Here is a 70,795-nt window from a genome sequence, read left to right as displayed (position 1 = left end):
AGGCATGGCATGGATCCCCAGGACATTGGAGCATCTGAGCACATGGCACGGGTGTGGCAGGGATCCAGTGGGCACGGATGGGTTTGGGTACGTGACCTGGTGTGGCATGGATCCACAGGGCATGGCTGGGTTTCAGCACATGGCCTGGGCGCAGCATGGATCCCACAGCTGGCTTTGGGCCCAGTGTGGTGGGCACAGGGAAGTTTGGGCACGTGGCATAGGTGTGGCATGGATCCACAGGGCACGAGTAGGTTTGGGCACATGGCGCTGGACACGTAGGGCACGGCCCCCACGGCTGGCTTTCGGCCCAGTGCGGCAGGCATGGGGAAGTTTGGGTACATGGCCTGGGTGTGGCATGGATCCACAGGGCACAGGTGGGTTTCGGCACATGGCCTGGGTGCAGCGTGGACCCCACAGCTGGCTTTGGGCCCAGTGTGGTGGGCACGGGGAAGATTGGGCAAGTGGCCCAGGTGTGGCACGGATCCACAGGGCACAGGGGAGTTTGGGCACGTGACCCGGGTGCGGCACGGATCCACACGGCACGGGGGAGTTTGGGCATGTGGCCCGGGCGCGGCACGGATCCACAGGGCATGGGGGAGTTTGGGCACGTGGCCCGGGCATGGCACGGATCCACAGGGCATGGGGGAGTTTGGGCACGTGGCCAGGGCGCGGCACAGCTCCACAGGGCATGGGTGGGTTTGAGCACGTGGCCCAGGCATGGCATGGATCCATAGGGCATGGGATCTTTTGGGCACATGGCCCAGGTGTGGCATGGATCCACAGGGCATTGGAGCATCTGGGCACATGGCATGGGTGTGGTGTAGACAGGACCGGCGCTAGGGTTTTGAGCGCCCTAGGCGGACGGCAATTTCGCCACCCTGCACGCTGGTCCCGCGGCTCCGGTGGAGCTGCCGCAGTGGTGCCTGCGGAGGGTCCGGTGTGTCTGTGGGTGGTTCACTGGAGCAGCGTGAGCAGCCGACTGTCCGCAGGCACGACTGCAGCAGCTCCATCCGAGCCGCGGACCAGCAGACCGCCTGCAGGCACCACTGCGGCAGCTCCATGGGAGCTGCCTGCCGCCCCCTCTGGCGGCGCCCTAACCCAGGGGACACCCTGGGCTGCAGCTGCCGCGGCGGCGCCCTGGGCCAGGGGACACCGGCAGCCCAGACTCCCTCTCTGTTCTAGCAGCAGGGCTGCTCAACCATTTAAAAAACATTGCGGGGTGCTTTTTGGTGCCCCCAAATCTCAGCACCCTAGGCAACCGCCTAGTCCGCCTAAATGGTTGCACCAGCCCTGGCTATAGATCCAGAGGGCATGGGGAAGTCTGGGCACATGGCATGGATGTGGCATGGATCCACAGGGCACGAGCGGGTTTGGGCACGTGGCCCGGGCGTGGCATGGATCCACGGGGCACAGATGGGTTTGGACACGTGGCCCGGGCACGGCATGGATCCACGGGGCTCGGGTGGGTTTGGGCACGTGGCCCCGGTGTGGCATGGATCCACAGGGCATTGGAGCATCTGGGCACATGGCACAGGTGTGGTATAGATCCAGAAGGCATGGGGAAGTCTGGGCACGTGGCATGGGTGTGGCATGGATCCACAGGGCACGAGCGGGTTTGGGCACATGGCCCAGACATAGCATGGATCCACAGGGCACGGGTGGGTTTGGGCACGTGGCCCCGGCGCGGCATGGAACCGCGGCGGGCACGGAGGAGTCTGGGCAATGTCCGAGCAGGTCCGGGTCCCGGAGCTCGCCGCGGGCTCCGGCGGAGGCAGGGTCGCGGCGGGGCCTGGGAGCCGGAGGCCAGGAATGCAGCCGCCGGGCGGGGAGCGGGGGCTGCTCTGCCCCTCCCCAGCCGCCCCTCCTCCGGGGCCGGTCCCGGCCGGGGCTGCAGGTGGAGGAGCCGGCGGCTCCGGCGGGAGCCATGGGAGGCGGCTCGGCTCTGCGGCTGCTGCTGCTGGGCTGCTGGGTGCTGAGCCTGGGGCAGATCCTGCTGCGCTGCGGCCGCCCGGGCGACGAGCCGGGGCCCTTCACCATCATCACCATCCACGGGGGGCCCGCCCCGGGCAGCGCCGCCCCCCGCCACGAGGGGACTGGAGCCCCGGCCGGGGGGCGCAGCCCGGGCTCCCTGCAGCGCTACCAGGACGAGAACGAGAACCTCGGCCAGCCCGTAAGGAACCGGAGCCCCCCTGCGCTCTTCCCTTCAGCCCCTCTCCGGGGTGCCTGGCTCCCTCCCCAGCCAAGCACCTAACTCCGGCTAACCACCCGCTGACAGAACTCCTGGCTTCCCTCCCCTCTCCCTCCCTCGCTGGCTTTTCCTTCCTTCCTTCCCTTGATTGCAACGAGCCTTTCTCCTCCCTTCCCCTCCCCTGCCCTGCACGCTCTGCCTGGACCCCTTGAGGAGGTGGGGGAGAGAGACTGGCTGGTTTGGGGGTCGGGGGGTTGCGCTTTCCCCACTAAATCTCCTTCTCTTCTCTCCCTTTGCCTGCTGCTTCTGATGAACGGGATTCACGGAGACTCAGGCCGAAGGGGCACGTAAGGAATCCGGGGAAGTGGCTGCATTTATGTCTGGAAGGGCCCAAGTAGGGAAACCCAATGTCCCGATTTTATAGAGACAGGCCCAATTTTTGGATCTTTTTGTTATATAGGCTCCTATTACTCCCCCACACCCCACCCCTGTCTGGTCACCCTAGGCCCAAGCCAAAAGGAGTCAGAGGGTGATGAATGGCCAGCCCCAGGGAGGAGGTTTGTCCAGGGCTGGGCCCTGCTCCAGTGACCCTTTGGGCTGGCAGCCTTTGCTACTGGTTAATGAGCAATCGTGAGATTAACCAGCCCAGCCTGGATTCCATACGCCAGTGATCTACTGGCATCTCCCTGTGGATTGCTGGGGGCCCCTGCCCCTCTGTATTATGGCTTTTTTCCCCTCTTTTCAGGAGGTGAGTTTAACATGGGGCAGCCCCCTACTCGTGCAAAGAAGGGTTTGCATGCTCGCCATGAGACTCCTTTCCTAAAAGTGCTGCTCGGTTCAGTAAGGTTTGCTGGATGGGGGCCAGGGTGGAGCCTGGCCCATGTGCTGAAATCTTGGCTGGCATTGCAGCCTGCAGGAGCGAACCTCCAGGGTGGAGAGACATGTTCGGTGCTGTTTTCGTTGCCTTCTTGAGGGGTGTCTTGTGAACTGTCCTGATTTGTTGCAATGCCTCCATCTGCTGAGATTAGGAGCTTTGCTTCCTACTGCAACGTGCAGCTTCTTTATAAGGAGGCTTGTCAGGTTTGCTGCTGGGATTCTGGCTGGGGGGTGGGTAGAGCCAGAGGGGTGACTGCAGGTTTTCCATGTGTCTAACTTTTCGATTCCCTTGGGAACAAAGAAGGAATTTGCCACCCCCCTGCTTCTCCAGGAATCCCACCCCCTCCACCCTAGAGCGAACAGCCTGATCCCTGTACAGCGGGGAAGGCTGAGAAAAGTTACAGAAGCCCACAGATTGCCCCTAACAGGAGAAGGGCTCTGAAAAAGGAGTTCCAGCAGGCTCATCAGGGTGGAAATTCACGGGATCACTGCAGGGAGGGCAGAGTTGAAGCGACACAGCTGTCCTGACGCATCCCCCGTCCCCCTGGTCCATGCACCGATCCACAGGCATCATGTATGCGCGCACACAACCTCACAGTGAGTGACGCCTTGCAGCTCTGTTCCTCACATCCAGGAAACCTTTCCTGGAGATCCAGAAAGCGCTGTTCCACGCAGGACAGACGTGCTGTCACAATCCTTTGTTGGAGAGTGAGACAGCACTGTTATTATTGACACACATGCACACACACACACACACACACACACACACACAGTCTCGATCAATCACAGTCCCCTATTAAGGGCCCCTGGGCAGCCAGTCTTTTTACGCGCAGGGTCCTCTGTTAAAAGGGCTAGTCATGGCAGCTATACACACACACACGCAGCCACCGGTGGCAGGGGCCCCGGTGGGAGCGGAGGGATGAACAGGGAGGTTGCTGTGACTGGAAGGCTGGGGGAGGCTTTTTGTGTGGGTTTTGCAGCCTCTCCATCTGACTGTTCTTGTCTGCGTCATTCAGACATCTAAAACCACCAGCCGTGTCTGTACCAGTGCAGGCAGAGAGCTTCAGGCTAAGTATCCGCGGGTTCAGACTGGTACTGTATCAACAGCAGCAGAAAGGGGATGGATAGGTTTCCGGTGGTGAAGTGACTGCCTCACCCCATAGCCCCGGCACTAGATGTGATGCCAGTTGAAGGCTTTTATTAAAGATTACGGTTAAACAAAACAAGGGAGATTAAACATAAAACCGCATTAAAGCTGCAGTCAAGGGCCGACTTCTGCATCAAGGAAGGAATTTAGTATGGAGGCTGCGGTGCCCCAAGAGACACTGCTGTGCCTAAGTGTTACAACCTGTCTGAACATGCTCTTCTGAGACTTTGCACACCCTGGGTACAGGCAAGTGAGTGATAGACACACAAATCCACAGTCCCGTAGGACTTTGCAGGTGTCTCTGTGCCACACCTGGGCAACTCAGCACTTTTCAGCAACAGTGGGGATAGAACTCAACTCCTCCTGCTCCTAAAGCCCACTATGATTGGTTCTAAAGGAGAATCTTAATTAGTTGTTACCAGTATAGAGTCCATGATACCATTGCGTGTTTCTAATTTCAGCCAGAAGAGGGCAGTGAGGTACAAACATGGTAGCTAGTTCATTATGTGTAATCCCAATAGTGCTGGCTGAGATTTTCAGAGTTGCGTCGGAGATCTGGTCACCCGATTCTCATTAAAATTATGGGCTTTGAAAATGACAGTCATTACTCCTACCTAGCATCCTTTATACGGGGTAACTTCAATCACCTGGTATGTGCCAGACCAGACCTGTGATCTGCCAAATCTGGCACCTTGATTCAACAGCAGTGGTGGCCTGAAAGATTTTGAGATTTCCCTTCCCTTCTCACTGATTTCACTGGGAGTGTTGCCTGAATGAGGTCAAAGTAGGAAGTTAGCAATGGACTTCAGGATCGGCCCATTCTCCAGAGCTTTCCAGCTGAGGATCAAAATGTCCTGTGCCAATAATTCTCCTCACAGCCTGGAGAATTCCCATTCCTGTTTTATGGATGGGGAAACTGAGGCACAGAGAAGGGTTGGGGAAATACCTCATCCAGAGCTGGGCATAGACTGAATCTCCTGACAGCCAGACCACTGCTTGTAGCCATGACACCATCCGGCCCCTGTTACTAGCCATAAAACTGTCCTCCTTGTGCACCCCCCGCTGAAGTCTTTGACTCTGTCACCCCCTGTGGCAGCGCTTCCTGTGGGCTGAGTGTGTGTTGCTAGCGGAAGCCTCTCCTTTTGTTTGTTTTTAAGTCTCCCAGCCAGAATGGCTTCCCAGTGAGATTTTCAGAGAGAAGGAAGTGTCCCAGTATCTGGGAGGGAGTTCCTGAGAGATGGCGCGATGCTGTGACCTCTCCTGAGCCTTCTGACTGACAGGCTAGGGGCCATGTGCACACGGGGGTGCATGCGCCTCTGTAAATTACACAGGGACAACATCAGGTTCTTCCAACCTTCGTGCTGTGTGCAGCACCCTTCCCACATTGCAAGGGGGAGAATTGTCCCTGCAGCTGCAATGCCAAACCTCCCCAGCTTTTCCCAGGGATTTACCCATCCCCAGCAGCACACGCGTCTCATTCATGCCTCAGGACTGGAGACTAGCAGCCAGGCCTCCCAGCTCTGATTGTGGGGGTCTGAGGGGGTGTTAGGAGGTATCTGCTTCCCCAGTAGAAACTGGGCTAAGGCCCAGCAAACTCATTTCACGTACCAGCGAAGAGGACAGTGATGTTCACTCACTACTGCCTTTGGCTGGAATTGAACCAGCAACTTCCATGGCCTGTTACTGTTCCCCTGAGCCATATAAGCCCCTTCCTGCTCTGACTTTGACGGGATATTAAGCAATCACAGCCCAGTGCCTTTTGAACGAATGGGGGCCGAATTTCCAAAGCCCTGCCTCGCTTTGTAAACGCGCGTGCACCCTTTGCCTGCGTGTGCACCCTGGGCATCTGGTTTGCAAGAGCAGATGAGCGTGTGTGCCAAGGTGGTAATGGTGGAGGGAGGGGCGGTTGCAGTCGCTCTGATGTTGCATTTGGCACTGCTCATCCTTTGTGTGGGGCTTCAGAAACGTAGCCCTCGCTATCATGTTTTGAGCATGTGGGGGAGGGAAACCAAAAGCCGACACAGCTGGGGGCAGCTTTCAAAGGTCTCCACTCTCCAGTAATTCTGAAAGCTGTTTTGGAGACGAGAGGAGCTGAGATCAGCAAAGCTTGGGGAAAGGAGAGCTAGAGAATGAAAGCGAAGGTTGTTTTATGTAGGGGTTAGGGGGTGGGATTTACTTGCTGTTTGTGTTGCTCAGTGTTGTGCGCAACAACTGTCTACAACAAAATCCAGGCACTAGAACTGATAGGGAGGGAAGAAGTCAGGACACCTGGGTTGTATTCCTGGCTTTAGGCGGGAGTGTGATTTGGAGATTCGATTGGTGGGAGTCGGGTTCCTGAGTTTTTGTCCTGGGTCTGGGAGGGAGTGTCATCTAGTGAGGAGATGAGTGGACTGGCATTCTGTTCTTCCTGGCTCTGGGGCAGATGGGACCCAAAGGGAGCTTCGGATCAGGGCTTGTGTGTGTAGCAGAGGGGCCTTGGCCCTGCGTGTGTTGCTGAGTAGTGGTGCCCAGCCAGGCTGACTCCAGGGTACGGCCCTGCCAGGCTGTAGGCAGTGACTCCCGCTGAACGCTTTGCTGTCCGAACGCCACACAGCCTGTCTCGCCAGCAGAAGCCAGGGACATCTGGGAGTGGGTAGGCGAAAGTGACATGTCAATGGGTATTCAGGGCCCTGCCACGGTACTGGTAAATATCATACTGGCTCTGATTCCAGGCAGCCTTGGCAGGACCTAGCCCAAGGTAGGAGGGAGTGAAGAATGTGTGGGTGATGGAGGGGCTGGAGGGGTGAGTGGGGAGAGGGGCCTTGGTGAATCCTCAGAGAGGGGAGGGCAGAGCTCTTCAGCTATGGGGCATAATGCAACCCAAGGCACTCGTTCATTTTCCATGGGCCCAGATTGTCTGAGTTATCAGCGGTGGCAGAAGCTCTGCGCTTCCTGTCTGTGCAGAATGCAGGCTCCTAGGGGAAGAGATTAAGGGGATTATATTATTATTTGTTATCGCAGAGGGGGGAGAAAAAAGAAGAAACCTCCATCGCTGGGAATTCAGCCTAATCAGAGTGGAGATTAGCCTCTCCTCCCCACCCCCACCCCTAGTTCATTTGGCAGCCTGGGATGGCTCCAGCGGGCGGCGCAGGCTGTCCAGCCTCCAGCACCCTCCTTCTGGCTGGAAAGGAGAGGTTCTAGCAGGCGCGATGGGTCCCCGCTCGCTTGCCCTCGCATCTCCGGCTCTTTGATCCCACACGCTGCTGATCTTGGCTGGGCCAAGCCCCTTTGTGTCTAGGATAATTAAGAGGAGATATTAGCACCATGAATCACAGCCCCCTCCCCTCCCAACAGGGGACCCGTGTCCCATCCTGCCCCTCATGCCTGTGAACTGCAAGGGAGCCAGGGAGCTCGCAGGGTTCAGCTGGGTCCTGAAGTATCTGCAGTTCCAGGCCAGATCTCTGCTGCTGCTCCCTCCCACCATCAGTCCCCCCAGCGGTGCCTCCATCCCCCAACACCTCCCCCCATCAGCCCCCTGCAGTGCCCCCACCCTCATCAGCCCCCACCAGTACCCCACCCCCTATCCCCCACCGTGCCACCTCACACCTCCTTACCATCATCAGCCCTCATCACCACTCCCCCCGGGCCTCTCCATACATTCCACCCCCCACCATTCACCACCTCCCTCGTTCCTGCCTCCATCTGCATGGCCCCTGAGAGGGAGGGACAGGGGTAGGGTCTGCAGATTGGTATCACCCCTAAGCATTGGGGAACATGTGGGTGATGAAGCCAAGAAAGTGGCAGCTCCGGGAGGCGAGGCAGGGTCGCCCAGCAGGGGGGGAGTGAAGTGGGGCAATTTGCCCCAGGCCCTGCAGGGGCCCTGCGAGCCCTGATCTGGCAGCGGTCCGGGTCTTCAGTGGCGTTTTGATGGCGGGAGGCCCTTCAGTGCTGCTGAAGACGCGGAGCGACTGAAGGGCCCCCCGCCGCCGAAGACCTGGAGCGCCGCCGGGTGAGTACAAGCGCCGCAGCTCCCCTGCTTTGCCGCGGCCCCCTGAATCCTCTGGGCAGCCCTGAGGGGAGGACCTTGGGCTAGGCTGGGGTAGTTTAGCTAGGATACATATGTGCTGGTCCAGTGTCCCCTGTGCCTCATGGCAGTGGGCCACAGTGCAGGAGGGGTTTGGCTCGCCCTGGATTTAAAGGTTTCAGTGGTGGCCGTCTTAGTCTGTATCAGCAAAACCAACGAGGAGTCCTTGGGGCACCTTAGAGACTAATACATGTATAGCTTATGCCCAAATAAATGTGTTAGTCTCTAAGGTGTCACAAGGACTCCTCACTGTTTTCCTGGATTTAAAGGCATCTATGCAAGCCCTGGGAGGCCTGGCCGGGTCGGGTGTCGTGTAGGTGCAGGCATTGAAAACTCAGCCGTGCGCTCTGAGTATGAGGAGGACGCTGGCCCCCGTGTGAGGTGGGCCAGGGAGGCAGTTGGCACAGAGCCATCGTGAAGACCAGCTTTTCGTTTTATAAAGCCCTGACCTGCTGAGGCTCCACCACTGTGTCTCCCCCCTACGTGCTCTGATCCTGCTGCCGGAACGGGGCCGAGCAGGGACCTGGCTCTGCTGATCTTAGCTGTGCAGAGGGAGGCTGGGCCAGTCTGTGAGCTGGATGAAGCTTCCCTGGGACTGGGGCCCTAGATGGTCATTAGTTTGCTTATGCTTAAGGCTGGCTCTGGCCATAATTAATGACCTGTCGTCCAGGAGCTGCAGCAGGAGGTTCTGGGCTGTTTGCAGGCCTATTGCTGATTGCGCTGATAAGGCAGAGCAGATACAGAGCCATTTTCCTGCTGTAGCTGACTTTCCCTTTGTACTCAAAGCCTCGTGCGTGCGCAAAGGGGCCTTTGTCTCCCACGTTGCCCCTTCTCCAGCCGTGCTGGAAGGGAGGGATTTTCTGTTTCCTTCTCCTGGTCCACGTTACTGGGAACTGTCTGTTTAATGTCTCGTTCAGGAGACAGCATTCCCTAGGAGTTAGAACACAGGGTCAAGCGCTGGGACTACTGGGGTCTGTGCTGGAATCTGCCACTGACTTGTAAAGTAGCCTTGGACAAGTTACTCCACCTCTCTGTGCCTCAGTTTCTCCACTTGGAAAATGGTGATAATGGGACCTCACTGCTGCTGGGGAGGGGGCATGGTGAGAGAGCGAGTTGTGAGACATGGTTAAGTAGTGTTTGTAAAGAGCATTGCACCCCTCAGGTCAGAGGCACTAGAAATGCAGTCTCCTGCATTAGCTGGTCAGTCCTTCAGCCCCTTTCTGCCACAGCAGCTCTGGGGAGACAGAACCAACAGGAGCTCACCCATGCAGTGCTGCACCCGTGCTGGTCAGCTGCAGCAATGCTTCCTGACACGCCGCTCCCCTCCTCTTCTCCACTGTGGATCGGTTCGTGATGGTGGTGGTACTGCTGTTAACCCCACAGCTGAAACTGCAGGGAGACTTTTAGGCAGGGAAAGTGCAATTACATGAGTTGGAATATGGCCAGGACACTGGGCTTAGCGCCCCCACTTTGTGAAATGTGTCAGAAGAGCTTAAGTGCCTAGGAGCGATCAGGGCCTCAGTTTCACGCCGCAGTCAAAAGAAATTTCCACTCCAGCAGCACAGTGCCGGGTCATTGGGTTCAGGCCTGACTCAGAGGAGAGAGCGCCCCCTAATGGTTTACTTACCCATTGCTCCCTGCAGCACGGCTCCCCCTAGCACTGCGCCGGGTCATTGGGTTCAGGCCTGACTCAGAGGAGAGAGCGCCCCCTAATGGTTTACTTACCCATTGCTCCCTGCAGCACGGCTCCCCCTAGCACTGCGCCGGGTCATTGGGGTCAGGCCTGATTCAGAGGAGAGAGCGCCCCCTAATGCTTTACTTACCCATTGCTCCCTGCAGCACGGCGCCCCCTAGCACTGCGCTGGGGCATTGGGGTCAGCAGTGGCTGGGAGGAGAGGAGCGCTGAGTCACATGTCTCCCTGCAGCACCTGAGCTGTCCTTAGAATTTCCCATCCAAGTGCTGCCCAGCCCTGCGGAGCTGATAAAAGTACAGCCTGGAGCGCTAGCACTGCAGCCGTGGACGTCCCCTGGCTGTTCAGGCACTGGGGTGCTGCCGTGCTGAGCCTGTGTTTCTGGGTTATTAAACCCTTCAGTGCCTTGGCAGGTTCCTCCGCCACGTCAGAATCCTTTTAGACACTCAAGAGCCGAGGCTGGTTCATTTCCCAGCATGCCCCAGCGCTCCCAGCGTTTGACTTACTGCGCATTTTATCTCCGTGACCTTAGAAAACCCAGCAGGCGGTGACCCTGCAGCCCTGGGCCGATGGCAGCGAGTCGCTCCAAAGTGAAGCCGAGCGGTTCCTTACGTACATCAGCACCCCCCAGGTAGGTCACACAGCATGGCTCCCCCTCCCCACGCCAGCCCTCGGCTACACAACACAGCCCAGAGGTGGCATAAGAGTTCCGGGGGGCACCCTACCTGGGAGGGAGCCTGGATTCCAGCTGGATAAGACTCCTGCCTGGAGAGGCAGTGACCTGGATTTGAGGTTCTGCCTTTCCCCTCTGGAGGCTGCTCCGCTCTCTCCTCTTCTGCCATCATTGCTGGCACCGGCCTCTCACATATCAGAGGAGCAGCCTGGTTGTTTGCAGAAGGGCAGGATCTGAGGGGTGGGGGAGATAAAATCTCAGTCCCTGACCAGTGCTGTAGAAAGCTCCTGTGGTGGAAACGAGACAGCCCCGCAGAGTCCCATCCCCTGGGGGCCATGATGGTATGGGGAGGTCTCTAGATATGAAGGATGCCCAGGGCAGGGGGAAAGGGGACATTCCTATGGGGCCTTTAGGGATCAGGAGGGCAAGGGGCATTGGTGGACCTGGGCTGGAGGATCCTGAGCTGAAGTGAGCTTTCCTGGAGAGGGATGGTGCTGGCTTGTTGACATAGAAGCAAAGAGCCATATGGTGCGGGAGGAGAACTACCTCTGTACACTGGCTGATGAGAACTGGCCGCCCCTGGGCTCAGGCAGGGGATGGCTGCTGAGCTGTGATGAAAACAGAGCTTCCAAGGGCGAAGCCCTGGGTTATGAACTCAATCCAGTCCCCAGCTAAAGGGCTGATTTGGTTCTCCCTTCTCCTTCAGCTGCCCTGCTCCCGAGCTCTGAGCCAGGCTGGGCTCCAGGATTTCACAGCCAGCACTGCCGGGGCATGGCGAGTTTGCCTAGATCACATGCCCACTGGGTCGCTGAAGCTGCAGCAGGAGAGGTGCCTGGTTTATACCTTCAGGTGAGCATCGTGCTCCCGTGGACGGGCATCCGAAATTTGGAAGAACAGAGGCAGGGAGGGCCGCTGCGGAAGGATGGATTTAGGGGGTCAGGACTGATACTTACTCGACAGGCGAGCTGTCACCGTCATTTGGATTTTGATTTTTTCAATGACATTTTTCATGGAAAATTCAGATTTCTAGCCGACCCTTTTCACTGTTTGAAAAATGTCATCCAAGTTCTGAAATAAAACAGTAAAAAATGTTGAGAACGGGTTCTCAGGGGGTTGGGGCTGCTTTTTCCAACCAGTTCTGCTCTGTGACCCCATGTCCTTCCATCAGGTATAATCCTGGGTCCTTCGGGATGGAGGCCTCCTGAGCAAACCTTCCATCTTAGGGTGTATTTTCTAGACTGAAATGCTGGTTAAAAGCAATAGTTTTTTGAGCCCCAGCCAGCACAGGTCCCTGGCATCACAGAATAGGGACAGCACAGCTGGCAGTCGAGCCAGCTCCCCTGTACATGCTACCCACCAATGTGCTCACCCCAGTTCTGGATGGACTCTTCTCTAGGGGTGGGAGAGTCATTGGGTCTCATTGGCCTGCTCAGCCTGAGCTTTCAGACAGCCAGCAGAAGGGCTGATGGTGGTGGGGATTTTGTGTGTGCTGGAAACTTGCCCATTACGATTTGCCAGGCCAGATTGGACCGACGGTCACCTAATCCAGCATCCCATCTTCAGTATGGCCAGAAACAGAGACATCAGAGGAATGTGCAATTCCCACGATACACACCAAAAAGGATCAGCATCCCATTTCACACAGGCCACCGCCGGCCTGCAGACAGTGACTTTTCAGTTGCTAGTGACACGGGACTGGCCACCAAGAGGTTAATATCACCACGTCCCATCACCAGTCCTGGGAGCCATCCACTTCCCTGCCTGTGAGTCTGTTACACACGCGTGAGTCAGCTGCTGCAGTGAACACCATCCACTCTTGGGTACATTCTGGCAGCCTGAGTCATGACTAGCCACAGTGACTGGAGCCAAAACCATGCCCCAAAGGCCTGTGTGAAACTCTGGGTCTCTAACTAGGCTTCATTCTTGTACTTGCTCAGCTCAGACTGGTTGCAGTTGCAGATGAGGAAGAAGCTGTCTTAATCCATGTGACAGCTGCTGACTTGGAGATTCCAGGCCTGCTGGGATCGCTTTTGAGCTGCTCTCTGAGCCTGTGGGCTCCAGAATAGAGGTTCTGCACCAGCAGCGCACAGACCAGTGTCATGATAGTTGGTGCTCTGGGCTTCCCTTCCCTCCCTTAACTGGGCCCAGATATAAGCTCTGATATAACCGTTTTTTCCTTTCTCTTGCTCTCCATCTGCCCCAATGCTTGGGCTGTAAATCTGGGGTTCAGGGCAGCCAAACCTCCAAGGCACGTTCGAGGTGCGTCACTGCGATATGTGCAGACCAGAGCGGAAGCTGCAGAGAGTCCATAAGATCTGATGTCTCCAGCGAATGCCTTTGCTTCTTCAGATATGTCCCCCTTGCAGTCCCTTTAGCTGTACTGTTATCAGTGGGCTTCGCAGTGACAGGTTGCATCTGAAAAGCAACCTGAAGGGTAAAGAAAACGTGCCTGCTTGGAACCTCAGCTGCAGGGCTGGATCAAAGTCAGCCAGGGTGTCTTTGCCTCAGTTTGCATAACATTACCCATCATGCTTTGCCTTGCACCCGCATATTCTGCAGGTCAGCCTAACTTTGCAGAACCTGAAAGTGCCTCTCTCCCTTTCTTCATTTGTAGCATGGTCAAAAGGGGTTTTGAGTTCAGCCAGCGGATGAGTGAAATGCAGTGCCAGGTGCACAGCTTTGGCCTGACCCCCTACAAGCAGACCGACCTCTGGCAGAAAGGACAGGTGCAGCACCATGCGCTGTGGCTGGACTGGCATGAGCGACGCCCAGTCACCTCCTTGCAGAGACGGAGGTGCCCTTCCAAGAGGCTAAATCAGATCATGCAGGACTTTGGCCACAAGAAGGTAATGGCATCTGATAACATCGTCCTCCCGCCCCATCACCATCCACCCGTTAGATGTCATAGACAGAGAAGCCTAAAATCCAGTTCCCTCTCTGCGTCTCAGGTGGCTAGTTCACGTCCTCCTTGGTGTAAATTCAACCATAAGCCAATCTGAGAAAGACACCAAAACTGGAAGGGCAGCGAATATGCGAGAGGACAGAACAGATGTGCAAGGTGACCTGGAGAGGTCAGAGCTAGAATTTTCAAAGATGTCTAAGAATCTGGCGCCCAACTCGCATTGGATTTTAATGGGGTTTGGGAACCCAGCTCCTTTGAAAATTCCATCCTAAAACAACAGGGCTGCTTCCATGGATTTCAGTGGAAGTTAGGAGCCTAAATACCTTTGTGGATCTGGGCCTTTGTTCCCAATAAATGACCTGGCCTGATCCCAGAGAGCGGAAATCCACAGCACAGGAATGAAGTAGGGGGAATGCAACCAAAAAGCCCACCCCTGCACATTTAGCTGAGTTTACTTCCATCTCATCCTCTTGCTACCCACAGGGGTTCCTGGGCTCTCTGGCTGCCATCAGCAAAGCGAAGGATCCACATGGGAGGCTGTGAGGGGAGATGCCTACAAGTAGAACTTGCTTTTACGGGCCATGTGAAGCAGACTGAGCCCCTCTGGTCTAATCCATCCCTCGGCCAGTCCCCAGCTGGAGGGCATCTCTGCTATTGTGAACAGAACTCCACGCTGGGACTGAGCCAAAGCCAATGGGAGCTTTTCCATTGACTTTAGTAGACTTTGGATCAGGCTGCAAACATCAATGGACAGCTCCCCTCCATAGGGTCTGCTAACTCCTTGGCTCTAAGAAACAGCCTTAAACAAGGATGTTGGCAGAGCTTGGCTAAGAGCAGTAGGGCTCATTTTTTCCCCACTCCCAGGTGTATCCAGATGTCTCATTTTCAGACTTCTCTTGGCCTGTCCCAGCCTAGTCCCCTCCCATGACGGCACCAGTCCCTGGGCAGCGCTGACTAGAGGAGCTGAGTTTGCTTGTTCTTTCTCTCTGGGATAGATCGACGTGTTGGAGGCGGACTTGGCCAGCGCCGAGTGGAAGATTTTGGAGAGTATCCTTGTGGATGGCACCGTGGCTGCAGTGCACCAGCTGATCCTCGCCATCCACCTCCACTGGCCCGGCTTTGAGGTCAGTGGGAGCGAGGCAGCCGTGGTGCGGTACTGGTACAGCCTGCTGAAGGCATTAGAGGCCAGAGGATTTCACCTGTTCCATAGCTTCAAGGATCTGCAGAAGCCACAGCTCTTCCTGCACAAAGAACTCTTCAATGCCAGCAGCTCCTACACCCTGAGCTGGGTCAACACCTACTGGATGTACTGAAAGAGGGCACAACATGGGCATTTGTGAGGGTGGGGCTGGTTATTTTCAAACCTGGCTCCTGGCTGAGCTCGGAATGGGTGTGCTTGTTAGGTCCCGGCTGGCCACAACACACCACGGGCGGAATTTGTATTTCTGCTGCATTCCAGGGACGGATGAGGCAGCCAAAGGGGTTCTGAAGATGAATCCAGGAAACGCTAACAGAGGTCCAAGGTCTGTGACTCTGACAGCAAAAGCCACTCAGATGGATGCTTCAACGGGGACTAAAATCCAGCTTAAGAGACTTAAAGGTGCTGAGATTCCAAATACCTCCTCCCACAAGACCATCTAACCACTGCTCTGGCTTTGAGCACATGTAAAAGCCTGAGTGTCCAGCTCACATCCTTCCTGATGAAGCAAGGAGTGTGCTGGGGCACCGAGACCTGGCAGCCAGACAATAAGAAGCCGAGCTGACGGCTCGTGGAATAAGCTACAGCAGTGCTTCTGGCTGCTGTTTGCATTGGCTCCCCACTTCCAAAAGCCACCGAAATGGCCACAGCAGACCTGGGAAGGAAGGGAGATGAGTTGCCAGTGCTCTGTTGTTGAAGGAGCCATTCTAACCGGGATGCATCAACAAGCGCATTTGCCAAATGGAAGCAATAGTTGCAGGGACCGGCAGCCTGTTGGCCTGATGCTGTCAAGATCAGCTGGGATTTTCAGAGGAGGCTGAAGGAGGTTGGTGCCCAATTCACACTTGGATTCAGTTAGACCTGGGCACCTAACTCCTGTTGGCACCTTTCAGACTTCCATCCAACGTCTATATTGAACGACACAGACTGTTCCACGAAGATTCATCTGGCCCTGGGAGCACTGCTGCACCCACATGCTGTCTACAAAGTGGGCTGGAGATCCCACGAGAGCTGGCTCTCTCTTCAGACACCAGCTCCTACCACCTGGGTTAGGCTGTCCTGACAGATTGCCCATCTCATTGTATTTAAACTCATCTATTTCTGTCCAGAACCAGGGAGTGCAAATTTGTAAATGACTTTTAAAAACAAGGGTGGGAAAAGGCCATTCACATTTTTGGAATCACCAAAGTAAAGTTCAGGTTCAAATTTTGGGCGAAGATTTGGGTCTGTTTGCGTCCAATTATTTTGCTTCATCCCCCTCGAGGCTCCGACCGCTAGCACCAAATGGTGCTATCAAATGTCATTAGAGCTGGTTCTGCCCGCGTCCTTTCGTGGTGGACAATACTATTGTCTTTAGTCTTCTATTTACACTCTATTGCTGTTGGGTTTGGTTTTTTTTCCAACTGCAAACTCTGCTGGAGTGCGCAAAACCCTTTAGATCTCGGCTGGCAGTAGAGATACGCCTAATCATAGTCATTATCTGGTAGCAGGTAATGGGCATCTTTCCCATATTAATTTCAGAACAGAATAGATGAGAGCAGGACACTTCTGGGAAGGGAGCATGCTCCTGGCCCCCCCTGTGGTGGGAACTCACTGCATTTGTCCCAGGAAGTTGTGTACAGCTTTGTGCTCTGACTTTCCCGCTGCCCTAGCAGGCCCCGCAGTCACGTCAGTATTAAATACATGAGGATTCTTTTGAGTATGTGCGACTATAACTTCAGGAAACCCAGGCGTGTGGGTCACCATAACCTCTCGGGCTGCTCGGCTGATTTCGTCAGCACTGACCCCAAAATCTGCTGTTAAATAATCAAGCCCGGGTGACCCTCAGGGCTGGATAATTGTGTGTGTCAGCTGCAGGAAGAAAGAGGGAACGACATCCACCAGAGAGCCATGAACGGCACAAATATTGCCCTGCCTAGTGATGTAGAACCCTGCCAAGGACACCATTGTACGCCATGGACAGAGACCCTTATCACTGCTGTCTAGAGTGACCACGCAGCAAGTGTGAAAAATCGGGACAGGGGGTGGGGGTAATAGGAGCCTATATAAGCAAAAGACCCCAAAATCAGGGCTGTCCCTATAAAACTGGGACATCTGGTCACCCTATGATACAAAAAAAAACACCCTTGAATATGTTTTCTTGGTGGGTCTTTGGAGAATAAGATGATCCCTCCATCCTTAAAACTGTTGTGAGGCTCCATCATAACTTGCAGGACTATTCCCCCACCTATATCACACAAGCAGGGCCAAATTCTGCTTGCCTCTTTATTAGCAATGCAAACAGGGACCCCTTCCTCCCCAGCTTCGGAAGCAAATTGTCCTGCAGGAAGGAGACAGGTTTTCCTGCGGTGGACAAGTTCCCATTTCCTCCAGGTGTGCGGGAGAGGGCGTTGGGAGGAAGGGTGGCGTCTGTTCCCAGATACCATTAACTAGTGAGCAAAGGTTGCAGCGTCTCCATGGAGACAAGACAGCAAGCGAAACAGTGTGTGTGTGGCTCTCAAGTTAGAGCTGATTAGTAAATGTCAGCTGCACCACTGCGTTCCTGTAACTGCCCTCCACCAGCGCCGGCTCGGGTCCCCGTTGGGAGAAAAAACACAGCCAGCCGTGGGGGGAGGGGACAGGAAGAGAACACAAAGAAAGGGCTGCTCCACAGCTAAGCGCTTACGGTGTTAGCAAGTTTTCTCTTTAATTCTTAACTGTGAGGTCGTTATTGCTCCTCCGTACTCTTAGGTGTCCAGGTCAGGTCTTAAGCCCCAGGGATCTTCATGGATTTCATTTATACCTCAGGGCTCTTTTGATTCAATGGAAGCGCCAGCCGGTTCACACCCATACTCTTACAGGAACAGGGTGGAATGAATTGTTGACATTCAGAGGGCCTGCTCCTTTACTTTGGGCACTGGATGTTACCAGAACCTCTCTCCCCTCCTGCTTAGTCTGTACTGTAATAACAACACTCTACCCTTCTAAGAGATTTAGGCCCTTAACTTCCATTCAGTGGAAGTCAGGAGCCTAAATACCTGTGAGGATCTGGGACTTAGTGCTGGAATAAACTCCAGGTCCTCTTGGTTGCCAGGCCCATGCCTTAATCATGAGCGGAACCTTCCTCCTGGCAAGTATCGCTGAGTATCCTGCAAGAATCATCCCCTGGGCTTAGCCCATTTTAAAGATTGAACAAAGTTCATTGTCTGAGAGTGCTCCCAGCGACACTAGCAGGCTCCTTAGAAACATGCCCTGCAACTGAGAACAAGAAACAGAAGCAGAATCCTTCCAGACACACTGCATAAGTGAACCCCCAAATCCAAGCTCTCTAAGCTTTGTTCTTTGTAATGTTTCCTATTCCGCCCCCCCCCCCCCCCCACAACCAAAACCCACAGAGTGCTGAACCACTGCTCTTTCTTCACGGACAAGGTCAACCTACTTGTTGCCTGGGGTTACTTGACACTGTGGCCATATCCCTTCAGTTTTGTTCCAGGTCAGCACTGTGTCTGGGATCTTTTTCTCCTGCCCTCTACGCCTTGCCAGGAGCATTAATAATTCACCAGTGCAAGCATCAGCCTGCATGTAAGAGAGGCGTGACCCCATGATATCAGTAGTTGCAGAACCAAACCAAAGTTGCAAGGTATCTCAGCTCTGAGCTCAGCAGTGTGGGTTCACGCCTTGGTTCAAGTTCCTTTGACAGTGTGGGGCAGAGACCGTGTCTTACTCTGTTCTGTACAGTTCAACCACATAGTCGGTGTTTCACAAATATAGTGGCAGAGGGCGTTTTAATGGTGCAGTGAGTTAGTGCACTAGCGTTCTCTTGCTGAGACCTGAGTTAGGTCACAAGGGATGATATGTCCTGGTTTCATCCAAGCTCTGTTAGTCCAGGGATCTCAGTGGACAGAAGACACCATTTGGACAAGCATTCCCTAGTCCCCTTCAATGGTTCCCAAAGACATTAGTAGACACAACACACGGGTTTAATGTAGCATGATAGTCTGTGCTCAGGAAGGGTCAAGGCGTGCGATAAAAAGGGCCCTACAAGTCAGTCTGAAGCTCATCCATAGACGGCCTGTTGTGGAAAAGCCTGTGATACATCTTCCCATGGCATCGGCTGGCGTTCTCAGCCTCTTGTACGAGCATTAGACCCCCCCATTGTGAAAAAAGACAGCACAAGCAAAATAGCTGAAAAGATGTCTGGTCACAGCTCTGGCTGGCATGGGTAGGGCTGTTCTTCTGCTCATTTTGACCGTCTGTATGGCAGTTGAGCCGGAGAATGATTTACATTCAGAAAATACAGGAAGGCAATTGGCAGGCGACCGCATCTCTTATAGAGAAGCAAGTGTCGGAGGGTATCAATCACTTTTGTTTTGGATATTGCAGTTCAGGAGATATTATTCCGCGGTTATAAAAAAGAGACTCTTACACAGCCCAGCAATCAAGGTTGCAGGGCAGATACGGATTACAGGATTCCCTTGGGGCTGTGATGACACCTATCAATGAAGGCAAATCCTCTTCAAGAGAATAGCTGACGGGCAGCATAGAAAACCTGGAGGTGATAACCCTCCAATGCCTTCCTATAGGAGATGGGGCCCAGGTCCATGCCTTAGAGCTGTGCAAGCTTGTTACCACAGGAGAGAGGTGGAGGGGTGTTGGCAAGGGGTGGAGTGTGCCTAGTGATTTCAAGGGTGGTTTCTCCCGGAAAGGGGTGTAGCTGTTTGAACAGTCAAAGAGGGAGGAAGGGGTGGAGCCAGGTTGCAAGGGTTGACAATTGAAAGGCATAGGAGAGTGGGTTCTGTGCAGGCCCAGGGGTGCTAGCTATGGGTGTCAGGTGACACTGGTGCAGCATTCTGTATCAGGTGCTGATGGCGACAGGTGAGATCTTGAGGGATGAGAACGTTTGCCTGTTTGCCCCAGTTGCTGCAGCATTCAGCCACTGATCAATCCACTGTTGGCCTTCGCTGCTGCTGGCTTGTCTTTCCAAGGTGCTGCACACTAGGAGGGGAAGAATGGACAGGATGGGCGAGAAATGCATAGAAATATTACTGTATCATACATGTCCTATGTCTCATGGGTCCATACAGAAACAACAGGGGGGAACAACAGGGCACATTCTCTCTCCTGCTACATATCTTTTGTGTTGCTCATACAGTGCAAAGGGAATGGAGATTGGCTGTACCTCCCTAGCTTGGTATGGGGGAGTCCCAAGTGGGTGCAGATCCGGCACAATCAGCTCCAATGCTATCCTCCCTGCAGGGGCAAGGAAGAGCATGTAGGAACAGGGGCTGGACTGTGACCACTCCAGATATTCTGAACTAGTGGATGGTTGCTTGCCAAGCTAGCACTAGCTAGAGCACTCCCCAGGTTGCCCTAACCTGCACCAGGACCAACAGAGAATCAGGAAATGCACCCAGTTTGCAAAGCATAATCTCTGCAAACCAGAAAATCCGGCCCAAGGATGGCACTTGCACTCAGTAAGGACTGCATTGATGTCAGCATGTTGTACTGGGTTATCAGTAACATTTTGCAAATGATACAAATCAGCACCAAAGCAACACGAAACTGAAAAAAACAGTCAGGAAGCTAGAGGATAGCCTTTAGTGATTTGGTAACTGTAGTTTATTTTAAAATCTGATCACTTTATTAACTCTGAATGGATCAGTATGCACGTCTTATTCACTGTTAATTGGGTGCATCTGTCCATTACTCCTTCCAGCTAGTTGTGTATTTTAAGTGTAAACCTTGAGTCTATAAGCAGTCAGTGAAGAAAATAAAATTGTACGCCAGGAAAAAAATTGCAATGAGTGAATGGGCAGAAGAGTTAAGTACCGTACTATGGTGCATCTGTTGTGTATATTTTAAACCAACTGTTCACACCTGCAGTTTGTGACATGGCTGGAAGCTGTTGGTTCCCATTTCTTCTCTGCCCTTTGAGGATGCCATTTCTGAACCGAGAAGGGGATATCCATGCTTCAAGTAGCGATGCACATCTTCATGCACTATTACTGCCTCCTTCAAAAAGTGCTTTGCCAACGCTCCTCCAAAGTGCTTTGCCAACGCCATCAATATCATTGTCCCTATTTGACAGATGGAGGGGGCGAAGGGGAGGCACAGGGAGAAGCAGTGACTTGCTCAAGGCCTCCCAGCAGCCAGTGGCAGCATGGGAATAGAATCCCAGGCCTCCTGCATCCCAGTTCGGTGGTTCCTCCATGCAGACCTCGATTCTTCAATGACTTATGCCCACTGGCTCTATGGGGATTGCTCATGTGTGAAAAGATGACCATGCATAAGTCTTTGCAGGGTTGGGACCTGTGAACATATCTGCTTCTGTAAGGCTTACAGTTTACTTATGTTTTCTACTTCCTTTCAGTTCTTATATTAGTAACACTTTACCGTATAAATTGTTTTTTTCCCAACCCCCAGATTATATTATAATCAGGTGATTCATTTAGTTCTTTCCAGAGGATGCCAAACTTGACTTTGCTGCCTCTGCCACTAGCGGAGTATTACAAATGAATTCCTGGGCCTTACTGGAGAGAGAAAATCTCCCGACACCAATGAAATAAAAACTGCTAGAAGCTGAGACTAAGCCCCCAATCCTGCTATCAGATGCACACAGACAGACCTCTGTGCCTGCAAGCAAACTGGCTTGAAGTCAACATGGCTTCATCCACATGGATCAGCCTGCAGGACCGGGGCCAAAAGCTGGACTAGATCACTTGTTTCGAGTTTCTTTGCACAATCCAAATACTACAGGATTTGGGTCTGTCAAGCTGGGGTCTCCAAACTGGTTTAACCAAAAGTTTTGCCTCGCACCCCAAAAAGAAATGCCAATAATGCAGCATTTAGAGAGCTCCCCAAACACCTGGTCGCTGTGGATACGGGACGCACCATGCCACCTGCATACAAGAATGTCATTTTAAAAATGGCTTCCTTTCCTCTACAAAATATTTCTGTTTCCTGACATTTTTTCTGTTTAGTAGCAACACAACCTAAACTCTCCTTAACTCCATATCCCTGGTCTTCCACAGCACAGCCCCGTGGGAGGGAGCTGGAGCAAGCTCCCCCGGGGGAGGGTGATGGAGGAGGCAGATTGCCACCAAATTAAAGCTGTTCCATTCTGTGCATCTGAAGAAGTGAGCTGTAGCTCACGAAAGCTCATGCTGAAATAAATTTGTTAGTCTCTAAGGAGCCACAAGTACTCATGTTCTTTTTGCGGATACAGACTAACACGGCTGCTACTCTGAAACCAAACTAAAGCTGTCACCTTCCCAGCCTTCCCCGTGACTATCTCAGCTCTCCCAAAATCCTGCAGGCTCCTCTCTATCTTTGCCATGGCCTGTCTCATCATCACCAGGCCTCCTCCTTTATGGCATTCCCTGCATTCCCCCTTCCACCAGGGTTTCCTCTAATTCTTGTAACTCCTTCCCTGCCACCCCCTAGGGTGACCAGATGTCCTGATTTTATAGGGACAGTCCCAATTTTTGGGTCTTTTTCTTGTATAGGCTCCTATTACTCCCCACCCCCATCCTGATTTTTCACACGTGCTGTCTGGTCACCCTACCACCCCCACACTCCCTGGAGGGCCATCTCTATTTGTGCCAGAGGCGAGCTCCTTTCCCTCTCTTGTATGGCCATCCCGATTACCACCACGTCTGTCTTCTTCTAAACCCTCTCTAGCTCCCGCAGGTCCTCCTCCATTTTTTGGAGGGCCTGCCCCCCAGCGCTTCCTGCTTCCTCGCCACGTATTGTAGGGCCCTCCCCATCTCTGCCAGGGTCACCTCCTGATCCATCATCTCTGCCAGCCCCTTCCCCTTGCTACTTCTGCCCAGGATCTCCTCATCAAGACAGTCTCCCTTGTCCTCCCCATCTCTGACTGGGCCCTATCTCAGCCCAGGCCATCGCCCTCTCCATCTGCAGGGCCCTCACCAGGCCGTGGGCAGAAGGGAGGCTCCCACACAGGGCAGCACCCATTCCCAGCCTTTGCCATCCTCCATCTGTCCCTGTCCTCCCCATCGGTGGTGTAGTGTGAGAAAAATGAAGTGGGTAAACTAACCTAACCTAAATATTCCCCCAATGAGACGTGGCCTCAGTTTACCCACTGCTACACTCCTGCCCTTCCCCCTCCTCTGCCCTCTCTAAGTTCCTGCCCCCTGTTGGAATCTCCTACTCCCACCTCCCCCTTTCCATTTCTCAAACTGGCCAGTCCCGCTGGTGTGACACCCCCCCACCCCCGTGGTGGAACCTTCCTTGGAGGGCCTCACACCATAGAGAAGAAGGGCAAAGACCAAGTGCAGTAATAGGAGGGGGAGTCCAGGAAGGGGAGGGCCAAACGTTTCGCAAAATAATCAGGAAGCCCAATCTTTTCCGATCGCTTTTAATCACCGTGGAATATCTTTGAAGTGTCATATTAATTCAAAACATTTGATTGACCTTCAGGAAATCTTGTTCAGTTTAATCCAATGGTGTGTGTGTGTCCCCCCCAGCGCTCATATGGCACGTTCCACCTTGTTGACTCTCTTTGCGGGGCTTACTTGGGTGGGGTCCTTCTGCTGTGTAGGGGGCGTACGCAAATTGCGTAACAAGATTGACGGGCGTTGCGGGAGAACCAATCAGCTGCCAGAGGGCCGAGGTGGGGAGCCAATTGGGCCGCGGACCGGCGGTTGGGGAGGCGGGGCGAGTTTCAGTCAGGGCTGGGGGGGAGTTGTGGAATGGCGGATGGACGGTAGGGGCGGCCCGCCCCGGTGGTGCTGAGTGGAAGGAGCCGGCGAAGAAAGCGAGGCCGCTTAGCGGGGTGAGTGAGCGGGCGCGTAGGCAGCGACGACCATGTCCCCAGCCGGCCCTTTGGCCTGGGGGCAGCAGCCAGGCCCCTGCCAAATAGGGAGCCGAGCGGGTGGGGCGGGCCCTGCTTCCTGCCACATAGTGAGCCCTGGGTGCCGCTGCCCAGCCGGAGCCTCCCTAGGGCCCGTTCTCCTCCCCCACCCCTCGGCCTGGTCGGGGGGTGCGGGCGCGGCCTGCCCGCTCCGAGGGGGGAGCCTGGCTCCCCCCCCCGCCTTGGGGCGACACTTTCACAGAGTCTCCCTAGAAGTGGCTGCCACGTTCTTGGGCGCCTATGGGGGCAGCCCTGTGCCGGGGTGGGGGGGGCAGCCCTGTGCCGGGGTGGGGGCGGGCAGAGCTGCCAAGCTTTTAAAGGACTTTGCTGTCTTGCCCTATGACCAGGGCAGGGCAAAGAGCAGAAGCCCCTTAGGGTCCCTGCTGTGTAGATCTGATTTGCATGGGAAGTGCTTAGATAATGGGGTGATGGGTTTTACACAGCACCTTAAAGTAGATGGAAGGTCTGGGAACGGATTTGGGGTTTTGTTTTTATGGCTTGGGTGGAAGTGTTTTTTGTCTTTTTTTTTCCTTTTCTTTGCAGGCTTGTGCTATGCTTTGCTGCTGGGTTTTCAAAGAGCCCCCTTTCAAGGTGCTCGCAAAACTTGTGAATGTGCCTGCTTGCTTGTGGGGAAAGTTTGCCTGTTTGTGCGGCTGGCTGTTTTTGTTGGTGCGAGGTTTTTTTGTGAGTGGAATTGTGGAGTATTGGTATGAAACTGTTATCTGCCTGATTTGCTGCCTTCTCACCCCAGAGGTGGCTGTATTTTGGTGGTGGAAGAATTGATTCTTCTCCCTTCTTTCCCTGTCCCACACATATGCATGGGTGTGAGACTGTACAAATATACTCCCAATTAGTGGTGTACTGTGTGATATACAGCTACTGCTTGAAACAGATTGGGGTATGACCCTGTGTTTGCTGCAGTGCATGGTGGAAAATGTTTTCAATACTGATTCCTCAGGACCTCTATGAGAGGAGACTTAGGAGGATGTAGCTGACTAGCTGTAACCTCTATACAGTTTAGTTCCCCTTTCCAGGGGAACAGAATGCCTGGGGATATTCTTCAGGTTGTTCTGAATTAGCATGTAGGCCTGCACTAAAGCTGCTGCTTCAGGATATGAACAGTATTTTACCTTTTGGAGCATGGCAATTGCAACAGTTCACTATATTAGTCACAATTTGGCCTAAAGGCCCTGTCTAAAATAAGGACATTTTCTAAAAGTTTTCATGGGTGCCAACACTGATCGTTCAATTTCTCTCTGCGTTAGCAACACTGGAAGTCCTAGCACAGATGGAGCAATCGGCATTCTTAATATCATGTTGTATAATTCTAAGAGCAGATCTGATCAATGTGGTGTTAAAAATGTTGCCAGCTTGTCTACTTTAAAAAACAAACAAACAAACAAAAACACACGACGAGTCCTTGTGGCACCTTAGAGACTAACAAATTTATTTGAACATAAGCTTTCGTGTGCTGGAACCCACTTCATCAGATGTACATAAGACAACGAAAGTTGATATCCAAATAAATTTGTTAGTCTCTGAGGTGCCACAAGGACTCCTCATGGTTTTTTTGTTTTTTGTTTTTGTTTTTTTTTTGTTGATACAGACTAACATGGCTAGCACTGAAACCTGTCTACTTTATGGCATCCAGCACTGCAAACATGAGTGGAGCAGAGCTGATCACTGTCAATGGTGGGGAACTCTTAGAAAACATGCCTAGTGTAGATGGCACTATAGTTTTTAAATCCCCTGTGATCCTTATATTTGTAAAGCACCCAGAAGAGTGCACAGTTCTGTGAGAAGAAAAAGATGGGAGTCCAGCAAAAAATGAGGGTGGCGCTTTCCAGTAGAACTGAGACAAGCTGTGTTGCTTTATGAGGAACAGAGTGCACCCACATGCAAACCAGTTGTCTAATGAGGAAGGAAAATAGCCATGGATTTCTTGCACCAGCTCTACATGGCTGCAGAGCTGGTTCCTATTAAAAGCCACTGGAAGGAAAATGTCCATTGTTGTGACTTGCTGTTCAGTAGAATTTCTGTATCAGTTTCTTTTATTTTGATTCTTGTGTGGGTTTTTGTTTTATATTTTGGTTAAAATTTATATCTGGCCTCTTGTAAAAATGCATTGCTGAAATCTTTTACAGACTTACATAATATTTACAAATTTTAAAAATAGACGATAATAGCATGACTTTGAAAATCCATTCACTGACTCATGAGTAAGTGCAAAGCTGTATGTGGCTGGTGAAGGTAGGCCAGACACAGCTGCAGAATTGATGCTTTTACATTTTTTTAAGTTAAAAATATAAAACCCTGATTAGGGGAAGCTCCTCCCAAGCTTTACAACAAGTTCACCCAGTTCAAATTCTCATGCAAACCATCATTTGCAATGCCACTCCCCTGGGTGGGTTGTCAGCAGCAAGGATTGACCTCTGGATCTTAAAACATGAGCCTCTACTACTTGAGCTAAAAGACCCTCTAAGCCAAAGCTGTAGCAGGATCATCAGCCTCAATATGTAGCCTAGCCAGTGCTTGGTGGGGACAAAGTGCCACACTGAATGGAGGTGGGTTCCAAAGAGAGAACCTTCCAAAGATGAACTGAATGTCAACGTTTTTATTGTCCACTTCCTGAGTTTGCAAACAGATGGTTCTAGTACAGCAGTAGACAATCTATGGCACGTGTGCCAAAGGCGGCACGCGAGCTGATTTTCAGTGGTTTTCACACTGCGTCGGGTCCTGGCTACTGGTCCGAGAGGGTCTGCATTTTAATTTAATTTTAAATGAAGCTTCTTAAACATTTTTAAAACCTTATTTACTTTACATACAACAATAGTTTAAATATATATTATAGACTTGTAGAAAGAGACCTTCTAAAAATGTTAAAATGTATTACTGGCATGCGAAATCTTAAATTAGAGTAAATAAATGAGGACTCGGTACACCACTTCTGAAAGATTGCTGACCCCCTGTTCTAGTACTTCTTAACAAGACCATGGCTGGTTCACTATTTTTCTGTAGAATCCTGTGAGCAGCAGTGAAACCGACAACTCAGCTGTGTTGTCCATTTACCAGTCTGGTGGACTTCCACCTCCCTTTCATTTTGGTTTTGCCTAGTAGATTTCTGATGAATTTTTCAAGCCTTAATTTCTGCAAGTGTGTATAATACAACCCATAATAATGGAAAGAGATGAGAGAATTAGAATTGTAGACAGCTGGAATAAGGCAGGGTATAGGCCACGGGTGGGCAAACTTTTTGGCCCGAGGACCACATCTGAATATGGAATTGTATGGTGGGCCATGAATGCTCACAAAATTGGGGGTTGGAGTGTGGGAGGGGTGAGGGCTCTGGCTGGCAGTGTGGGAGGGGGCTTTCGGGTGAGGCAGGGGGTTGGGGCATGGGAGGGGGTCAGGGGTGCAGGCTCTGGATGCACTTACCTCAAGAAGCTCCCAGAAGCAGCAGCATGTGCCCTCTCCGGCTCCTATGTGGAGGCATGGCCAGGTGGCTCTGTGCGCTGCCCTGTCCGCAGGCGCTGCCCCTGCAGCTCCCATTGGCTGTGCTTCCTGGCCAATGGGAGCTGCGGAGGTGGTGCTTGGGGCAGTGTGCAGAGCCCCCTGGCTGCCCCTACATGTAGGGACAGGAGGGGGGACATTCTGCTGCTTCCGGAAGCTGTGTGGAGTCACAAGCCCTGGAGCTCACTCCCCGTCAGGAGCTCAAGGGCCATATTAAAATGTCTGAAGGGCCGGATGTGGCCCCGGGCCGTAGTTTGCCCACCTCTGCTACAGGCAGTAGAACTAATACAAAATGTGCTACTTTCTGTGGAATGCTACATTTAAAAATAAAACAAACTAGTGACTGGCGAGTTGTATTATGGGATAGCTACCCACAGTGCACTGCTCTCTACAGTGATGCAATTGCTGCTCGTGAGGACGCACTTCACTGTCACAAGGAGCGTGTGGACATGCGCAGCTGACTTAATTACTATGATGGCTGTATGTTGACTTTACACTGCAAACTTAAGTCAATTTAAGTTTGTAGTGTAGACATGCCCTTAGTAAGGGAAAGAGACATGGAACTGTCAAGAGATGGAGAGCTGTCACTATTGGAGACTGTAGAAATGAGTTACTGATAACATTCTGTTATACTAAATTCACTAGGAATTGCATTGCATACCAGATAGATAAACAGTATAGTTTTAAGCTTACAGTTCAGAACACTTCTTGTGATCAATGATTCATTTCTTGACAAATATCATTTAAAAAAATCTTAGGTATAAACACTAAACCAGGTTTCTGGTATATTTTAAATGTGACTGATTCTTCAGGGCTTGGTTTAGATGGAATTCATCCATTCATTCAAAGCTTAGGTAGATGTGTGGTGCGGGTGAGTGAGTAGGTTAAGTCCTCTGAAGTTTGCACTGTTTAAATCCAGTTATGTCAGTGAGTCCAGCTCTGTTGACCCCTCACCCAAATCCCAGGGAGAAAAACAGGGGAAATCCATTGGGGTTAGTCCTGCCACAAAAGTTAGGTAAGGTTTTGTTTGACAGCTTCTTGTACAATAGGCAGATTCACAACATAAAAGGTTTGACTTTAATCGTCCTACTACCCTTTTCAAATGGGCCTTTTGGACTCCGTTTCATATCTTATTCTTTCAAACTAAGGTTTCCGTTGTGTTTTTAATTAGACGTAACACAGGTACTGAGGACTGGGCAAAATACAGTGGAACACTAGGTAAGGAACAGTCCTGCACAGACCAGAAAGTGAATGGACGAGAAAGATCTTATAAGTGTTTTCCTGTCTTTTGTTTGCATGGTTCAGGTTAAAGTTTTTATACTTTCTGGTGTCTCTGTACATAAGAGTGCTGAAAGTGAAGGTGTTTTCTTGAGGGCTAAAACTGGCTGAAGATATGCTCTGGCCAAAGGCTCAGCATTTATTTTGTCTTGTGTAGTGCCTGTGAGAATGCTCTAGGTATGCAAACCACACAGGAGAAAAACTAGAGGTAAAATCTGTAGCTTGTCCCTCAAATAGCAAGTCTGAGAACTACACCTAACTTTTTGGTGGGGGTGGGGGTGGGGAGAATAGCATGACACACCAAAGGCCTAATATTTTTGCCTTTTGCACATAACATCTGTGCAAGTCTTTGGCCCGTTTGCCTTAAATCTTTAGTTATATGGACAAAATGCAGCTGTTCTCCAGGAGAGTAGGTGCTTAGGGCATGGTGCTTACTACCCTGAGCAGTACCTTTTATTTAGTAGTGCTTAGTACTGTGAGCAATACCGTGCCTAATAATAAATATTTGCAGGATCAGTGTCTTGGACACCACAGCATGCACTTTGTAAGTGCCTAGATAGATATTTTGGTGAAAACTGAATAGTAAAAGTTCTATGTAGGAGCTGTTGGTTCATAAGCAAATGAGTGCTCAGAACAGAACTACCCTAGTGAAGTTCACTTCCTCTCACTGCAACTCTTGTGTGATAAAGAAAAAAATTGCACACTGTATTTTCTCTCTTTTGGGAGTGGCTATATCGAGTCTCCTACGTATGATAGCATATGGGGAGGCTCATGAGGGCTTTGTGTAGATGTTTACAGGATGGTGGCCTCACCCAGATTTAGACAAGATTTTTATTACTTTGGGAACTTTCTAGTTTTTTTTCTTTGGTGGGTGGAGTGGAGAGTGAGAGTACTCTCCCTTTTTTCTCCTCCCAGAAAAGCTGAAATATGAGCTTGGGCTGTGTTTTGTTCAGATGCACAGTCCATAGGCTGCACATAGTGTTAACCCCACACAAATGCAAAACTCACATTTATAGTAATAAAGCTAAAAAGTAGTTCCAAGGTCCCACTTCTAATTCTTGAAATTGTAGTGAAGGCCATTGATTAAGGCATTGGAGCACAGACTTTCCCCGTGCATATCCTAACTGTGGAATTTGCTGAGGGGGTTTTCTGTAAGAGACTCTGGAGTCTTTGCTAATATTAGGGTAGGTAACAGAAACTGGTATTTTATTTTTTCAGATATGCAAGATGAACCTAATAACACCTAGTTCTTTGTATATAGTGCTTTTCATCAGTAGATCTCGAAGTGCTTTACAAAGGAGATTATCATAATTGCCTTTTTTACGAATGGAGAAACTGAGGCATGGGGCAGTAGAGTGACTTTTCCAGGTTCACCCAGCATGTCAGTGCAAAATCCAGGAATAGATCCCAGGTCTCCTGAGCCCAATCCAGTATTCTGTACTTTAGGCCACACTTCCCACACCTAGACTCCCCCTGGTCTGGAAGGTACTTCTAACTTCGCTTTGACATCTGCAAGTGACCTGGAACTTCCCTCCCTGATCGATAGCATCTCGCCCATTTTCAGAGGAGGCCTGGTGCATGCCCTTACAGGAAGAGGATGCTTTGGGGTTGGATGCAGTTAGTCCTGGAGGACAGAGAGAGCAGACATTGACTCACAAAAAACTTTTGCTCTTCTTGACATTTTTTTTCTTATGCTTGTTAGTCAGTTATCCCTGCTTTCTGATTGGCTGTGGTTGAGCATATTCAATGATATCACATCTCTCACATAGGGGATTTAGGTCCAAGTGATTTGTTAACTCTCCACTTGGGTGGCCTGGGTGGTTTTGTGCTACACCCTCCATCTCCACTTGCATTGCTGCTTCTGCAAATAAGTTGGGGTGTAACCTATACCATTCCTCTCTGGAATTCTGTGCAGTCCTTCCTGCAATTCTGTGCAGTCTTATTTTTAACTCAAAATCCTTGAACCTGTGTTCAAGATTAGTAGTGACTTACATAGCATTGTAAAGCTCTTGGAGATAAACAGATAAAAGGTGCTTATAAATGATTGCTTCGTTACTGAAGGCCTACATTGTTCTGCCCCTTCTGTATGTGAGATCTGCCCTGAGGCCACCTACTAGACTGTTGTTCTGAGATCATGTGTGACCTGTTATTTTGAAGGTTATCCTCTATCACTCTTCGAGATAGCACACAATAGAGAATGAGATGGAACATGTATAAAGGAGTTTCTTGCTAAAGTGAATCAATTCTTAAAGTTGCTGTAAGAATATAAATGAGCTTTGCTTTATTTGGTTTTCATTGGAAAACATTTAGCTATAGTTGCTCTTTTTCTTCTATTTTATGCTGTTTGATATAGATAGATACTTTTCTTCTTGAAAAGGCCTGCTTTAGTGTGGGAAAACATGTTATTTCCCTGCTGGATTGCAGTGTACCTGTTTGAACAATTCCTTCATGAAATGAAGATCTTCCTTTTTTTTCCAGTACAAATTGACTTGTGGTGGAAATGTGCTTATTTCAGGACAGATGACTAGGGCATAGGCCTGGAACCAAGGTTCTGGGTGCAGCTCAGCCACTAACACGCCATATGATTCAGACAAGTCACTTAACTGTTCTGCGCCCCAGTTTCCCCTTCTGTAGAGGTGGATGAATGGTTCTTACCTTCCTTTTTGTAAAGCAAGATGAGAGAGATTGTTATGGGAAGGATGAGCTGTGCCTCTTTGTGAGCCTGGAAAAAGCTCCATTGGTGAAGGTGACTTAGGTGAGCATGCTCCAAGTACCTAGATAGAAGGCATGTGCTGGAGGGAGAACAGTATTTCCTGCCCCCATCCTATCCTGCTAAGATACTGTGTAGTGGAAAAACACAATAGTATTTTGGTCCTGACTCCTCCATGACTGGACTGTTTAGAATTTCTAATAGGAATATGTGACAGCCAGTGGGTTGATGTCACTTTTTTTCACAGCAGATTTGCATTAATTGTTCACATGCAGTATAGTTTTGCTAAGCATTTGTTGGCCTATAATATTACCGGAACAGGACAGTGTGTGTTTCATTTCTCCTAGTTCCTCTTTCAGAGCCTTCCTTTTTTCTTCTTTTTTTAGAGTCTTGCTTCAAGTCTCTGTGTAGCTAAGTTCCTTTCTTTTGCTTGGAGGAATGAGTGATGCTTTGCTTTCAGCCAGCTCTTCACCGGGAGGCTTTAAGTGGCATTCAGAGGAGGCTATCAGCCACAATGTCTGATGGATTGGTATAGCTGCAATTCATGCATGGAGTGCAAAAAATAGGACTTAATTGGTAGGGAGGAGAAACGGCAACCCGGGTTGAATGAATGGGTGAAAGTTCCACGACTACCCCTAGGTGAGCAAATAGTGTTGTGAGTTGCTGGGCTGCCAGAGCACAAGTGAGAGTCCTTTGCACGCACCCTGCTTTTGTGCACAGTAAGGGAAAACCCACATTCTTTATTCCTTTGATCTTACAGCTGCAAATAGAAGAGAGAACTACACCCCTGCCCCCCAAATCCTGTCCTTTCAATACTAGCAGCATCTGGTCTGAGCCTCTGCTGGAGAAAGACACTGTAACTATAAATACAGCTTTATCTTCTGTCTCGGACATCATAAAAGAACTGACCACTTCCCCTTTAGAGGCTAAATTATAAAACATGTAATCAACCGATTTGTACAAAGTCGTATTTTGGTCTCTATTGAGAATTCAGTCTTGTGTCGTTGCTTCTAGGGTCTGGCTTTACACGAGAGGTTTTCATAAAGGAGCTTTAAATGCTGGAACATGTGGTGAACCATGAGCATCTTGTATCTAAAGACCTGGATCAGTAACAGCTCTAATACAATCTATTCTCTCTTCATGATTTCACAGAACTGATATTTTCATGGTTTCAAACACTTTACCCTTAAGAGTCCGAACTATTTTTTTAATGGTGCAGAGCTCAGAGCAGAGAGCTGCGCTTTATTTAAATATCTTAAGTGTCCAAGTTGACAGTTTCAGCACATATAAAAATTAAATTACAGTTAAAACAAAAAAAAAAATTGTCCCATTGCCTGCAGACGATTCCACAGTCATCTACTACTAAATCCTAATCAACATTTGCCCATCTTCCCAAATAAAGAGAGCCTGGTTAAAACAACTGGGGTCTTGCTAACATGCTCTAAATTCCATTAAATCTAGTCTCTGGAAGGCCAAGGGAGAAAATGATTTCCGGAATCAAGGTCTCTTTATTGAGAATACCCTGCCAGCAGCTTAAGCAGGAGACTGCCCTCTTCTACTTCAGGCCTTGCCTTCCCTACAGAAAAACGTGTGCTCTTAACTCAAGAGAAGACAAGGCAGTTCGTAGTTGGTGAGGTTGAGTTACAGACTAGTCAACTTGATTTGCAAAGTCATGTGAAAACTACAAACTGCTTTGCCTTGGATTTTGACTTGAGTGAACTTTTTAATGTAGTGAGGACAAGGCCTCAGTCTGGCTGCTGCTGAATCATACAAGGTCTGTAGGCACTGTTGTCCAGTGGAGAAGGGGTTAAATCCTGATTTCTTCTAGCGTTCTCTTCTGGCTGCTAAAGAGATTAGGCTCTTTACAAAAAGAGTAAAGAAACCTTTACCCTGGTATCCTGCCCAGCATCCCATCACTGCCTTTCACAATAAACAGTTCTGATGTCCAGGCTTGAGAGTGAGATTACTGAGCACGTAATGGTTGCTGCACTGTCACTAGGCTTGGGAAGATTAGATTTTTATTGGTGAATGTCAATCAGTATCAGTTTCACCATACACAAACCCATGAAGAAATATTTCCATGGATGATCATCGAAATTTGCAGATAGGCAAAGTAAGAAAAATGCTGCTTGATGACTTATTAGAGACTGATTTAAGGATATTTACTTGACATGTGATGTTATAAAACTTCTACATTCCAATGGCCACTGTCACTAAATAACTCTGACCCCCAATTTCCTGCAACTGTAAAAATGTAAATGGATACATTCAAAAATGCTTAAAAATAAACATAGGTATCTGTCAAAATTAAAAATTGAATTCTGCCAAACCTATTACTAATTTATTGCTTTCTAAATCTCTTTGGGTTGTCTGACTATGACAGTCTCCTTGTAATTGTGATCTAATCTAAATGTGCCCAGTGTATTTGAGAGACAAGGTGGGTGAGGTAATAACTTTTATTGGACCAACTTCTGTTGGTGAGAGAGATGAGCTTTTGATTGTAAGGAGCTCTTGTATGGTGCATTTCATTATTTTAAACTAGCTGTCACTGTTGGGTGAGTGTAGGGTGGCTAACTCCACTTCTCCCCCCATTCTGAAGATACTGTTCTAATATCATCTGACGAAGTGGGTATTCATCCACGAAAGCTCATGCTCCAAAACGTCTGTTAGTCTTTAAGATGCCACAGGATTCTCTGCTGCTTGTTCTAATATATAAATCCGTGAGGTTGATAACTACTTAGCCTTCCTATAGATGGGGAAAGAACAAAACAAAGCTTGACCAGGTGTTAAGGATTGAGCATCTGAAAAGTGTGAACACCAAAGTGAGGGAAGAATGGTCTGGCATGGTGCAGTGGGTAGGAGTAGGAATGAGAATAAACAAAGGACAGGTTGGGCTGGGTGCTGGTACAAAACCTAAGCTAGAACTCCCTGCTGAGGGAGATTTTCACTTAGACAGTAGTCTCCCAAGGGAGGTGATGGAATCCCTGTTATTTACTGGCCTGGTTCAAGTTGTAAACTCATCCAGTTACAGCCCTTTTACCCCGTGTGTACTGTTAGCCTGGAGAAAGATTCAGTGGGACTCCTTGCATTAGTAAACAAGCACGTGCATGTTTTCAGGATTGGGGCCCTACTGCAGAGTAGCAAAATGCTGGGTTTTTGAATGGCTCCCTTTACAGTTCTTTTCCATCTCTGACTTTTGACTTCTCTAAATAAATAAAACATGTTTTATTGCCTCAAACACCATATCCTGTTCCTTTTGTAATTGCAAGGGATCTACATCTTATTTTGACTCTATGTAGAAATCATTAGCTCTTTCCTCTAAAATTGCTTATGACTGAAATCCCCACAGATATTCATAAAATAACATTTAAGACATCAACTCCCTCATATTTTCTAATGTCAAAGGTTAACTTAAAATATTAATGCTGGAAAGATTAATTTAAGATATTAAATCATTTCAGGCAAGAATACATGTACATATTGTAATTACTTCCTTTTCTTACAATTAAAGTAATTGGATTATATTTAATGAGCTATTTACATTTAATAATTAAGAAAAGACTTATCTTTCTAGTATTCCCCAAGTGTGGCAGAAGGGTGGAGGCACTCTCTGCTGTGATACAGTTATCTAGGCGTGAGTTGAAACTGAAAGAGCAGCTAAGCTATTCAGAAAAGGGTTAGAGCTACTTCTTTGTTTCACTAATAAAATATAGTTTCGGAACTCTGCTAGAAAGAGTAATGTATATTTAAGGATAGGTGGGAAGGTTTATTGGGCTCAGTTGCAAGTGAGGTATAACAGTTGACAGAAAAAGAGGCTCAAAACGTGCTTCGACTTCAGGAATAAGTCATTTAAAAAACTGCTTACACCCGTTACAATGTTCTACAATATGAGGAAAATATACCAGCGTGAGATTGGAGGCTTCATAAGAGCCCGGTGAATGTTTTATTATGGTAGCAAACACACGCCCCCCTCTGGTGGCTAGCGGAGGGTAGCATGAGGGAGGGGAAGAAGGATAGGGGGGAAGGATAGCTCAGTGGTTTGAGCATTGGCCTGCTAAACCCAAGTTTGTGAGTTCAATCCTTGAGGGGCCCATTTGGGGATTGGTCCTGCTTTGAGCAGGGGTTTGGTCTAGGTGATCCCTTGAGGTCCCTTCCAACCCTAATAATCTAATCTCTAATCTAAGAAAACATGCTATTGCTATTAGCACTGCCTCAATTTTGGAATGAGGTAGCGAGTGATGCCTGACTTAGCAGACATGCACCATTTGCAGAATTTGGCTTGTAGCTTTGGGGAGGCATTCATATAGCAATGCCATGAGACTTGGATGCATATTTTTGGTAATGTATGACACAGCTAGGAATGCAGCAGTTATTCAGAAAGCCAATTGAAAATTTGTTGACTGGAAAACATGTATTTTAAGTCAATTTAGTGATGTTAGAAAGTGCTAGATTAAGAGCCCTGGAGACATCTTACATTTTATCCATAACTCTGGTTCTTCATGGAAAATGACAGAGCAGGCATCCTCCACGCTGCCGTCATGCCCAGGTAATGCATCTAAATCCCGATCTGGAGAGGCCTGCTCTTGGACTCAAAGAGGAATTGTCTCCCTGGCCCATTTAGTCACTGCTCTGTCTCCTGAGAGTGCCAAGGATGCTGAATGACGTGGTAATTGTGCTGTGGATTCTCATCTACTGGGAAAGGATTGAGACCTACTCATTTAACAACTTTCAGGTGCTAATGATCTAAGATCCAGATCTGGGCCAAATGAGAATCAAAGACCTTAAGATGAAAGATTGTATCTTGTTATCAATCCCCTTATCCATCCTTTCTCCATGTGTAATTGTAATATCTCAGAATCTAAGATGATACTTCTGGATTATTTGAATAATCTAAACTTTACTTGCATATTTGAAGCTAGCAGCTCTATGCAGCAGAGTCACTAGTAACCTTGGGTCCTTGTCAAAATTAGTGAACCTTAAAAGCAAAGTCAAGAGCTCAAGTGAATGTTTCACTGCTTCTAATCCACCTATTTCCCCTGCAGCTGCAACAGCAAAGAGCTTCCAGTATTTAAGTAGCGGATCTCTTTTTGGTGTACCTCTACGTACCAAGAACCTGAAACTTTCTACTGTTGAGCTTTATTTTCTGCAGATAGTGTCAGTAGTTCTGTATTCTGAGACTTAAACATCTGTGACAATTGGTTTAGTTGTACTATATTGACTTTATTTTGTCACTACTATTCTAAAATTTTATTTAAATATGTGAGTTGTGTGTGTGCTTAGTCAAGGACCAATAAAGTCTCATACAGATGACCATTTTTGTTTAAAACCTGTTTTTCAGTTAAAACAGATGAAAACATTAGAGTTCTTCTCTAAAAACGGCTGTGTAGAAAGGCCAGCTTTTCACTCAACCGATTTTCCTGTTTGTATTGGGTCATATCGGCTTGCTTTTAGTTCACTTCCGCACAATTCGATTCCCATTAACCATATAGTGCCAACCCAGCTATGGGAGAGCGAGCTGGATTCTTTTCTGGCTTGCTCATCGTCATCAGAATGGATAACTAAGTCCCAAATGAAGATCCAAATTCTGACTCTCACCTGTGCAATCCCCTTGAAAGCAATGAGTGGTGGTGTGGTGATGCATGAGCCAGAAAAAAGAAGAGCTTGGCTTTCAGATTCCATGGTGGGTTTGCAGGGCAGGCAGCTTTTAAAAAAGAAAAACTCACTTGTAAATTGAGAAAACTAGATAGGGAGTCCTTGAGAGACAATCAGCACAATGCTACTTCTGGACTCACTTTTCTCTTACAACTGCATTTAAGTTTCTAGGAGCAGATCAACATTTTTAGGGTCTCCAAGGCGTATCCTTAACCTATGTTTTCCTAGACCTACTCCTTCAGTGCTGCCTCTCTTTCATAATGCTTCAGGATCCCTCTTATCAACATCCAGATTTGGTGATTGAGGTGGGCCCTAGTGTTTATGGATGTTCACTCGTCTTCAGGTCAGTTACCTGATTGGGCAAACCTTCAAGTGAGTGTGGCTCCAGCTTCAGGGAATTTTTTTGTGCAATGGCAGGCAAAGGGGAGGACTGGACTGACCTTTCAGTACCTAATGAGCTCTAAGAGATGTTAGGGAATGTTTTTTCCTATGCATGTGGGTTTTAACCACACAAATCCTCTGACTTGTGGGGAGAATAGACCCCTGTGAAAGAAAGTAGTCCGGAACTGCCTTCCACTGCTGACTCTTGTTCAGCTGCTGGCAGGCTTGGAAGCTAATGACAGATGAGCATCTGACATGTTTTTGGGACTGAATACTTGTTACAGCTGGCGGAGTGGAATAGTTTGTGGCATCACATGGCAGTTTGCTCTATAATTTCACTCCCCATTGCTCAGATGCAGTACTGATTGCTAGGTAGGTCTCCTCTCTTGGGGTAGAATGTAACAGCAGCATCTCTGATTACTGCATGCCACTTCTCTGTGGCCACATTATGCACTTGGATATTGCCATGAGTTCTCAGCAGAAGCTTCTGCTGACTTTTCTGTTTTTTTCCCTGTTCTCCGTGTGTGTCTGGCTGCTTTGTCCTCTTTTGAGATTGTGCAAAAGCCAGTTTCTCTGGCCATTACAGCTTGATGAGGGAAGTGCTGAGAGAAGCTTGAAATTTAAAGCAGAGTTGTCAGACACTAGAATAAATAGTCAGTCTGCATTGGCAGGCCACTACGTCCCATTTCATACTGATGGGAAATTCATATCTGTTTCTCTCTTTCCTCTCATTCGCAAACCTGCTGGTGTGTCTAATACTCTCAGAGGCTGCTCTTTGAGGAGCTTAGTTGGAGGCCAGTTCCTCTTTGCTATGCTCTTTGTGTTTGGAAGGATTATTTGTAGCAATCAATACTGCAGAAACTTTAATTTGGTTGCTGGGGGAGGGTTATCAGTGACCTGAACACACTTGAAAATGCAGATACCAAAACATGTGCTATGTCCACCTCAGGTGCTGTTCCACCAGACTTTGTGGCAGATATTACTTCTGGTGCTAAAATTTACTCACAGACTGTTTCTAATATAAAAAGTCACTTCTTGCACTAACTGTAGGGAATTATATTGGTAATTCCCTTTCATGCACTGCTAGTCATTCAAATACCAGTGAGAAAATAGCTCCCAAAATCTTGTAAGCAAAGTTGGTGACGTATGTGACCTTTGTTTTTAAACTCTCTTCTTTCTCCTAACCATCATGATGACTGGTATCTGAGCACTTTACAAGAAAAGAAAACAAATAATTGGTTGCCAGTTGGTGGTGCATTTCTTCCCCACCCCAACTCCACAATAGGGAAGCTTTTGGTCTCGATTTCAGTGATTTCTTCTCATTGACAGAATTCATGTAGGAAAGCAGATAGTCTTTGTCAAGTATAAAGAAGCAACACAGTGACATCCCAGGATTAACTATTTCCCTTATTATTCATAGCAGTTGTTCCATTTCGTGGGGTTTGGTGTTCCAGCCATGTTTTTCAGAATGGTGAATATGGGTGCAGCTCTGTCCAAAGGGCTTGTAGACTGCCGAAAGCTGTTTCAAATAAACCAGTTCTCCTTGAATTCAATCCAGAACTCTGTGATTCCTGTAGGATCCACTGTAGCAGAGCCCAGTTTTCGGGATTTGAGTACCCATAGTATCCAATATAGTTGTAATATCCAACTGACCAGAAGCCTTAGTAGTGGGATGTTCACCGCAAGTTAAATTTTGTTCCATGTGGTGGGTAAGCAGAGACCAGCATTAGGAGTTGCATTTCTCCATGTACAGTCTTCTGTCCTATTAATTAGTTAATTTACCTTATCTTTTTGTAGTATCCTTGATGCAAGTTTTGGGATGAATAATTTTGTGCTAAAGAGAGAAACAGATTCAAGGAGAAGCCCTGATTGCTTAGGGCAGGGGTATGCAACCTATGGCACATGCGCCGAAGGCGGAACACAGGCTGATTTTCAGCAGCACTCTCACTGCCCAGGTCCTGCCCACTGGTCCGGGGGGCTCTGCATTTTAATTTAATTTTAAATGAAGCTTCTTAAACATTTAAAAAATCTTATTTACTTGACATACAACAATAGTTTAGTTATATATTATAGACGTATAGAAAGAGACCTTCTAAAAATGTTAAAATATATTACTGGCACGCCAAATCTTAAATTAGAGTGAATAAATGGAGACTCGGCCCACTACTTCTGAAAGGTTGCCGACCCCTGGCTTAGGGTTTAGCGTTCCAGGTAAGCCTGTCTCCGTGAGCAACAGGGAGGCACCTCTCCAGCTGTGGAGAAACAGGAGGCTGTTAAGACCAGAGGGTGTGGAGTAAGAAAGCAAGGGGAGGTAACATGAGGGATAATATGGAGCAAGTGCATAGTGAGTTTTGGGTGGAAGACTGCTAGGAATCTAGGAGTGGTGGTATGAGCTTCCTGGAATGAAAGGATCTGTTGCAGCATTCAGCAGATTTTTAGGAAGAACTTGGGTGATGAAATTGAAGAAGAAGAGATGAGCACTCAGAAAAGCGTAAATAGACATATCAGCAAGGAGTAAGAAAATGACACATTCTGGGCAATGTTTGGTTGGAAGTGATAGAACTTACAGCTATGGGAGAGGCAGGAGGAGAGAAGGCTGGCCATTGGGTAGTTCAGCCTGTAGTCTCCTCCTCACTCCAAACTCTGAGGAGAGACTTCTATTGTTAATTCTGAAATCATGTTTCCAAGTTATCCCAGTCATGTGTCCTCTTCCAGGGCTTGAAAAAAAATACGGTTGTCAAGTGGGAAGTTCTCGTGAAAGGGACTAAGTCATCAGTTTCTAAAGAATCTCAGTTTTCATTTGAAAAAGTTGTTAATTGTGGTTGTGAAGATAACCCTTGAACTGATAGTGTTGTCTGCCTGCGTCTGCAGAGAAATAGCTCCAGTGATTCTGCTTACAACTTTCCCAACCAAGCAGCAGTGTGAAACTGCCAAGTCATGCTGTTGCTTGAGTCAGCAATGAGTAGCAGCTCCGGCACTGGCCTTTGGGTCCTTGACCTGGGTGGTGCTGTCATTCTGTGTGGTTGCCTTTCCCTATCCAGTATTCTGTATCAGTCTCTGACTTGAAAGTGTTGCCTCTGTGGAGGTGACAGGCCACCCTTTGAGTGCTTAGCCACACCCCATGTCACAACAGGAAGTGTGTGGGTGCTTTAGATCCATAAAGTATTCTTGTGGTGGTGTACAGTAATGTATATACTGAAAAATGCAGCATTTAAACATAGCCAAGCCTAAACTTTCAATAACAAATCCATATGACTGCTCTCCAAGGATGCTATCACATCTCTGCTTCATGAGTCATTTCATGTGATTTGAGCAGAAATATCTAAATCCATATATCACACGCAGCTTGAAACATGTATCTGACACCTACTAGCCTGATGACTGGTGGTACTAGCCAGGTTGGAAGATAGTTGTTCTGTCATGTTCCTACAACTTAAAAGAATAAAGTAGTTGTATACTGTCCTTTGTGTCCTGTATTTATTTGTGGCGTATTGTGAATCAGCTCTCGTTAATTAATTTTTTTTAAGAATAAAACTTAATAGCAGGCTCCTACTTTTACTAGACCTTTTCCTTCCTGGCTTCACTGACTACTTTTCTTTTTTCTCCTAGATCATGGTGCATTTGTCCTTGTGTGTCTATGTATGGCTACACTACTCTGCACTTTGAACAATGGGCGCATGAAGAGCAATGCGCACCAAAGTGCTGCACTGTAACTCTCCTGTGTGGAGCTGTGGGGAGTTAAAGAGGACTACGTTAAGCAAACTGGACACCTTTTAGTTCACGCCCACAGCGTCCACACGGGGATGTTACAGAGCATCACTTCGGTGCATGCTGTTGTTCACACTTGCGTTGTCTGAACTGCTCTAATGTCTAGTTTCCTTTCTCAGCATTGTTTTCTATCTCCTTCCCCTCATCTTTTCTCTCTCTGCTTATACATCCCCCAAAATCTCTTTCAAATTCAGGACACTGTTCTTTGTGTCTAATCAGTTGCATGATTCTCTTCTTCCCATCCACTTATTCATAGGGCTTGGAAATTTTACAAGGTATGTAATAAGTGGAGGGATAAACCTTCTACCCAGAGACTAATCTTACAAGATATGGGGGGCCTCGATGTCTAAATGCAGTGTGCTATGGAGAAGCTACCCACTCCAACAGCTGCTGGGAAAAGGGAGAGGGCTCAGCCATTACTAAAAGCTCCTGTCAGTGGACCCTGCTGAGAAGCCCCAAGTATCATGTCTGCCTTGTCTCTGGCTAGTAATTGTCTGATACAGCTGAAGCCCTGAATCCTCTGTCCCTGCTAAAAGGGAGAAGGAGAATTCTTCTTTAACTGCCCCCCTCCCCAGCAGCTTCCAGCTACTGCAAGGGCAGTTGGGTGGCTCTCCACCACATCCCACATGCCCTGACCTGACCAGGGCATCTCAGGGGGGTCCAGTGACAGCTGCACCCTCTCCCTTCTCCCAGCCCCCCAGCATAGGTGGACTGTACCAGTGTAAACAGTGACTTTTGCCAGATGTTTGCTGTTTGCCTTAGTTTCAAACAAAGCGGTGTAAGCAACACTGTGTAGACAAGTCCTTATTTCCTGGGGGGCATAGCCAACATAGTTCTAAGCCAGTGGTTCCTAAGAGGAGTGTTCCTTCCCTGCCCCCCATTAGATTGGCAGTAGTGTGCCCTCCTCCCCCCATATCCCTCCTGTGTCATAACTGGAGTCCTACCAAATTCAAGGTCCATTTTGGTCAATTTCAGTGTCAAAGGATTTTTAAAATAATAAATTTCATGATTTCAGCTATTTGGGGGTGGGGGTGTGTGTGTCATTTTCTTTCCTGTCCTCTTTGGTCTTCTTTTCTCAGTATCTTTCCTGTGTTTTTAATTTTTTCTTGCTCTCTCTCCTCCAATGGCTTCCCCACTTCCCAGAAGGTTTTACTCTCTGCTGATGGTGGTGTGACAGGTTTGATCACAGAAACCCCCTGGGAACTGCCACCTGATGTGCCAAGACTACTACTGCCCCCTGCTTTCCCTGCCAACTCAGGACTCCAGCACCCTGTCTTGCTGAGCCAGACACTCCCGTCTGCTCCAACAAAGACCCAGGGTCTGAATTACTTGCCCCAAAGTTGCAGGTTTACCTGAAAACAGCTCACAGAAGTGTGCGTGTCTTTAAGATCCAGATGCCCAACTCCCAATGGGGTCTAAACCCAAATGCAGGGTAAACACATAAATTGTTGGCCCTCTATAACACTGCTAGAGAGATATGCACAGCTGTTTGCTCCCTCAGGTATTAATACATACTCTGAGTTAGTTAATAAGTAAAGAGTGATTTTATTAAATACAGAAAGTCGGATTTAAGTGGTTCCAAGTAGTAACAGACAGAACAAAGTAAGTCACCAAGCAAAATAAAATAAAATGCGCAAATCTATGTCTAATCAAACTGAATACAGATAATCTCACCCTCAGAGATGCTTCAGTAAGTTTTTCCTCAGACTGACCCTTCCAGGCCTGGGCAAATTCGTTCCCCTGGTAAGCTTGTTCCGCTCAGGTGTTAGCTAGGGATTCCTCTCCTCCTCCCCCCTTTGTCGTTCCACCCCTCTATATATCTTTTGACAACAGGGCCGGAATCCTTTTTTCCCTCTCTGTGGTTCCCACCTTCCTCTCTGCTGAATGGAAAGATACCAGCTTAAGATGGATTCCAGGTTCAAGGGCTGAGCATGAAGTCTTGTCATGTGAATTTATGACATGTGATCATTGCCACTTTGCCAGCAACACAGGTGTACAGAGACTAGACGTCAGATAAAAACACCCCATCGGCAGACAATTGTCTGGTTTAATGGGAGTCATCAAGCATCTCCAAACTCATCCATTAATGGCCAACTTGGCATTAATTACAATAGGGGCCACCGTTATAGTTTATATTTCTAAGTTTCAGGTACAAGAGTGGTACAGTTTATACAACATAGGATGATCCAACTCAGTAGATTATAAGCCTTTGTAATGACACCTTACAATAGACCTTCTGCATGAAGCATATTCCAGTTACATTATATTCGTCATTAGCATATTTTTTATAAAACCGTATAGACCTCAGCGTCACAGGTGGAATGCCCACAGATAGCTCGTGGGGCGCAAGCAACAGTGTTGTATGAGTCAGTCGCCAGAGAAACAGGAGAAACCTGAGCAAGTTAGCCTACTACCTAAGCTCACAGGCCCATAATGTGAGCTGCAGGTGTGGCTCGTTGTTATGGATGCCTGTCAGGGGAAGCGGGGAAACGCTGGCTTAGTAAAAGCACGAAAACTAACATGACAAAAGAGTTAGAAGGGTTGACTTTAGTCCATAAATGCCAGGGAATTTAGATTAATGGTTGGAAGTCCTTCCTTAGCTCACTTTGTCCTTGAGCGATTTGATGGGCTTGTACACCAGTGGTTCTCAAGCCAGTCCGCCACTTGTTCAGGCGAAAGCCCTGGCGGGCGAGCCAGTGTCATTCTGCTGCGTCCGCAGGTTCGGCTGATTGCGGCTCCCATGGTTGTGGTTCGCCGCTCAGGCCAATGGGGGCTTGCGGAAGGGAGCCAGCACATCCTTCGGCCTGTGCCGCTTTCCACAGCCCCCATTGGCCTGGAGTGGTGAACTGCGGCCAGTGGGAGCCGTAATCAGTCGACCCTGCGGATGCGGCAGGTGAACAAACTGGCCCAGCCTGCCAAGGGCTTTCCCTGAAAAAGCGGTGGACTGGCTTTGAGAACCGCTGCTTTACATTACCCAGCCACAGTGAGGTCCGAGAAAGAGGGAATTCAGCCCGTTAGATTTTCATGCTTTTCTTGGTTTTTAGATTTGGCTCATCAACATCGCTTTAATTAGGTTTTTTGGAACCTTCTGTTTCACAGTGACAAGTGAACTAAACGACTGGTTTATAAGGAGTTTGGTGGTAATGTAACATAGCATTCTTGTACCTGGCATACTCTGCAGTGCTCCAGACCTTGAACTCCTCTGCATAACCAAATTTGGAAATTCAGAATCTGTTTTGTGAGGTAATTGGTGAGATGATACCCACTCCTTCTTTTTAACATCCTGGTACAAAAGCATCCAGGAAGGACTCCTGAACCTCAAAGATAAGCTGCCAGCTGCCACGGACTATCAAAGGGTGGCTCAGAGTCAAGTGCAAACAGCTGATTATTATTATTTTTTTTTTTTTGTATGGTTCTTGGTTTGTTGCTGTGGGTGACAGGAAGCCATGTTCCCCAAGCTCTTCGCTTCCTGTTTTATTTTTACACCCATCCTGAACAGATCAGCTCGTCCATCACAAGGGGAGGCGTCTGTTTCTATAGCATTGTTTCTCATCCGACCTACAAGAGACTGTTTTCCTTCTTAAATTAATCAAGAAGTTGGGATATATTTGCTGTCGTGTTAGAAATTTTGGAGATGTATCGAACTGCTTGTGCTGTGCTCCATTATTCAGGAGTTGAAGTTTTGTTTCTCTTTTGCAGGTAGGCGGTATAAGAGAATTAATTGGTTGCTTCAACAGTTAGGCATGTAAGCAGCGGAGATTTTGCTATTATAAAGTGCTGGGCAGGAAACAGACACACATGCAACCATTTTCTGAAGAATAACTTTCAGAAGCTTTTGTGTTCCGTAAATTTTAGAAGAACTGGAAGTTGGGGTTGGAAGTTCCATCTCACTGTGTGTAGTAAAATCAATTTTGATGTTTTTCAGCATTGGGCTTTACCGCCCCCCCTCCCCAAATCCTTATAAAGCTACCAAGGTGATAAACTAACTCTAAAACAATGGGTTGGTAGAAACTGGACCATGTGGGAATTTCCCACAAGGGAAGGGCACAGCTTGCAGGATGAGAAACAGTCACCAGAAAGTTTCCTGGTCAGCTGCAAGAACTTCCTGTTGTCTCATGTGAGCCTTCTCTGTGCTGTTGGTGAGGAGGGCTGGAGTGTACATGTCTGTGTATCTGACATAATAGACGTGCTAACTTCTGTTAACATTCTTGGTTAGAAAATGGACATGTTAAAATATTTCTATGGAAAGGTTCACAGTAGCTGTCGTTAAATGTTCTGCAATATTTGGTGAAGGAATGAGACTGTTCAGTGCAGATGCATCAGTGGGAAGGGTGGTGCAGGAACAGCAGTAATATAAACAGTCTCTTGCTCAGCTTAAATGGGTAGTTTTCCTTTGTTGCCTGTACACCTGAGCCAACAGGTTGTCTTCTCCACTGCAAGCTGTAGAACAGTAGGATCTTTATTTTCAAGGAACCAGTTTTATAAGGATGCGGAGGGAAAAAGATGCCTTATACATAAAGCTGTTACAGAGCAGGAAAATGACCATTGTGGCTCTGGTGTGCCTGGAATTTGTGGGTGAGTAATCCTTTCCTGTTTCTTTTTTGGGTTGTTTTTCATCTTTCAGAACACTGCCTGAAGCGGGTCCACCATGCCGTTAGTAACGAGGAACATTGAGCCAAGGCACCTGTGCCGTCAGACGTTGCCTAGTGTTAGAAGTGAGCTGGAATGCATGACCAACATCACCCTGGCAAATGTCATTCGACAGCTGGGCAGCCTGAGTGAGTACCACTGCGAGCCTGCATGCTGCCCTCAGGAGTCGTTAGTGCTCTTTATTTAGCTCCCTTTCTGTTCTTGTATTCCTATTTCTCCCCCATCTGCCTTCCCTGGGTAATGCTAAAATATTTTCCCAAAGAAATCTCTAATGCTCATTTCCTGTCCTCCTCCTCCCACCTCCTCCTCAACAAAAAGAAAATTGGAGAGGAGGGGAATGGAAGAGCTGCAGCAAAATTGTGGATGGAAGGATGCAGCATAATTCAGGGCTGTAAAATGGGAGGCTTTCAGAGAGGCCAGTACCTTGTCAGAGAAAGCACCTGTAAATGCATGCACTATTAATTGTAGCTCAACTGTGTTTAAATCTGCAATTGATAATTTTTAAGGAAAGGTAATCAGAATGCGCACACAGATTCTGGCCTGTTTGCCCCCGCAAGCCTGAAAGTCCCCAATTCAGGCTAAAATTGCCTCTGAGATAATGGAGTTTGCAGGCATGCATGCTGGTACAGCAGCACAAATGGTTACCACTGGTGGTTCGGCTCTCCAGTGAGTTGGCAGACAGCGTTATGAGAGGCAAAGTGAAAACATGGGCCCAAGCTTTATAACAAGAATAAATAGTAAGAATTGTCCTTTTTTCTCCATTAAAATGTTCTGGATTCAGATTAACCCCCCTTTGCTCATTGGCCTTGAAATGAGACCTGCAAATGCTTTGATAAATGGATTCATACTTATAGGTCCTAGAGTGAAATTAAACAATGTATCTCTGTTTCCTTCACAAGATAGACCCTTTCTCTTGTGCAGTGTGAACGGATTCCAGGCACAATTTTTCCTGTTTCTCCAGTAGTGAAAGCACATTGCTATCACTAACACCCCTGTGCTGCCTCCAGGTTCTCATCTGATACCAACAAGCCTTGCATTAAGTCTGTTGCTAAAAATATCAATGTGCAGTAATGGATAAGACCAGTCTACCCATCCATTGTCAATTGCCGCTCTCTGTTCCATAGTTAGATGTGATTACTGAGATGGTCACATAGCATAAGGGTTCTCTTAAAATCCATCCTGTGTGCATGAAATGAGGACGGTAAAGCTCTTTAAATCCCAAATACAGCGAGTAAGCTGATCCAGATCCAAAAGGCATGCTGTGGGTTAGTGTGACAGAGCACCAGAGATATCCCTCAGGCTTAGACCATCTTTGTGCATTTCACTATATTCAAAGCACCTCTGCTTATCCCTTAGAACAGAGACTGAAGTGCTGGAAGCCAAATCCCAGCCTGGTTCCTTTATCAGGAGGGTACCAAGGGAGCCTCGCTCTGGGGTGTGAGGAGGACCAATCACAGACACAACCAGGAGTGCTGTTGGGGAAGCTCATGTGAGACAGACTGTTCGTATTGACACTCATGCGCATCACTGTGCATTTGAGGGTAATGAGGAGGGAGGGAAATAAAATTGAGCATCTTCTCCTGTTTGCATCCCCAGGGTTGAAGACAGAATTGTAAGTGCTATGGTCTTTGGGCTAATTACTGCAGAATGTTGAGATCCAAATTAAATGACCAAACTCCTCTCCTAGTTGTCTGTACGTTTATTATGAAAATGGGAATAATGCGATTTTTTTCATGTGCTGAATACTGTAGTAATCCGAAGAGAGTTCAGTAAGTGACAACAGACCTGTCAAGTGAATAATCAGCCATGCCTGGTATACCACAACCTCTTTACAAAGACACAAACATAAAACTTGTGCAGCATTCATATTCCAGTGAGTTTGCCCTTTGTTACTATGACAGTCGGTAGCACTTTGGAGAGGCAGTCTGTGCATTTCTGTTAATTCTGTGGAATCGGAGAAGCTAGAAATGGGAAAGACCTATTAAATCATTCAGTCTGTCTTCCTGCCAGTGCATGATAAAGATAATTTTGACTGTAATTTTTGCTCTTGAAGTAAAATCAATCAGGCAGCTAAATCCCTGAAAACTAATCTCTGCCCCCATCCAAAAATGTGCATGAAATACAAAAGCATGTGCTGGATCCTATACAGTAACCATGTGTTGACACAGTTATGCAATTAGAGGAATAAATATACACCCAAACACACAGACCAGTGCACATAACCGTGTTTGTATATTTAAAGTGTACTGCTTAACAACTGTTCAGTTTTTTCCAACATCTGTAGTCTTTTCCTTGTGAAATGCGGAAATGAGTTCCAGATCCCGTTAAAATGGAAACACATGACAACATTGTTGCATGAGTTTATTGCTGTAATGTCTGTCAAATTACATTATAAATGAATCTTCCCCCTCCTTTCATTGTGGCATCCTTTGTAAAATGTGTGAGTTGCTCTTATGGGGAAGTAGAACAGAGAGGATGCTTCATGAAAGCTGGTTACAATAAGATCTGTCTGACTCCTGTGTCTGAGGGAATGAATATCTTCTTATGAGTTAACACAGGGAAGCCCACAAGACGTGTCAGCAGGGCAATGGTAGTGTCCCTGTATTAAAACCCCATATACCAAGGGAGGCAGATGGGAGGAGAATCACATTGTGCGCAACCTGCATAGAAAACATAGCCACGGGGCTAGGTTCTAGGACTCAGACACAGAGATTTAGCACCCTGGTATAAAATGACTGCAGGGATAAGGGCTTGAGCTTGGTATTGCTTCAGAGTGCAGAGTCTTTACTCATGTTCGTAGATGTTATGGAGACAGCTGCCCTTGAATGATAGCCTTAGATGTTTTTTCCCCCTCTTTCCTTCTGGAATCAGCTGTTGGAAATGCAATTTCCATTTTACCCATATGACTTGTGCTAAAAGCCAAGATTTTCAAATAAAGGACTCTAAAGTTACATCTTTATTTAGGCTCCTGACTGACTGACTGGGATTTTTCAAAAATGCCCAGCACTTGACAGCCCCCACTGACTTCAAGGGGAGCTATTGGCTGCTTGGTGCTCTTGAAAATCAGGCCACTTATTAGAAGCTTAACTTCAGGTTTCTGTTTTTGACAGTCTTGGCCATAAATGTTTAAACAGGCAGGATTCTGCACAAGACAGGGTAAGGGCAGATTCTAGGGGAGGAATAGTTAGGTGACTGGTATGGTGAGACTGCTGCCTCCTGTGGCCGATATTGTCTCATTGTTTCCTTGCACTCCCCACTTGTCTGAATCCACTTAGATTGCAAGTTCTTTGAGGCAGGACAATCGTTTTGTTTTTACAATGCCTGGCACAATGATCCATGAGTGGAGGCTCATAGGTGCTTCCACAGTGCAAAGAATTAATAGTAGCATCATTTGTCTTGGTTGTTCACCGAGCAGTCTGAGGTTTTTCAGAGGATCATCACATTTAAGATCATCACATTTAAGAAATTTAAGAAACATCACATTTAAGAAAGAAGGCAGCAATTGCTATTTATATTTTTGATCTAGATAATCTTGAAAGCATCATTCTTTCAGGTGCTGCCCTATCTGAAGGAACTCGTGAGTCAGTACCCTTGTCTATGAATGTAACTATGGCTTTAGGGTCAAGACTGAAATATAGCATATAGTTCTAGAATACAATGAACTCTGAAATAGGTGCCAGTTACCCTTGAGGAGGCCTTACTGCAAGGCAGTGATTTATAATTTGGGAGCCTTTTGAGGTGCCATACAGCTATAAAATCTAGTTATGTTTGGCTGTTAATAAACAGAACATCATGTAACCCTAAAGGGACTGCAAGCCAATCAGACATAGACTAATACCGCATGCTGTCAACTTGGCTGGTGTCGACCCATGCTCATTACTTTATTCAAGACTTAAGAAGTATGCTTCAATTCTGTTTCATTCTTGTTTAAAGATCCCTTAGAAGAGTGTCATTTGGCTGGAGTGGTGCATCAACTCACCCTCTGTGCTAATATCTTGGGTGGTATCAATACTGCCAAACTTGAAAATAACAAACCTCGCTTTTGTAAAGGCTAATAAATAGCTTGCTGATGCTAATGTGGAAGAAGCAGCGAGGGGGCGGTGGGAAGATCTGGAGAACTCAAGTATTAAGGGCTGGGTGGGGAAAGTATAATACAGCTCAAAGAGTAATACAGCCCCTTGAATATTCCAGGTAAATTTGCAGAGGACATTTTTGGAGAGCTGTTTACTCAGGCCAACACCTTTGCCTTTCGGGTGAGCTCTCTAGTCGAGAGAGTCGACCGCTTGCAAGTCAAGGTCACTCAGCTGGATCCCAAAGAGGAAGAAGGTAATGGAGTGGAGCACAGCACTTGCAGACCGACCATGCTAAAGAGCGCAGAGCTCGTGACTGTGAAATGAGTTTGAAGCTGTGTGCACTAGAGACTCATGTGTTTCCCCTTCCACTAACAGGGACTCTTTCCCCTACTGCCTTGAAAAACACTTTGCTAGTGACATGTGGAGTGGTTCCAAACAAGTCTGTTTCTGCTGGAGTTGGTCACTAGCAAGTGTCCGTGTCCAGTGGCTGGCTATTCAGTAAATAGATTGGCAGCATGATTTTCACACTGTGTTTACACTGAAATTTGAAACCACCTTAACACTTTTCTTGAGAGCCGTATTGAAACAGTTTCAGATCTCAGTGTAGACAGGGTTGGAGTTTCTTTACTCCTCTCAAGAGCATTGTGGGGGAAAAAGAACCCAACCATAGAAAGTGCTGAGCATGCTTAGAACTGTAACTGAAATCAAATGTGGCTAATTGGCCTTGTGTCTCAATCACCTGGGTCAAATTGTCCTTCACTTTCTCTTTCCATCCTTTCCCTCCTTCTTAGTGTCCCTACAAGGCATTAATACAAGGAAGGCCTTCAAAAGCTCCACCACTCAGGACCAGAAACTCTTTGACAGAGACTCTCTCCCAGTGCCTGTCCTTGAAACGTACGGCATCTGCAATACTCCACCGCCTCTCAACATTCTCTCCCCTTACAGGTAATGCTGCAGCATCTCTTTAGCTCCCTTTTTCACTTATTCGGAACGTCTCCTCCACAGTTAGCTGAGAGAGGTCCTCACCCAATGGCCAGGGTCACAAACTACTTAATCAAGAAGCACTAGTCCCTAAGGAGAATGGAGTAACCTAATTAGAGTCCCTTGGGCATTCTGTGTTCTTTAGCTGGATTTTTTGTAGATTTGCTTCTGAGGTTGCACAAATGAAGGTAGCTGAAAAATTAGTTATGTTATTGCTTTTGTGATGGTGCCTTAGGGAGACAAGTCTTGAATGGCACTGCATAACATTGCTAGGTGTTTTATATATGATGTATTTTCTCATGCTTTTCTGTGTGATCTCATGGCCACTTGCCAAGAGCCTTCTTGGAAACTACAGGACATAAATTTGCATGTGACATTGACCCAAACGGGTGCAGCAGACTCCTTTCGATTCTGAGCATTATCTGGTCTATTCCTGGTGTCAGGTGACTAACTCAGCTTAGACCCTCGCTGTTTAACCAGCATAAAGCCCTTCTCCTTAATGGTCTAGCCATGTTATGTCATCCTGTAGATCAGTGATATTCGGATACTCGGGAGCCACAGTTGGCTCTTCAATTTGTTTCCTATGGCTTTTTCCAGCACATGATATTGAAACACTATGAGATTTAATTATTAACCAATCAGGAGGCTTTTACTGTGTTGTTAACCAACTGTAGTTGATAAAATTATAATACTTGGTCAGTCATTTTGCTGTGAGAATACTATATATAAAAACAACGAACTATTTCCTCATCATACTGTTTAAATATGAATATGTAGCACTATAGTAAATGAAACTATTAATTCACACAACTGTGGCTCTTTTGGGTAGCTCTTGAACCACTGAGCTCTGAGTGTCACTGCTGTCGATAGTTGTAGAGCAGGGGGTCAGAGTATGAATATTTTTTAGCCCACATCCGTAAATGTCTTTTGAACAGGTGAAAAGTAATTACAGATAGCTGGAGGCAGCTGTCTTCTGTGAGATGCAGCTGTACTGCAAAGTAGGAGGGTGTGCGTGTGAATGCACACTCCTGAGTTTCAAGGATGCTGCTGCTCTGATTTGGGGTTCCTGGAGTGGAGAATATTTTTCTGAAAAGAGGGGTGCGTGGGGAGGGAAGGAACTTGCCGAAAAGCCCCAGTACATAATTGTGTAATATGTCTTGGAGGAAGTAGCAGGAGCCCGATCTGGTGGGTGGGGGTGGGCAGGATGGGGATTATCGCTGAAAAGAACTCTGTTCAGGATTTGGAGGTGCGTGCACTCAAGCCTGTATCCTTTGATGTTACTGTGGAGCAGGCTATCTGGAAAAGACAGATGGGGAGAGGAAGGATGAGAAGGGGCATGTGTGGAAAGAGAGTGAGGGTGTGTTTGAGAAGGGGGTGCGGGGACAGACATCTGCTGCTGCCTCTGTAATTGTTAGAGTGGCTGCTCAGTGAAGTTCTTGCACCATACTTAAGATACAGAAATCAAAACTATAGATCACCAAACCAGAGGAGAATCTTGGTGCAAGGCCTTGCAGGAGGAGTGGTCAGAGTTCCCTGGAGCCATGGCTCATCAGGCTGATGCAGTTAGGGCACATCAGTGTCATAGCCAGTGGTATACAAGGGAGTGATGTGGCCAGCATCACATCTGACTGCCCTAACCCAATGCATCAGGTACCCATTTTGTAGCTGGGTGAACTGGAGGTGGCCTTTGAGCGTGAGATCAAGTGAGACACAAACCCACAACCTTCAGAATTGTAATCAAGCGCTTTAACTGTGCAGCCATGGCTGAGAAGCAGTGGTGACTTCAAATTAGGTGAGGTGTGGTGGTGGTTTTGAATGAGCAGGTGGAGTGGGTGGCTCCTCAAGGGCAGAGAGGCCTCTATTGGAAGAGGACAGAGAAGGAGTACAAAATGTTTGGTCTCTTGTTTCAGATCGATAGATATTGACACCTGGTGGGTGTCTGAAATCTTTGGGCATCAGACAAGCAACTGACTGGCTCCTTGTGTGTGTTTCTATTCCAGGGATGATGGCAAAGAGGCACTCAAATTCTACACAGACCCTTCATACTTCTTTGACCTTTGGAAAGAGAAAATGCTCCAGGACACCAAAGATATCATGAAAGAAAAGCGGAAGCACAGGGTGAGGGGATGGGGCATCGCTGCTATAAGCAAGCAAAGAAATAATAGATAAGACAAGGTAGGAGGAAAAGCCAGAGACTCAGGAGACAGTTTCTCTTCAAAATCCAAGTTGTCACTTTCACTTGGGTTCTTTAGAGGGGTTATGGTCCAGTTTAAAATTATACTTTTAGAAAAGAATCCTTGTTGCCTGTTACTGTTATCCTTGCTTATTAAAACAGAGAGATTTTAAAAATCTATTCTTCCGAATTTCACACAGTTTGAATGGTGACACTAGTTCATTTTGTAGTTTTGTACCATCTGTTTCCTGGCGTTCGATGCATTAGCACAGTAAATGCTGTGTTTTGGGTGTCAAGGGCAACCTTAGACCCTCTTTAGTACTCTTGCAGTATCTTGCAGGCATCTCTGCTCAGTATTAAAGCACCTTTGGTACGCTTTGATGTAACTGGAATATCATCACCAGTCCCTTTGAAGGAAGCAAGGGATTAAGTTTAAAAATCCAGTTACACTTTAACATATGGAAGTGTTTAAGACGTAAAACTACAAAAACAAAAAACCCCACCGCCACACTGGCCCAATTGCTGCACTTGAGTGTCCTTTTAACATTAGTGAATTACAAGGCAAATTGCATTATAAAAGGATTCATTTACTATACCTGCAAGGTTTAGTTTGGGGAAATCTGACTTACATGTTAAGTGATTGTAACATCAAATCTCAAAGTAGATCATGACCTTCCAGTCAGAGTATAAGAGAGTTTTGGCCTATTGGAATCCTTGGAATGGGGTTGGTTTTAGCCCAGTTCGTTATGGCCCAGTTTCCGCAATAGAGGCTTGTTGACATTGTAAGTTGCTGTGCAGTAATGTCCCATGTTGATATTGTGGCACTCCAGGACTTTCATTGCACTGTGGCAGTTTCCACATAGGGGCATTACTATGTGGCAAGCTAGTGCACTGTAGATGCACACCTTGGCTTGGTGCACGGTAATGTGCCGTTTAGGCAAGCCCTAGGCTTGGGAAACTGATCTGGCCTTCCACTCCAGAAAAGATCTTTCCTGGTCATAATTGAGGCACACTGGTTGGAGCATGGGGGACGGGAGTTCATACCTGTGCAGTAGTTGTTCTGTAGAGAAAGGCCGTTAGTATCTCAGTCTGAGGGCTTGTCTAGATGAATAGTTAGTGCGCAGCAAGATGGGCTGTAAACCTACCTCACATGAACCTGCCGTGCACTAATTGTTCACATGGACATATAGTGTCCAGCTGGCTAGTTCAAGACAGATTGATGCCCCATCTTGCCACACATTAATTGCTCATATAGACAAATCTGGATCCTTCCACCACTACTAACTTCATTCTACTGCAGTCTCAAAGAATCCCAAGATTTTTTTAATCTCTTTAAACGTTAGTTGGTCCTATCTCTACTCCTCCCCTCCCAGTGAGCTGAAATAAGGACAGACTAATTCCAAACAAGTTTGAAGTTCTAATGGGTCTGTCTTTCCTTTTCTTCTCTAGAAAGAGAAGAAAGATAATCCCAACCGAGGGAATGTGAATCCGCGGAAAATCAAAACCCGAAAAGAGGAGTGGGAGAAATTGAAAATGGGACAGGAGTTTGTTGAGTCAAAAGACAGACAAGGACCTGCGTGGTAAGTGAATCTGGCTATTTATTCAGCTCTCCATGAAGAGGAAGCAGTCTGGCATTGTTGGTGGTAATGCAATTCACCCTGCTTTCAGTTTCTCCAGATCTGCTGTGCAGTGTGGATCGAAATCACCACTAATCAGATTCTCTAAAGTAAATCTGTCTGTTGACTTAAAATCTGCAAAATAAATCAAGATTCTAAACAGTTTAAACAAGGTGGTGCAAGTGTTCTCAGAAGCAAATCTACTTCTGCTCTTGGCTCCCCTGTCCCACAGATGCAGAAATGTCATGGACTTAGTCCCTTTACCCCATCATCACTCATCCCTTTACAGCTGGGTCACCAGTTTGTCTGGCCCAGAACAGTATTAGCAAGGGCCAGAAGCAGGGCATTTGAGCATGCGGATATGGTATGGAAGGAGTGCAGACTCCGTGGCGTGCTTCCAAACCCACAGACGCTCTTCTGAGAATGCTTCATAGGCACCAGGCTTTCCTGGGGTTCAAGGAGGGTTGGCTGCTATCTGCAGAGAGGGATGTTCCCCACTACGAGAAATCAGCAGGTAAGGTGATGCTGACCCTTCTCTCCCAAGTTCTCACAGCAGTACTCAAGGTGTTAGTGACATAATTTTAGTAGCCTTTGTCTCCTTGTAGTTATGGGCTGAATTAATATAGTAGCCTCTCGTGGTGAGAAAAGCCGGTGAGTAGGGCAGGCAGATGTTCCCAATGCTGCTTTATGTGTCTATTTCTTTTCACACAAAGAAAGGGCTCTCTTAACTTTTGGTGGTGGGGCACCGTTTCTGTTACTGCTTTTTCATAAGCCACGCTTCTTGTTTCAAAATTTAGGATTTTTCTCCTCCTATCCAAGTTTTTCCAGCTACAGATCTCTCTTCAGTGCCTCCTATTCAGGATTTAATTTATCTTTTGACACCAGTCTGGCGGGAAGCAAACTGAATTCCCAAAATGCACTTCCCAGTATGCTCTTTTCTTGCCATTTGTGGCTCTTTTCACTTAAGAAAATCTTTATTTTTTAATCACACATTTTATATTTAAAAATAAAACCTGCTTTTCTTTTAATAGCCAAGTCAGTTGACTTGAGACCAGGCAGGGGGAATCTGACTGCAGGACAGCAGCTTTTCCTTGCTTTCACCATTTCCACTACAAATTCTCACATGAATTTTAGTTCGCTGTAGATTCTGATATGAGGCTTGAACAGTGTTTGTTTTTGTTTCACTGCTTTGGGTGATCTGAGTCTACTGTCAAACTTGGGGATGGCCCAGACAAAACACTGCATGTTTCAGCTTTGGATACTTTGAATTTTGCTTATGACTGCATCCACAACGTGCTAGGTGCTTTCCAGACATGCAGGAGGTGATAGCCTTGGCCCTAATGAGCACATGGTTACATTAGGACTTTTATGCTGCCATGGAGAGTATGTGATGTAAATGAGACCTGACAAGTCTGTTTTTTGCCCATAATCCAGCTTTAAGAGCAAGCTTTTACCAACCCTAAAATTAACAGAAATATTTGTTTTGTTTTAAAAAAACACAAATATTCTCTTGCAGTGTTGGCAACCCACGCAGTGAATTACTGTGCTGACGCATAAAAACCTGAAAATAAACTTGTCTAGATCCTAACAATAAACCAAAGTGAGAATAACTAGTCAACTTCAATTGTCCGAACTGAGAGAGACAGAGAATAAACAGCCATAATGAGTGAAAATGAATTTTAAATGTCTAAAAATCTAAACAATTTCTAGTAATCTAAAATGCTACAAGAAACATAGATCAGGAAACAGTTTATGTACAAATCATGATTTGGAGCCACATGGTGTCCCTTTTAAATTAATGATTTGTATTAGTCTAGCGTATAGAGGCACGAATTGTGACTAGGGGTCCATTATGCTGGGCTTTTAACAGAATAGGAGACATTCCTGCTAGAAGAGCTTACAGTCTGAATTTTGGAGTGAGGCATTTCAGCATGATTCTAATAACTAAGCTATTTGTGATAGAGCAGCCTGCATGGCTGTATTCCTGTTTTTGTTTCCCTGACACTCCATGCTGGAAGTGCTCTTTTTGGAGGTGACGAGGAAATTGGGTATCACTATTCCATTGTTGTCTTTAATTTTAGCTATCCCTCTAATGTGGTGTATCAGAATGGCAGCATTGGCTCGGACGAGAGCATGGAAATGAACTACTATCCACCACCACCACAGTCGGATTCTATCTCACCACCATCTCCATCCTACCCAGAGGACAGCCTGCCTCCACCACCCTTGGATTTTAGGTAATCCTCCGGGAACCATTCGGCCACAGAGAAATAGTAGGTGGTGCAAAGTGATGGAGTTAGCTGGTCTAGTGAAACCACTAACATAAGTACTGTATTGAGACTGAGTGAACTTGGCTGTCAGTAAAGTGTACAAAGCTTGTGACCCCTCCTTAATGTTTAGATTCCGTTACGTAGTCATAGTGAGAGACCACCCATCAGTATAGGGTTTAAGGCTGGAAGGGAGCACCAGATCATCTAGTCTTACCTTGTGTATAACGCAGGCCACCAACACCATCCAGCACCCACACACACAACCCAATAACCAACATTAAATCCAAGTATTACAGCCCACAGGAGACTACACTCTTACACACCACAGGCAGAGAATAGGAAGCACCAAGATGCACCAGTGCCCAAGGACCCCAACCCCCCAACAGCAGGGAATTGATTAAGTGAGATATACCAAATGTTACATCTGCTAGGTTTTGAGGTGAAAGCGTTCTGTTTGTTAGCATTCAGTGTAAGCTTCTTTTTACCAATATGTAAGCTGGTAACACAGCACTTTCTGGGCACTAGTGTTTCCTGCGAATGGAAAGTTCATTCAGTCATTTATGAATCCATATTTCCCTTCAGTTTGTATTGGATCCCATTACCCTTTTTCCTTAGACAAGAGGTGACAAATCATCACCAGTGCTCCAGTAAAGAACCAGTGAATGGGTCTGTGCCGATATGTGTTAATAGCATATGAACGTGCATAGCACAGAAAACAAGAACTGAAGGTTAGTTCAATAGGCATCCGTGCTTAGCAGCTGAATGGATACAGAATGACTGGCATTGCTCTAGAAGGTTCTGATCTGAGAGGGCAGTCTGGGCTCTGGCAGAGAGAGATTTGGTGTTTGGCTCATACAATGTACTGTTATTGTGCTGGCTGATGGGACGTCTGATAGCATTTCTCTCAGCTGCAGTGTCAGTTGTTCTGTTCTCCTAGCCAAGTGTAATGCAGCAGGATAGTCAGCACTAGGACCCTAGAGAACTTCAGTAAAAACTGGGAATTGGAGGGGATAGCTGGACAAAATCCTCTCTAATCTGACTCAAAGCTAATGGTATTCTTTCTCTCTCTGCCCCCACCCCCAATATTACTCTTTTCTCCTGCAACAGCTACCCAGTAGACAACCAAAGAGGTTCTGGTTCTGGAGGACAAAAAAGATCCAGCCTGGTCAGTCCAAGCCATCCTCCACCAGCTCCTCCAGTTGGATCCCCATCCAGTGCCAGGCCAGGCTTTGCTCCGCCTCCTGCTCCTCCCCCACCACCACCAATGTCAGGAATTCCCCCGCCACCTCCTCCTGTAGGATTTCCAAATTCAGGGATGCCATCGCCACCATCTCCATCCTCCTTCCCTCCTTACCCTGAGTTTTCTGCCCCTCCTCCTCCATCACCTCCAGCAGCAGAATACTTCGCTGTGCCTCCACCACCATCTCCTCAGCCAGTAGATGGTGCTCCTCCCCCTCCTCCCCCTCCTCCTCCTCCTGGTCCCCCACCTGTGCCTTCCAGTGGCATGGATGGTGCACCAGCTCCACTTCTGCCTCCAGACTCCTCGGCCTCCAAGCCAAAATCTTCCTTGCCTGCTGTTACTGATGCCAGAAGTGACTTGCTGTCAGCTATCCGTCAAGGTAAGCCCTGGCTGGGATTTTTATGTATCCTCTTTCCCGTAAGCCTAGCTATTGTCTCTTCTGAGGGAGGTTCCAGGGCACTGCTGCTGGCTTGCTGCTTGTGACACATACCTACTGTGGATGATCTAACCCAAAGAGAATCTCAGCACCCCGTTTCTCCTCGATGAGGGTGCCCTCTAGTTTTAAACCTTTGCAGGTTGCCCCACAAGAATCAATGGAGCTTCCAAGCTGCAGTCAACTGCCTTTAGAGCAGCAACACATAGTGCTTGGGCGGAGTGTGGGAAGCCAGCTCCTCTGGCTTCCTCCAGTCGCCCTTGCTCCAAACCTGTCCAGGCTGGGTCAGTGGTTTGACCTGTGTGCGCCCTTCTGTGCAGTCGTTGTGCGAGGCTGCCCCAGCGCAATCCAGGCATTGATCAGGGCCTGCCCAGGGCTATTCAGAGCACAGCATTGGAGCAACAGTTCTCTGTAGACCCCGTGAAATCTCCAGCTGTTGAGTGACCACCTCTCTGCCTTCTTCCCATTGCCAGGCTTCCAGCTCCGCAAGGTGGAGGAACAGCGGGAACAAGAGAAGCGGGACGTTGGGGGCAATGACGTGGCAACGATCCTTTCTCGCCGCATCGCTGTGGAATACAGCGACTCTGAGGATGATTCTTCGGAGTTTGGCGACGACTGGTCTGATTAACCGTGGTCCTGCTCCCCAGGCTCCTCCTCACTAGCCTGACCCCTTTCTTAAAGAGCCAAGTACTTCCTAGGTTGCCAAAGCCTTTTAGTTTTTCCTGTCTCCTCCAGTAACCGAAGATGTACCAAGGGGTTTCAGCAAATCACCATTGGCTTTGGCAAGACTTGCACTCACCTTTCCAAAAGGTCTCCTGCAAGATGCTGTGGGTTGCAATGTTGTTTTCCAGCAGGAGGGGGAGTGGTGCTTGCTCATTAAAGGAAACTTAAACCACCAGTTTTGCAGTGCCACAGAACAAGGCATGGTTAAAGATCCTTTGGGATGGGTTTTTTTTTTTGTTTTTTAAGTTAAAAATTGGTGACCCTATTGCAGTCATAGGGCTCTTCAGAAGGGCATTTTCAGCCGGTTTTCTCACTGCAGCAGCAGCATATAGGATATAGTGGACATAACTCTCTCTTTCTCTCCAGTTAATATTGGGAGTAGTACTAGAAAATGGGCTTAAAATGTCTCTTCTAGGCTACATCTCATTATTAAATAACCCTTGGAACAGTCCATTTTTTTGGTGATGGAAGCATCATTTTTCCAGCATTTCAAAACTAACCTGCCTAAAAAGCTCTCTCAAGCTGTGGGGCTGCAGGGTGCACTACGTGAAAACCTGGGGGTTAATTTTTCTTTAAAAGCTGCCCTGTCCCCTCCAATAGCCTGGTTTGTGCCTCCACTACTGCTGAAGGATGCTGAACTAAGAGACACCGCCTTAGCAAAACGCTAAACTGGCTGGCTGCCCACTCCAGGGGGTGCAGGGGATTACCAAGTCAGGAAGTTTACCTGCTGCTACTGGTGTGCTGAGGGAACTAAGCAGTGACAGCTGGGGCTTGCTAGGTTCTGCTGTGCTGGGAAGGTTTTCATCTGTTACCTAGTGAGCTCAGCAGTGTGTCTAGAGCAAGAGATGTAACCAGTGGTATTGGGTGGGAAGAGGCGAGCTCTGAGCACCAAATAGGCCCATTTGTTCAGTGTGTCTACAGTTAACTTACCAGCCAGGGCAAGGAGGTGAAGCATCAGTGTCTCATTTGGCCTATTCAGGGCAGCACTTTGGTCAGTTTGAATTCAGGTGCTTTTCACTGAGGTTGATGGTGCACTTTATGCAGGGAATTGAGCAGCAGAAAATGCCAGTATTTAGCCTATGCTGCTGTCTCCTATCCTGGGGGAGAGGGTTACATGTTGCAGGGTCTCTCTCTGAACCGAGTCAGCCATCGGTAGCATTACATCTAGCCCATATTAGTGGTTTTCCACTACTTCACATCCATAGTCCAGTAGTTAATTCTCAGAAAAGGTTGTATCATCTCCTTTACCAGACTAAATTTACAGATACCTGATCATCTCCCAGGAGGTGCATTACAGGTAGGGGTGGAAATGGGGATTTTAGATTAGCTAACTTAGTTTTTATTGTTTTTCTTACCTTGTTAAGTTGAGTGCAAGCACCTCCAACCGGATAGATAAAAAAGACCTCTATGTAGCAGGTGCTTGTTTAATATCTTATCTGGGCTTGACTGTCCAAGTCTCAGTCAGTGTGACATCCAAAGTTTTTCACAGAGATCACAGCCCATGTGATTCATGGATCCAACTGGGGGTGGGGTGGGAGGACAATGCAGCTCTGCCTTTACTTTTCTAAAGTGTTTTGCCAACATGTGCCTCTCCTTCCCTTCCCTCTGTGACTTGCCTTGTTACTGCTTTTGTATATCTGAACAGAGATGTCACCAATACATGGGACACCAGATACAGCCAGAGATGGCCATATTGCCAGGAAAAAAAAAACCCTCTTGGGTTTGTTTGTTTGTTTTTAGTGTTTAAATTCTCACTTTTCTGGTTTCTTGCCATTTTCTTGAATACTTTTCCCTTTTCTAACGTTTGAAAGAGACTGAATGAAGTGGCCTAGATCTTAGGTCTCTCTGGAGGCCAGAGGGCCACGTTTTTGGGTGCAGGTGTTGTCATGTTCCAGTCTGACTGTAAAGCACCAGTGAAGTTAATTTATTAAACCTCTGCACTGCTATATTTGGCAGCAAGCCAACTGGGTAAGGTAGACTCCGAAGAGGGCATAGGGCTGGTCTTCATTATGGGGAAGATTGATGCTGCAGCAGTTGATGCAGCAGGGGTGGATTTAGCGGGTCTAGTGAAGCCCATAAAGATGCTGAATTGACAGCAGAGCACTCTCCAGTTGACTCTGGTACTCCAGGTCTCCGAGAAGAGGAAGGGCAGTCGACTGGAGAGTGTCTCCTGTTGCTGCAGCACAGTGAAGACACCAGGGTAAGTTGACCTAAGCTATGTCGACCTAAGCTTCATTATTCACATAACTGGAGTAGCGTAACTTAGATTGATTTACCCCCGTAGTGAAGACAAGCTCATAGGCAGTGAAACTGACCCTGCTTTCTGATGGGACAAGAACGTGTGAGCAATGTTAGTTCCAATCCTCCAGTGACCATAAGCCATAAAGTACTCCAGGGCACTGGAAATTAGGAACACAAAAATGCCAAACTTGGCTTCTTTTTAAATTGCTTTGGCTCCACCTGGCTCCATTTCATGAAGAGGAAGCTAGTACTCCTTTCATTCAAAGCTTTGAAAGGTGCGATATCCCTTGTGACCTTAAATGGATAATCCATCTGTGCGCAAGCCACCAGTTGGATTGTGGAGAAATAGGGTTGGTGCCAGATGGTTCTGTGACCAGTCTCGTGGCTCTGCCCAGTTTTCTTAATATCTATGCAATAAAGCCTGTCCCTTTGTACTGGGTGGCCATAAAGAAGCAATGCCCACTTAATGCTGATCAGCCATCCCATGAATAGAAGGAAAAAAAAGTTCTTTATTCAAGTCTAGTTTAAAAACAATTCTGCTTTTAAAGTCATTGGGGTCCTTAGGAGTGGATCTAAAACATCGGTCCTCACCCTGGGGGAAATAGCAGGACGGGAAGAAAATAGGTGCCAAGAACAACCTCTCTGCAAGATGGTTGTACCCAAATGGCTCTAACTGTGGGGCTGCGACCCATTCATGAAAGGGGCACGTGCTTGGCTGGACAGCCTCCTGACCACTTTGTTGGTTTAACGTGTTCGTAGCTTATTTAGTATGACCATAGGTGCATTCCAAACAGCACAGTGGAGGGAGCTGCCAGTGTTTAACAAATCTGGGGATGAGAATAAGAGGCTGCTTTTTTTTTTTTAATAGGTGTTCAGGCACACCTTTGTATTTCTGTCCAGTCCAACTCAGGTTACAGGTTATGCAAATCCAGTGCAGCCATCTAGCCAGTGCTTCTATTGGGAGTCATTTGCCATTGGATCTGCTTACTCGCGCTGTCACTTCACAGAGCATGTTTGGACAGGTCGGGTTGTCTTTCCTTTCTGATCCTGGTTAAGTATTCTCTCTCTCTCTCTTTCTCCTCAGCTGTAGTGCCTGGCTGCTTCTCTCAGTATTTCCCTCCTACCCCCCACGCACTTGCACATAAGGTATGCTTACTATAGGTTTCCAGGGCTCAGCCTGGGGGCTCATCTGCAGTCAGTGACCTTCATTGGTTCTCCCCTCCTTATCAGTCACAGTGCAGCAGACCAGATCCGGAGAAGAGGCTCTAGGAAGTCCCAAATGGCCAAGAAACTGTGTGTGAAGTATAACTGCGTGAGAGAGAGAATTGCAGTCCATGGACTTCTTAAATATCCCTGCTTTAAAAGTACCTGTCCTGGATGGGTCAAGCCCATCTCATAGCTGCCCTGGGTCAAGTTTTCTGTCTCTCTCTTGTTCTTTTACAAAGCCTTGAAGTGGGATGTGGATCAGATTTTATTAGTATATTAACGTTATTCCTTTTGATTCATTTTAGAAACTAACCAATTTTTTTCCTGTCTAGAATGATGTAGAACTAGAAAAGCCATAATGCTTCTGAAGTGCCTTATTTCCTATATGATATAAATATATTTATAAGAGTAATTATTCCATTTGTAACCTGAGAATCTACCCTATGCAAAGGTTGTGTTGGTGGGGAAGAGATGCACCATGTCTTATAAGGAGCCAAATGAGTCCTATGGTGTGAAAGGAAAAGGGTGTGGGAAAGGATTCTCTGGGTTGTGAGCAGTGGGGGTTACTCCCTTTCAGACCAAAGGAACGCAGAGAAGTATCAAAAACAAAACCCTGTTAAAGTCTCACCAGCAAAACACTGTACGTCTTTGGCATCGAGGTTAACAACTTGTTTTACCCCACAGAGTGAACATTGACAGCCAGATTCTGGTTTGTTATGCCAGTGTAAATCGGGAGTAACACCGCTGGCTTCAGTGGAGTAGTTCTGCCTTTACACCTATGTATCTGAATCCAGAATCTGGCCGCCTCTGTTTTTCCTAGTAGTACCTATTTTCTATTTTTCTCTGTCAGGTGCTGTTTAGCCAAGCTTTCATACTGCTTTTTTATAGTCTGCTTGGTCTCTTCTCCTTCCCCCTCCCCCCCCGGATGAAGATCCTTATTTGCAATTTTTGTACTGTACATGTAAAAATCTTCCTTTTTTAAAAATGTAAACTTTAAGAAAAATCTTGATAAAACCTTTCTATCCAATCAACACCTGTGTTCATGTCACTTTGGAGTCCGGGGCTAACAGGTTGGGAATGATGCCTCTGAGTGATAGAGCGTAAAGATCCGAGCCTTCCGTTATGGCCTTGAGGATGGCAGTCCCATGAGAGACCGGTTTTGAGAAACTCTCATTGTGACTGTTTGAGAGGACTTGGGAGTTACCAACAAACTGGCAAAACTAAACTGTGACTACAGTTGCCACCAATACCCAGCTGCCGTGGCTCGTTATCTTTACGTAGAAGTTTCCCAGCCCAGGAATAGAACAGGAGTATGAGTGATGCCACGTTAACGCCTCATGTCTGTATAGCCAGTGTCCTGCAATGTGTCCCTTTAAGGCCATTGTATTGTAACCTGAGGAGCCCAGCAGTGCTGGAGCTCTGAGTCTGGAGCCGATTGTGAGAGCTGTGCCAATAAGAGCATTAAACTGTCTCTGGGTTTATCATCACAAGAGTGAAGGATTCCAGAGCCCTTTGCAAACACTATATGTGCAGAAATCTCTTCTTCCTCCACTGAAATGCAGCCACCTCTGGGGTGGAAAAGTGCCATCTCTGCAGCCAACCTAGTGCTTGCCATGCTGCGTAAGTGTCAGGAAGGGAAATGGCATCCAAGGAGTCAGACAAACCTCTGCACAGTCATACAGGAATCGGTGGCATTTCTTGCAAGAGCTGAGTTACACAGGGTTTGCTTTTTTTAAAATGGCTGAAAAGGCCCATTTAAACTCTGTGGTGCACAACTCAGCTAGCATGGATGGAGGACTAGCAGCCTCGCCTCGTTGGGTTTGGGATGCTCTCTCATGGAATGTCTTGCGAACGACTTGGTGAGTAAGTCTATTGCATGAATATGTTTACTGCAGATTGCATGGGAGCAAAGAAAGCCTGTGTCTCAAACACTGTCCCATTTCTACCACAGACTCCAGGCCTGAATTACTAGTATGTAGATTTCCCATCGACTTCTGTGTTCACATGCACATGCTGTAGCATAGTGCCTTTTTCATGCTTTGCGGCTGATACAGTCCCTGCTGCAAACCCTTGTTAGACTAATTTGTGGGTTATTCCTGCCAACTCCAGAATGAGCTTCCGGCACAGCTACTGCAGAGCTGCTTGTGAGATAGTCAAAGGGTTGGGAGAAAGAAGGAAGGGTTATTTACGAATGGCCCCTACATCCCAAGCCTGCTAGGCACCTTAGAAGTTCACTGACTATCGGAAAAGTCCATCTTGGACATAAAAGTTGCAATCTTAGCTATGCCAGCTTGTCCTAGAAGCGGAATCTCAATGTGCCTTTGGTTTGTCATTAGCAGCCAAGGCCAGAGTTAATGTGCTGCTGTTCTCAAGGAGAGCCTGACATGCAAAAATTTCATATTCTTGCAGTTTCTAATCCTTTCTGAGTTAGCGTTTCATTTTCTAAAGGCTGCTGACCTGCAAACTCACTGATAGCAGCAGTCTCCCCAATCAGTTCCAAAAAATGTGTACAACCCTGGTCAGTGGAAAGCTCCTTATACCAGATTCTCCTCCCTATGGATCCCATCATCTACCCTCCTTGCAGTTGCTGTACATGATACTTGGAAGGCTGTGTCATTCCTGAACTGGGACAGCCTGGCTGCAAGGATAGGAGTCTTGCAAACTGGATTAGACCCTGTGTATGTAGGAGGAGATGACGTGATTTGCCATGTGTTGAATGGGCAGTTCTGGGCAGCAGGATTGTCGGTCTAGGGCTAGTCCTGGTTGCGTCATGCAATGCTGCAGTAGAGGCTACACAGACGCGATTGAAATTGGAGGGAAGTGCACCTGCCTTCAAGGAAAATTGCCACCAATTTTTTTTTATTTTTGCCAAGCAGTGCAATCAAAATGATCTCTGACCAGTTGCCCTCCATGCTGCAGGTTCAGTTCAGCCTCCCTGCAACCAGTACCTAAGCAGTAAAGGACATAGCGACAAGATTAATTGTGCACTGGTGCTTTGCATTTCAAAGTTCTCCTTTCCATTAGCAGTGACTTTCTGAGGAGGAACTGCTCACTGAGGCAGCTGTGAAGGTCTCTTGGGTCTGCCTGTGCCTTGCAACCCTGGCCTTGTCCAAAGCATTTGATGTGTGTACGTCTCTCTTTCCATGGAGTTCAGTGCTAAAGCGCAGCTGGCTGGGATGCTGCTTCACAGGAGCCCTGGTCTCCAAAGACCCATATAATTTTCTCCTTCAAGGTGGTGGTAGCAGCACCAGGAAGCTGCTTCCGGCTTCCTTGGACAAGTGGGATGTCGGTCCTCTCCACAGCTGACGTCATGTTCTTTTCCCTTAATTCCCCCTCTGGGACCAAGGCGAGAGCAGGCACTGCCAGCTCTGATCAGTGTTAACAGCCTGCTCTCCCAATGTGTGGCAGAGCAGAGTGCTGCCAATGTCACCCTTTTTCCAAGGCCAGATTCATTATTTAAACATCCAGGGGCGGTGGGAGAGAAGTGGAGGGGAGGATTATCTTCTGCATGCGTAGTCCATCCAAAGCACCCATTTCCTTCTCCCTGTGATCTGGGTGTGCCAGGAATGTGGGATCAGCCCTTAGCAATGGCTGGCTTCTTTTTGCTGTTGCCTGTGCAGGCAGGTGGGGAAAGAAAATGAGCTCCTGAGCTGTGTATGGCTTTATCTGTAACTCTTCCATCTGCTCGCAGCAGTGCACAAATAACTACAGGGTGCCTGAGGAATTAGGTATTTGGAGCTAGCGCTTCTGCAGTCTGGCAGCACAGCAGCTCTGCGCAGGGCTCAGATGCTTTAACAAAGGCCAGCTCTTGCATGGGGAGGGCCCAAGGCAGCAGTTGTCAAGCTTGTTTTGTGGAGAGGGCCAAGTCACACTTTTAATTGCCGACTCTGGGCCAGGGCCATGCAAATTCAGCAAACCCACAGTCCTATAACGGCAGCAGCTCTCCCACTGCAACCGACAGGAGGTTGGTATTTGAGCTGGAGTGTAGAACAAGACCCACGGTTGGTACTAGAGAGCTGTTCTTTCAGCAGTGCTGATGTGGGTTCTCTGCACCTCTGAAAGCAGGCTCCAGATTTGTAGTTAGCATCTCATTCAGCATCACCCCCCCACCCCCCAAAAGGCAATCTCTGTTAAAGGATCACACCTGTGTTTGTCTGCCCTTTGTTTATCTAGCTGCGTGGATGCAGTCACCTGATTTGTGGGCACAATTGTGGTAAGTGTTCAAGTGGAGTGCATCATTGTAACCTATGTTTGACAATCCAGTGTGCTTAAAGCACTATCATTAGGGTTGAGAGTCAACATCCCATTGAGATGAATAGAAGTATTTCACATTTCTGAGCTGCTGGTTCTGGCTGAGAGCTCCTAACGACACGTGCGAATTTGCTTTGTGTCAGTTTAAGCTTTGTTCTCATGTGGAAGGCTTTCTTCACAACACTTATAACCCGCAGCAGCAGCAGTGTCACTCAAACCATCCTGCTGACCCCACCCCCTTCAGGTGTCGGTAATATGCTGGCAGCTGGGGGATGCCTTTTGCTCATCTCCTGCACACCCAGCTCTGCCTTCTGAGGAAGCTGGACACAGCAGACCATACCCAGTCTTTCAGTTCTAGGTTGCTAATTCAGATCTCAGACTAGTAATGAGCCATTCAAGTGTTCTATGTGATATGAGCTTGTAGTGTGTGAGTTCATGTCTCAGACAAGCAGCGCTGTCGGCAGCCATGGAAGAACCAAAGATTGAACAGGGACGTGGAGACTGCCCATTGCTCTCGGCCACAAAAGCTGCCCCTCCAGGAGCGGGTAGAGGTATATTGATTTGGGCGGCCAGCATGCCTGGCATTCAGGCACTCTTCACCAGAGTTTAGGGCACTTGGGGTGGAGGTAATTAAATGCAGGGAAGAGGGGAGGGTTTGTGTGCATGTGTGGACACAAAACTCACTTCCTCACGGTCCATATTGGAGCGCTCCTTCTCTTTGCCTGTTTCATGTCAGGAGCAGCTTTGCTGGCTGTTTCGGAGCAATAAATGAATCTGCAGCAGACAGGATGAAGAGGTGTAAGCGTGGCCGACAACCTCCTCCATAAAGGAGCAGAAGCATGGAAAACCTTTGCCCGTTTTCCTGCTGATGGTGAGGCTAGTCATTGGGTTGCTAGGGGAAGGCTCTTGCCGAGAAAAGAACAGCCATCGTTTCTCCATGGTTACTTTCAAACGATTTAATCTGCAGCCCTGCCTCTGGTGTTCGCTCCCTAAAAACACAGTGAGTGGAGAGCAGTAAATGCCAGCTCTGTACCTCTGGGTGCGTCTACACTGCAGAGAAAGGGTGTTATTAGCTCTGGTTAGCCATTTGAGTTCAAGCCTATAGGGGTGTGTCTACATTGCAGCTGGGAGCAAGTCTCCCAGCCTGGGTAGACATCTCGCATTAGCAGGGGTTAAGGTAGCATGCCAAAACTAGCAATGTGAACGTTCTGCCTTGGGTGGGAACTAGGCCAACCCCTTAGGCTCGAAAGCCCAAGTTCCAGCACATACCCTAGGGAAATCGGAGGTTGAATTCCAGCTGCTTACCCAAGTTAAAGCTGAGTTGATGTATCTTCACTGTTGTTTTAACCCGAGTTAGCTAAAGTTAGAACATAAGAATGGCCATACTGGATCATACCAAAGGTCCATCCAGCCTAGTATCCTATCTACCGCCAGTGACCAATGCCAGGGAGTGAACCTAACAGGTAATGATTAAGTGACTCTCTCCTGCCATCCATTTCCACCCTCTGATGAACAGAGGCTAGGGACACCATTCCTTACCCATCCTAGCTAATAACCATTAATGAACTTAACCTCCATGAATTTATGTAGTTCTCTTACGCTGTTATAGTCCTAGCCTTCACAGTCTCCTCAGGCAAGGAGTTCCACAGGTTGACTGTGTGCTGTGTGAAGAAGAACTTTTTTATTTGTTTTAAACCTGCTGCCCATTAATTTCATTTGGTGACCCCTAGTTCTTATATTATGGGAATACGTAAATAACTTTTCCTTATACTTTCTCCACATCACACATGATTTTATATACCTCTATCATATCCCCCCTTAGTCTCCTCTTTTCCAAGCTGAAAAGTCCTAGCCTCTTTAATCTCTCCTCATATGGAACCCATTCCAAACCCCTAATCGTTTTAGTTGCCCTTCTTTGAACCTTTTCTAATGCCAGTATATTTTTTTTGAGATGAGACCACATCGATACACAGTATTCAAGATGTGGGCGTACCATGGATTTATATAAGGGCAATAAGATTTTCTCCATCTTATTCTCTGTTCCTTTTTTAATGATTCCTAACATCCTGTTTGCTTTTTTGACTGCCGCTGCACACAACGTGGACATCTTCAGAGAACTGTCCATGATGACTCCAAGATCTCTTTCCTGATTAGCTGTAGCTAAATTAGAGTGGGTTACCCACCCATTCAAGGTGTGGTATTGGACTCAGGAAGTCAGGGGTGGGGGCAAACATGAGTTGCGCAGAGACACTCCACTGATGCAGCAAAGATAATGGCTCGGCTGCTAAAAGAACCAGGATAGCCCCCTCCCTCCTCCCATTCACTTCAGGAATGGCTTTTGCAGAGCCCTTAGGATCAGGGGAGAACTGGGAATCCATCTTGGAAGTTTCCCTCGCTTTAGATCCAGTTCTGCTTCCATCCCACAGGAAGCTGGTGAAGGAAAAAGCCATGTACAGCTAACTAAGAAGCAGAGGAAAGGTCATGGTCTGCCAGTTCCTGAATTTTCACAAGGGCTCAGCCCACCTGCTCTGAGCAGATAATCCTGCTCCGGAGGAAAGTGAGTGAACCTTGCCAACCTGGCCTCTCCCCTGGGTAACCAGTTCAGAACCCTGCAGCTGCTGTTTTGTTCATACAAAAGCCAGGAACTCTGCAGTGTTTTCTGCTGCCAATGACGATTCTCTCGTTTGCCTGAGGTACGTTTGGCTAATAGTGGGGAGTGCAACACTGGACTAACCATTTCCATGGCCCTGGGCAGAGACTGAGTATTGTCCTCTGCCTGCTCCACGTAAGGACAGAATATGGAAAACAAGCTGTCTTTATCCACCCCCACTCAGGCCTTCAAGGCTGTCTAGAGTATTGGCACTGATTCAGGCAGGCAGGCAGAACTCCAAGCCTATGGAAGGGTGCACTGGGCCCTGCCCAAGCGATTGGAGAGCAGTCAGAGAGCTGTAGTAAAATGTGCGTCCAAGTCGTAGCAAAATGACTAGGGGATACGCACAATGAAACTAGCAGTTGTGGATCCACTTTCTTCATGGCTGCTTGTTCCTTCTTGTTCGCCGACCCCAGGGTGCTGCCAGTCTGGCCCATCAGTCCAATCCGCCATGGAGACCCTTCAAGGGAGCTTCCCCTCAGCAACGTCTAGAATTCATACAAGCTCCAACACTGGTGGTTTAACCCAAAACGGTTGCACTCGCGATGTTGTTTACTTAGTGCATTTTTATTTTCACCTACAGATTCTGATCCCTTTTCCTTGAAAGGGTACAAGCTTGCCTCTGACGTGAAGGTGTTTGTCTAATCCAGCCCTGTACTGCATTCTCTGTGAGCCGATGGACTGGAACAGTGCCTGGAACTACTGTGGAATTCCTTCTGGTTTGTGTCCTGTGAAAGCAAACATCAAGGCTGTGTGTGGGGTCTGGGCGTCTGCTACTTCCCTGCACCGAGCTTGGCCTGATTTTCAGTTTAGGAGGGAAAGGAATGCAGCTTCAGGTAAGAATCATCTGACCCTGTAGGTCTCTCAGCTTCTAAGCAGGAGCAGGTGGGGGTTCACTAGTGCAAAACCAGGGTTAGCGGGGGGCATTTCTGACTAGTTTAATAGTGACCTAATGGTATGGAGGACACGGATATTTATTATAGCACCATTAATGCCCATAGGACTTTGCCAGACATTAAGATGGCCAAGTGTTGCCTGTTCTAGCCTGATTTTCACAAGTGCTGAGCACCTGCCATTCCTAACAGCTTCAACAATTAGTGTTCCTGGAACAAAATAGGTAGCTAAGTATTTGGGAATTTTGCCGTGTGATTTGTGGTCCTGTATTCTAGCCCCAGTGGAAGTTTGGAGTATACTTAGTCCACCGTGCTCTCTAAGGATGAAAAGCTATTAACGCTGATGTGAGGCAGCAGCCACCTGCTGTGGGACTGACAGAACAGGAAATTAGATGGGAAATCCACAAAGAGGAGGTGAGGGAGAGTGGACAGGGATTCCTGGGGTGCTCAGTCAGAGGTGGAATTGCTAAGCAAGCTTCAGGCAGCAATTCTGTCTTTGCCAGGGGT

General features: G+C 47.7%; 2 protein-coding genes across 4 annotated transcripts; both read left to right on the top strand.

The window, feature by feature from the left end:
- Positions 1-1,639: 1,639 nt before the first annotated feature.
- LOC116837983 (putative methyltransferase-like protein 24) lies at positions 1,640-15,935 on the top strand. The gene is given in 7 exon segments (XM_032802936.2): positions 1,640-1,849; positions 1,852-1,917; positions 1,919-2,170; positions 10,498-10,596; positions 11,345-11,487; positions 13,253-13,484; positions 14,536-15,935. Coding segments are annotated over 7 exon segments (1,320 nt in total). The 3' UTR covers positions 14,854-15,935.
- A 7,448-nt stretch (positions 15,936-23,383) lies between these two features.
- WASF2 (WASP family member 2) lies at positions 23,384-63,525 on the top strand. 3 transcript variants are annotated; one of them, XM_032802995.2, is made up of 9 exons: positions 23,384-23,511; positions 45,513-45,666; positions 49,730-49,864; positions 50,403-50,556; positions 52,593-52,710; positions 54,215-54,345; positions 56,463-56,618; positions 57,759-58,270; positions 58,798-63,525. In XM_032802995.2, the coding sequence occupies exons 2-9, from the start codon at positions 45,537-45,539 to the stop codon at positions 58,950-58,952; spliced, it is 1,491 nt and encodes a 496-aa protein (XP_032658886.1). In that variant the 5' UTR covers positions 23,384-23,511; positions 45,513-45,536; the 3' UTR covers positions 58,953-63,525. The 3 variants fall into 3 exon arrangements, with proteins under 3 accessions (XP_032658886.1, XP_032658889.1, XP_032658890.1); XM_032802998.2 differs by lacking the exon at positions 23,384-23,511 and adding an exon at positions 42,053-42,320; XM_032802999.2 differs by lacking the exon at positions 23,384-23,511 and adding an exon at positions 44,323-44,587.
- Positions 63,526-70,795: the final 7,270 nt, after the last annotated feature.

The sequence above is a fragment of the Chelonoidis abingdonii genome, chromosome 25, assembly GCF_003597395.2.
Source record: "Chelonoidis abingdonii isolate Lonesome George chromosome 25, CheloAbing_2.0, whole genome shotgun sequence".
Classification (NCBI taxonomy): domain Eukaryota; kingdom Metazoa; phylum Chordata; order Testudines; family Testudinidae; genus Chelonoidis; species Chelonoidis abingdonii.
Note: the sequence above shows the minus strand (reverse complement) of the source record. Positions and strands in the feature narration are given on the sequence as shown.

Bases quoted from the DNA above. Each gene is read 5' to 3' on its own strand.
- WASF2 (XM_032802995.2), top strand. From the start codon at position 45,537: ATGCCGTTAGTAACGAGGAACATTGAGCCAAGGCACCTGTGCCGTCAG. The intron at 52,711-54,214 runs GTGAGGGGATGG...TTTCTTCTCTAG, and splicing joins AAGAAAAGCGGAAGCACAGG to AAAGAGAAGAAAGATAATCC. The intron at 58,271-58,797 runs GTAAGCCCTGGC...TCCCATTGCCAG, and splicing joins GCTGTCAGCTATCCGTCAAG to GCTTCCAGCTCCGCAAGGTG.